General features: G+C 45.0%; 3 protein-coding genes and 3 pseudogenes across 3 annotated transcripts; 5 read left to right on the top strand and 1 right to left on the bottom strand.

Moving 5' to 3' along the window:
- Nucleotides 1–6,116: 6,116 nt before the first annotated feature.
- LOC123184324 (G-type lectin S-receptor-like serine/threonine-protein kinase At1g11300) lies at nucleotides 6,117–9,971 on the top strand (annotated as a pseudogene).
- A 5,697-nt stretch (nucleotides 9,972–15,668) lies between these two features.
- Nucleotides 15,669–19,312, top strand: LOC123184321 (G-type lectin S-receptor-like serine/threonine-protein kinase At1g11300). The gene is made up of 7 exons (XM_044596469.1): nucleotides 15,669–17,013; nucleotides 17,122–17,220; nucleotides 17,838–18,031; nucleotides 18,125–18,332; nucleotides 18,414–18,651; nucleotides 18,739–18,889; nucleotides 19,010–19,312. The coding sequence occupies exons 1-7, from the start codon at nucleotides 15,669–15,671 to the stop codon at nucleotides 19,310–19,312; spliced, it is 2,538 nt and encodes an 845-aa protein (XP_044452404.1).
- A 5,374-nt stretch (nucleotides 19,313–24,686) lies between these two features.
- LOC123184320 (G-type lectin S-receptor-like serine/threonine-protein kinase At1g11300) lies at nucleotides 24,687–28,574 on the top strand. The gene is made up of 7 exons (XM_044596468.1): nucleotides 24,687–26,031; nucleotides 26,188–26,286; nucleotides 27,104–27,297; nucleotides 27,390–27,597; nucleotides 27,677–27,914; nucleotides 28,004–28,154; nucleotides 28,272–28,574. The coding sequence occupies exons 1-7, from the start codon at nucleotides 24,687–24,689 to the stop codon at nucleotides 28,572–28,574; spliced, it is 2,538 nt and encodes an 845-aa protein (XP_044452403.1).
- Nucleotides 28,575–33,083: 4,509 nt separating this feature from the next.
- Nucleotides 33,084–36,617, top strand: LOC123184319 (G-type lectin S-receptor-like serine/threonine-protein kinase At1g11300; annotated as a pseudogene).
- Nucleotides 36,618–44,912: 8,295 nt separating this feature from the next.
- On the top strand, nucleotides 44,913–56,327 carry LOC123191347 (G-type lectin S-receptor-like serine/threonine-protein kinase B120; annotated as a pseudogene).
- Nucleotides 56,328–57,421: 1,094 nt separating this feature from the next.
- Nucleotides 57,422–61,924, bottom strand: LOC123184318 (transcription factor E2FC). Its single transcript, XM_044596466.1, has 13 exons — nucleotides 61,481–61,924; nucleotides 60,270–60,411; nucleotides 60,085–60,123; nucleotides 59,923–60,008; nucleotides 59,709–59,797; nucleotides 59,577–59,631; nucleotides 58,941–58,993; nucleotides 58,808–58,858; nucleotides 58,681–58,729; nucleotides 58,534–58,599; nucleotides 58,357–58,451; nucleotides 58,065–58,284; nucleotides 57,422–57,982 (listed from the first exon to the last, which is right to left on the bottom strand). The coding sequence occupies exons 1-13, from the start codon at nucleotides 61,826–61,828 to the stop codon at nucleotides 57,917–57,919; spliced, it is 1,359 nt and encodes a 452-aa protein (XP_044452401.1). The 5' UTR covers nucleotides 61,829–61,924; the 3' UTR covers nucleotides 57,422–57,916.
- Between the last annotated feature and the right edge of the window lie 9,904 nt (nucleotides 61,925–71,828).

Raw genomic sequence — 71,828 nt, 5'->3', positions numbered from 1 at the left:
TAATCAAGATACTTACAATAAAAAAATTCAGTACTTACAGATAACACAAAGTCGATGAAAATGATTTCACATTGGACACAAGTGATTAAATGGTGTTGTTCTTTTCTGCCATTCTTACGATGGGTTATGTGCTTAATTGCTAAAGAAATGATAGGACGGTCAGACAAAATCACAGTAAAGGACGTTGACTGAGGTGAAGTGTGCATGCGTTCATATGCACCTTTGAAGTCTAAACTGTGAGTGATCGAACTAGCCATGGGGTGGATTTTGAGTCCAATCATCAGGAGCAACTGTGCAAAGGAAGGCATGGCAGGTGAAGGCCGCACGGGCGAGGTTCGGGACGTCGGGAAGGCGGGCAAAGATCTCGCGGAGCAGGTCGTTCCCGAGAGCGCTGATGGTGGTTCCAGCGGGCGGCGGGGGCCTTGCCGACGGTGGCGATGGCTGGCAGGACATAGCTGATTCGAGTGGGTGGGAGATCTCAGAAATGGCCACTTTTTTTCGTGAACAAATTGGGAGCTAGGGGTTGGGGAAGAGCAAGGTTCAGCCCGGATGAGCGACCCGGACTGTGGACCAGCCCAATTGTTGAAATCCCACCTTATAATTTTTCCCACAATTTCTCTTTTTTATTTGTGTTGACCTTTTATTTTTCATATTTTTCTAATTCTGTTGCTAAACATATCTATTTCATTTGTATTATAAAATGAGTTCCGCTTCGGTACAACCTCCCTCCAAAACGTATAAAGGGCAATATAGTCTTTTCATTCATCGTATCCATTTTTGTACGCATGTTCCATTGCACGGAGCCCAATTCTGTGCCAACACCCACAGGGTCGGGCATTAATATAATTGTTAATGTTCAAAAATAGATGCAGGTAGTGAGACTCGAACTCATTACCACGTTGTATTCACACAGTGCGACTAACCAACTGGGAGAGCTGATGCTGGTGTACAGATTGCAACTTTTGTTATTGTTATGTCCTAACCAACTCGTGAACAAATACCGCGTTCTAAAATATTTCTCGGTCGCAGCCGTGCTGTCAGACGTGACGTAAACAAAAAAGCCAACGCCTTGTTTTTTTTCTGGTTTTGTCTAATTTTTCTACTGTTTTTTTCTTGATCTCCTTCTCTTTTTTCATTTTCATTTTCTTTTCCTTTCTAAAATTCATGAATTTTTCTAAAATCCTGAAATTATCATAAATTCGTGAACTGTGTTTCAAGTCCGTGTCTAATTTCTTAAACTTGTGAACTTTTTCTCAAATCACTGATTTTTTTTCAAATACATGAATAGTTTTCAGATCGATGAACATGTCTCAAATTTTACAAACTTTTTCTAAAACCTGTATTTTTTTTCAAAACCTCGTGCGAACAATCTATGCCCGAGCGAGAGGAAAGACGAACGAGAAGGAAATAGCCATTTCCTCCCAGCTACCTGCAAAATTTGGGTATATTTTAATAAACTCCACGAGTACATCATATACAACATAGGGGTTTCAGTTAAGTTGGAAGAGTCCGTCCCATAGCACTTCTTTTTTGACATATTCATCAAATGGACCCAAATTTTTTCCACTGAATACTATCATCATGGCAAGCGTCCATGCCATATTTCATCTATTTTCTAGATTTCATGGAATTGCTACAGTTTTCTGTGTGTGAAAAATCCCTACAATACTGACCGAACGTGACACAACGTGTGTTTTGTGTACAAATTCATCCAAATTTTGTGTGGAGTACTAGGATGACCATGCCCAGCAACCTAAAAATTTTGGGTATATTTTATGAAAGTCCACAAGTACATCATGTACAACGTAGGGGTTTTGGTTAAGTCGGAAGAGTCCGTCCCATAGCACTTTTTTTTACATATTCGTCAAATGGACCCAAAAAATTTTCCACGTCATTCTATCCTCATGGGAAGCATCCAAACCAAGTTTCATCTATTTTTGACATTTCACACATTTTCTAGGGTTTTCCAGGTGAATAATCCCTAAAATACTGATCAGACGTGACACACCTGTGTTTGGTGTCCGCATTTGTTCAAATTTTGCGTGGAGTGCTAGGATGACAATGCCCATTTGCCTACAAAATTTGAGTATATTTAATGAAAGTCCACAAGTGCGTCATGTACAACATAGAGGTTTCGGTTAAGTCGGAAGAGTCCGTTCCATATCACTTTTTTTACACATTCAACAACGTAGAGAGTAATAAAGAAATTGAATAAAGCCGGTGTGTTGTACAAACCCGGTAACATGAAAGAAAAAGAAGAAGAGAATGTGTTGATAGATTTCCTAAAAAAGGTTTCCCTTGCGATGACGTGCCATGATAGATTTCCTAAAAAATATTACCCTTATGATGATGTGCACACACCCGATGGCACAAAGGGTGGCGAGAACTATGATTTGAAAAGAATTCCCTAACTGTTGATACCAGGCCGGTTTCCAGTCTGGAATCTTTTAGAAGGTTGCTGTTTTTTTTAAATCGCAATGTTACAAAATGTGCAGCATATTTATTTATTTATTCATATTTTTCAAAACAGTTTGAAAATATAAAAAAATGGTCGCATTTTCAGAAGAAAAAAAAAATCAGATTTTAAAAATTGTTTGTGTTTTCAAATATTATTCGGAATTTCAAAAAAAATCTCAGTTTCCAAAATTTATTCAGAGTTTAAAATCTGTTCTACTTTTCAGAAAATTTGTATGGATGTTAAAAAACTAATTTTGAATTTCTTTTGCGTTCAAAAAGTCACCGCTGTCAATAGTCTTAACACACCGCGCTGCTCCTTTGTCAATATAGTTGGGTCAGTCTAGTGGTTGGCTCATTTCCCTTAGAATGCAAGGCTGGCCCAGGATACTGTTAGCCACTGTTTATTTTCACGGGCTGCCTAAAAAAATTTGTTGCTGGCGTATTTTGGAAAAAAGACCATCATACCCTTTATTATGAAGGGGTATGGAGAGATCTCCTCCGTTGATGTGTTTATGGGGGGTTGTACCGAAGCGGAAGTGTTATAAAATATTTTATTAATAGTCATTATTTTTACCTCCAATGTATTTGTTTTTATTATTTTTATGTAACATAAGATGTTTAAAACACTTTTTTTCCACAAAACTTATCTACTCCCTCTGTTCACCTTTGTAAGTCGTTTTAGACAGCTGAAATTGAACTGTTGTGTGTGTTGTCTTAAATGTCTAAAAACGTCTTACAAAAGTGAAAACGGAGGGAGTATTTTATTCATAAGATATTTGTTTGTCAGAACAAAAAATGTTCCGCACACTTCGATTGATTCTCATTGTTAATCCTCTTTTCTTCGTTAGATACTTGTTTGCATAAAAGCAAATTTTAAATGCCCTTTTTCTTGTTTCAGCTATTTTCTTTGTTCAGTGGATACTTGTTGTGATAACAAAAGTTGTTCGATTAATTTATGCTTTTGGTCAATGTGTGCATATTTTTGGTTAATTATTTACAAAAAAATCACTCGATTCTTTCATTTACAAAAAAGTAAAATAGGGTATATGAAGCCATGTGTAAGTTATGTTAATATGGATCTAAAGAAGTTTGTCGTGGGATGGAATTCAGAATTGAGAACAATAGTCACCTGTATAAAGTTGAGATTTCAGCACACACCATTATGTCTCTAATCCATGATTTTTATAAGAAAAAAATACAGGAATAGGATGTATTCATGTTTGCAGAAGCATAAGTCGTTGCACAGATTTCCTTTGCCACCAAGGTTATCTATATTGGTTAGATATTTGTTTATGAAAAAAGAATATTTTCACACATGTTGATTGTTCTGCGTGGTCATCCTATTTTGTCTGTCAGTCCCATGTTTATATAATTCAAAAACAGTATGCATTTCATTATTGGCTTAGCAGTTTTTTTTCCATTGATACTTGTTGTAACAACAAAATTTGTTTGATTTATCTTATGCTTTTTTGTGCCGATCTTATCCATTCTTTTGTTCATCATGGGCATATTTTTGGTTCATTGGCAAAACAAAAGTTTTTCCACATGATAATTTCATTTAACAAAAGGAAAATGGAGTATATGAAGCCATGTGCAATTTATGTCTTGACCTTTATTGGTCAGGCTCCGCAGCGACGAACTTGTATTGTTACCTTGTTGAAGGTGTTCCCTCACTGATGACCTTCAGTGGTTGATTGCGGCATCCAAGATGGAAATCCTTATCTTGGTCATCCCCGGTTGGACGACGACGGCTCAAGGACATTTTTCCCTTCGTGAAGGCGTTGTTGTGGTAGAAGTCGACTTAGTCATAGATGTTCCATTCATATCTTGGTTTCGTCATAGTTGGTTATGTTCTGTACTCCTCTTGTTGATGACTTTGGTCTCATTGCATTGCATTGACTTTAATAAAAATGTTTGTGTGCATAGATGCAGAGGCCGGGGGTTTCAACCTCCTTTTCAAAGGAAAAAGGTGCAACTTATGTTAACATGGTGAAATTTAGACTTGAGAGAAAGAGTTATGGGTATGAATTTGACATTTTCCAATTAATCATATGCACACGAAAGAGTATCATTCAAGCCCACACCACTTTGCCTCTATTCCGTAATTTTCAGAAAAAAAATATGAGTTTTGCAGAAAAGGAGGATCAACCCCTGGCCTCGTCGGTTGATGCACATAATAATTTCAAAAAGGAAAAAATGATATCAAGCTTAGGTTATTACAGCCTCCTGTAAATGTTAGAATTCTAAAGTTGCAATGGAAAATCAAACTACACCCAAAAGTTGGATACTCATAGACTGTCCAAAGCTACATTTATTTTTCAAAGACCAAAATTCATTGATTCCTGCCTCTGCACAAAATCACAAACGCAACCCCAGTCGTTCCCTATGGGTAGATGCCAAGGTGCAATAAAAAGAAAAGAAAAACTACAAAAGTACTATGGAAGAAAAGGTTATAAGGAATCAACCACTAATCCTATAGAAGGCTCGCCACCCTTTGCTAGAGAAAACCAGTTCACCCAGGAATATCTTTACCATTTGTAGTGTCAACTGTACATAGAGCATCTCTGTTCTGCACAATTAAATTGAACTGCAATAAAATTAAATAAACCCCGTCTAAAAACTATCGTTGTGTATTTGAATTCAGATTCAAAAAGATGAATCTGCAATAGTTAGTACTCCCTCCGATCCAAAATAAATGTCGTGGTTTTAGTCCATAGGGAGCATTATTTTGCCACATTTTCTCCTGCTGAACCAGAACAAGCCAAGTCATCTCCTTTGACGAGTCATGCACTCCGGTCACCCTTTCACCGTCATTGTAATGCTACGTGTGCAGGCCTACCACAATTGAGCAAGCATCCCCTGTGTTGGCGCATCTCTAGGTTTACAAGGCAACTAGTTCAGTAACTTTCCATTGTTAATTCTAATATCGACGGTCCTGCAAAGAGAAAAAAAATCTAATATCATGAGTGATTCGTGAATCTGGAATTTCTCCGGAGAATGCTATAGGTGGTGAAGAAGTTGATGTCAAGAGACTAAGTAAGGTTCTAGAACAGGAACCGAGAAAATCAAGAATTGAAATGATTTTAATTGCCGAATCGCGGCATAGAAACTTGGTTTTCAACTTACCGGATGAAAAGTATGTTGCTAAGTTGGTAAGTTGTGACGTGGCGAGGAAGAGAAAAACATTCAGTCTGCACGCGAACACGGTAAGAAACACCTAGCTTGTTCGTTGGTCGTACATTTGTGTTAGGTCTGACCATGCAACAACTAGAATTACTACAGGGACCCAACCACGCTGGAGCTGGTAAATTTTATGAGCACAAATGCTTAATGTTTGAGCAGTCACTAGTCTGTCTAGTCAGCAGTGACGGTGGCATCCCAACTCCGACGTGGACAGCCGAAATGTAAACTCCGAAGCTCCAATACACTCTCAGCTCCCAAACCAACCTGCTAGCATTCCAAGATCTTGCATTATTCAGTCATCTGCTTCTTCCACGGACGAAAATGCCTGGATGGTGCCTGTGCTTCGTCTTCGTCAAATCTTTTCTTTTTTTGGCTTGTAGACCAAGGCTCAATGGGTGCAAGTATATATACACTTACTCCCACCCCCCTTTGCAAACTATAGTTTTGCACTAAGATTTTTGTGGCCTGGTTGATCCATGGATTGGCTGGCTCTCACCTGCCGCGCCGCGGTGCTGATCCTCCTGTTCCTGCCGTTCGGTGCTTCCGACGACCGGCTTGTCCCCGGCAAGCCGCTCTCCCCCGGCAATACCATCATCTCCGATGGCGGTGCTTTCGCCTTGGGCTTCTTCTCCCCAAACAACTCCACCAGTACTCCGGCCAAGTTGTACCTTGGCATATGGTACAACGACATTCTAGAGCTCACCGTGGTGTGGGTCGCCAACCGAGAAACCCCGGTGATCAACAGCTCTTCCTCTTCACCGATGCTCTCACTCACCAACACCTCCAATCTCATTCTCTCTAATGGCGATGGCAGCGGCCGTGTCCTCTGGACGACGACCAACCTATCCGCTGCCCCCGGCTTATCTACCCCTGTGGCGGTGCTTTTGAACACGGGCAACCTTGTTATCCGGTCGTCAAAGGGCACCACGCTGTGGCAGAGCTTCGACCACCACACCGACACGTTCATCCCTGGCATGAAGCTCCGGGTCAAGTACAACACTCATGATCGCGGTGAGCGCCTCGTATCCTGGGAGGGCCCGGACGACCCCTCGCTGGGCCGCTTCTCTTTCGGAATCGATCCCACCACATTTCTCCAGATGTTCCTTTGGGATGGGGCGCGCCCGGTGTTCCGCACCGCCCCATGGACAGGGTACCTTGTGACGAGTGAGCGCCGGTACCAACAGGCGAACGCCAGTACGGACGTCATCATCTACTGGGCCATCGTTGGCAGCGACAAGGAGATCTACCTCACATATAGCCTCTCCGATGGCGCCCCGCACACTAGGTACGTGGTGACCTACTCCGGCGAGTTCCAAATCCAGAGTTGGAATAACAGGTTGTTGGCGTGGGAAGTCCTCGTGAAGTGGCCCTTCGTTCAATGCAGCGTGTACGGCTATTGCGGTCCATACGGCTACTGTGATCAGACGGCAGCACCTGTCCCAACGTGCAAGTGCCTAGATGGTTTCAAGCCGGCTAGCACAGAGGAGTGGACCGGTGGCAGGTTCTCTATGGGATGCCGACGGAAGGAGCCGTTGGGCGGGTGCGGTGATGGTTTCTTGGCCTTGTCGGGGATGAAGCCGCCCGACAAGTTCACACTCGTCGGCGGGGGCAAGAGTACGTTCGAGGAGTGCGCAGCGGAGTGCAAACGTAACTGCTCTTGTGTGGCGTAAGCACATGCTAACCTCAGCAGTGGCGGGTCTGAAGGAAACGTGACAAGGTGCTTGGTTTGGGACGGGGAGTTGATTGACACAGGAAAGCTTGGTGAGGTGTTTGGTACCAACACGCTCTATCTCCGAGTTGCTCGCCTATATGTGGCAGATGGTACCCATTTTTCCCTTCATTTTTTTTGAAAAATACTCCCTCTGTAAATAAACAGATATAAGAGCGTTTAGATCATTAATGTAGTGATCTAAACGCTCTTATATTTCGTTAGACAGGGAGTATCTTCTTTTACTAGTTTGTTACTCAAGTACTTCCGTTGTTTGCCATTTCTATGTTACGTATATGCATTGCAACAGGTAAAAGGACTAAGAGCAATACAGTGAGGATTGGGCTGTCAGTTTTAGCAAGTGTTCTGGCACTCCTATGCATAGCCTTGGCATGGTTAAAATTTAAAGGTGCATTTACCCCCCGCCCCTCTCATAAAAATGATATTGCAATTCATTATTTACTACCATGTAAAATCATGAAATCCTTTGTACACGTAAAACTAGAGCAAATCATGAAATCTTTGGCGCATAAAACTAGAGCAAATAACAGTTAGACGAGTTTAGCTTACCAAATGATTTTATCACAATGGACAATGTACTACTCTCTACGATCCAAAATAAGTGTCGTGGTTTTATTTTGGACCGGAGGGAGTACCAAATAATATTGTAGTCCACATGCCAGGGAAATCATATGCGATATTGTCGGTTTCATAAAACAAGAGCAATGCAGTGTTACCATGCTACGATTCGAGGTCTCGAGGATATGGGTGGGCCTGATTGAGAGGCAGTTTGGTTCGTGTCCACAGTTGCGTGCCTGGTAATCTTTTGTCAGGACTCCAACCAAACTGCCCCTGAGTGCACAATGCACATGCTATGGGGATGAGGAGGTAGCAGTGAGAGGGGGATGCAAAGACAAAGAAACATTATTTCCCAACACATGAATTTTATCTTATATGTTAATTCCTTGCCACATTGTCAAGTTTATCATTTTCGACAACGACCGAAGTGCCTCATGAATTATGTTGCTATGGCTTTGATCATAAGGGGTGTGTTAGGCGAACACCAACGGTTCCAATGGTCAAAAGGAACATTTAATTATTATTTATGTTTCCATGATATGCTCATCAAAGAATAAATTATTATAATATTGTGGAAGCAGGTAAGATCAAAAAGTGGAGAAAACGCGAAAGTTTATCATTGGATGGCATAGGTACCTCTTATGAACTTGATGAAGGGAATCGTCACCGTGATCCTAAATTTCCATTTGTAAGATTTGAGGAAATGTCCATGGCAACTCACAACTTTTCTGAAACATGTAAGATTGGACATGGAGGCTTTGGCAAAGTTTACAAGGTAACTAGTTCAACAATTTTCTATATTATTCATTGTAATATCAACATAATTAAGTGGTTCATGAATCTAAGTTTTACCTTCAAATTGTCTAGGGGGTGTTAGGTGGTCAAGAAGTTGCCATCAAAAGGCTTAGTAAGGATTCTCAACAAGGAACAAAGGAATTCAGGAACGAAGTAATTCTAATTTCAAAATTGCAACATAGGAACTTGGTTCAACTCCTCGGGTGTTGCGCCGAAGGGGATGAAAAATTGTTGATTTATGAGTATATGCCTAACAAGAGCTTGGATGCTACCCTTTTTGGTACATGCTCTAGCAACACAACATCATATCATATAACAACTCAAAAACATTTTTGGCTTACATTCCTTCTATTTACAGATGACTCAAGAAAATTGTTACTAGATTGGTCGACACGGTTTAATATAATCAAAGGGATAGCTAGGGAACTTCTTTATCTCCACCAAGATTCAAGACCGACAATAATTCATAGAGACATGAAAGCTGGAAATGTTTTGCTAGACACAGAGATGAAACCCAAGATAGCGGATTTTGGTATGGGGAGGATCTTTGGCGATAACCAGCAAAATGCAAATACTCAACGCGTTGTCGGGACCTAGTGAGTATCCATTAGAAAAAATATCATACTGTATTTTGAAAAAAAAACTTTCAATTTAGTAACTCTTGCAACTGAAATGATCAAGCAGTGGCTACATGGCTCCTGAGTACGCAATGGAAGGCCTCTTCTCTACCAAGTCTGATGTATACAGCTTCGGTGTGTTACTATTAGAGGTTGTAACTGGCATTAAAAGAAACTCGAATGGTCAAACCATGGGTTTCCCTAGCCTCATAGTCTATGTAAGTACACAGAGGACTTCTCACAAGTTTCATTTAGAAAAGTGGGTCTAGTTTTGAAAACATTTTTTAATGTTGACTAACGAAAAAAATGATCTTCTTGGGTTGTTTCAGTCATGGGATATGTGGAAAGAAGGGCGGGCAGAGGAGTTGCCGGACTCATCTATCATGGATGCTTGTTCACTAGATGAAGTTGTGCTTTGCATCCATGTAGCACTCTTGTGTGTCGAGGAGAACCCAGATGACAGGCCACTTATGTCATATGTTGTGTTCGTCCTAGAGAATGGGAGCACCACAGTTCCGGACCCCAATCGTCCGGCCTACTTCGCGCGACGAAGAATTGAAATGGAGCAAATCAGAGAAGATATTCAGACTTCCGCAAACAGTTTTACACTTACTGAAATAGAGGGGCGTTGAAATAACAATTCTTTTGTTTCTATAGATGTATCGAGCATTGCCCAAAGACTGTATGTCCCAACAAACTGGGCATGCATCGTGTGTTGTTCAGAAGTCATCATCTTTGAATGGATTTTTATTCCGTTTTGGGCCTGATAGCTGTCTCAGTGAGAATAGTAATTAAGATACTTAAAGCAACAAAATTCAGTACTTATTGGACACAAGTGATTCGGTGTTGTTGTTCTTCTCAGCCACTCTTACGATGGGTTTTGTGCTTAGTTTCTAAAGAAATGACAGGACAGTCAAACAAAATCACAGACAAAGCATGTTGACTGAGGTGAAGTGTGCAAGTGTTCATACGCAGCTTTGAAGTCTAAACTGCGGGTGATCGGAGTGGCCATGTGGTGGATTTTCAGTCCAATCATCGGTAGCAGCTCTGCAAGGTGGTTTAGTACAGGTCCTGAGTACAATGGTTGTACCTGGCCTGTTTTGTGTCTTGTGGGCAGTCAGTCTAAAATTTGACTAAAGCCTGCAAACGTGGCACAAAATGATTGGACACAAAATTTGACTTATGATTAAATGAAAATCAGTCGACTGTTAGTTAGACACACCCTTAATCTATATGAAGAATGAAAGAGAAGTTCATTAAAAAGAGATGCCAAAAAAAAAATCTCTTTTCTCTCCATATAATGAGTAGATATGTCACCAGCAATTGAAAAACATGGTGCACTGCACCCTATCCTAGACATGCGTATAAGATGAATGCTTGGTGGTTGGCGTTGGCAATTTGTGTGAGGGAAAGTGGACACTAGCAGATGGATATGCATATATATATATGAGTGACATTTAAGACTTTAGATCATCATTAGACCTAGTTCATGTACATACACTATTTGTGCCTAGGAGATTTAATTATCAGAGACATTGGAGGAACCAAAAGTTTGGAAACAAACGATGCGCTTTGATTGCCATCAGGTCCATATTCGAGCCCGCCTTCCTTTTGCATGAATGTATAGTAATCTAGAAGCTTGAAGGAATTCTGATGGAGTATGCCTCCAAGGGGAAAAAAAATTCTATGAGACCGGGTCTCATTCTGCAACAAATTAGACCCACTCCAATGGTTGCCACGTGGCCTTTAAAATCTCAAAGCATGAGCCCCTTCTCCCACCAGTTTTCAATCCCAAGTCCCAGGTACCGATCCCGCTGTATACGTATTCTGGCTGTTGTATGACACTTGCGTACGCAGCTCCCACGATCGACTTAGGTTCGCTTGTTCTCTTGATTTGAGTCATCTTGCTTGTGCATATCCGAAGTTTATGAGTGCCATTGATTGCTGTAGGCAGTATAATCGTTATCAGTGCATGAGTGCGTACTTGCTTGCGCCGTGCATACGTGAGTTAGCTGGGACGTAGGATTCGTGTGTGTCAAATCCATGTACTGCTATGAACTTTTTCTGAACAACTATGAATATTTTCCATGTACATTTGGTTGCTCGGAATGAATATTTTCCGAGTGATTGGTGTGTATAAATTCATATGCATACGTCAGTTACTTCAGGCTGAATATACTACTCCATGCACATTTGGTTCCTGGAATCGATCAAGGGGCATGGGACTACCAAGCATATGTATATTCTGATTACTTATGCACGCATGCATCTCAGCTCATCCTGATCACGATTGAGTGGCATGGAGTTCGCTGTCGCCGGCGTGAGCGAATGCAACAGCACATAGCGGCTCAATGCATCTTGGCGTGCGGCCACCGTCAAGGAGGAGTTTGTCATGCCACCCCCGACGACGTCTTGCCGCGTGCCCGCCGTCGAAAAGGAGTCCGCCCGGCCAGCAACGTCGCGTGCGGCCCCCCATGGTGGAGCAGTCCGACTGGCTGCCGGCGACAAGGCCGTTCAGCGTGGCATGCTGCAGTGTGGCCGCCGGCCACGAGGTCGCGAGAGCAACAGGAGAACAAGCGAACCTAAGTCGATCGTGGGAGTTGCGTACGTACTCCCTCCGTTCGGAATTACTTGTCTCGGAAATACGTATGTGTCATATAAGCGAACCTAAGATACATCCATTTCCGAGACAAGTAATTCCGAACGGAGGGAGTATGTGTCATACAACAGCTAGAATACGTATACAACGGGATCGGTACCTGGGACTTGGGATTGAAAACTGGTGGGAGAAGGGGCTCATGCTTTGAGATTGTAAAGGCCACGTGGCAACCATTGGAGTGGGTCTAATTTGTTGCAGAATGAGACCCGGTCTCATAGAATTTTTTTCCCCCTCCAAGGGTCTTTTGTCGACCAAGTCGTACACATACAATTTCGGCGTCTTACTTCTCGAGATTATAAGCAGGAAGAGGAATGCAAGCTTCTCACAGGACACGAAATACATATAATGAACTAGATACACAAGACCTTTATACGGGGGCCTCCTATTGCTTTTTATTCAAAACAGACTCTGAATGATTTCAGAAAGAAAACATAGCAAGTGATTTCCAATTTTCTCCTTTTATGGGAAGCTCGTTGAGCCAACTCTTGGATTTCCCATAAATTTCTCTAGAAAGTCAAACTACCTCTTAGACTCAAGGTGTTGATATGGTTGGTACCGAGATCTGAGAAATACTAGTATTCCAACCAAGGACAAGTTATGAAGTTCTCTTCGGAAAGGTGACAAGAGTTGCCAGTTTGGTGAATGTGAAGAGACAATTGATCATCTCTGCCTGAAATGTTTTATAGCTAAAGCTGATTTGAAATATTTTAAAATGTGCCTTAAATCTAGTACATAGTACTTCATAATTTTTCTTTCTTTCGAGAAATGGCCAAGATCATGCATGGTTTACCCTTGTGCATACTGATATCTCAACACATGAAAAATAAAAATACAACCTGTACATATTGCAAGTATGAGAGATCAGACTGTAGGCGTCGAGAAGATGCCGTGTTGAGATATGGAAACATGCAAGAGACGCAGGTGGAACAAGCATCATCTTTCTATCTTCCAAGAAATGGCCAAGATCATGGTGTACCCTTGTGCATAATGATATCTCAAAACACATGAAAGCAAAATTACAACCTGTACATAGTGCAATGTAGGCGTCAAGAAGATGCCATGTCAAGATATGGAAACGGTCAAGGAGACGCAGACGGAACACACACCAATGAACGGCACAAGATGAGCTACACACGAGCCCACCACAACCGAAAGAAAGGGTGGGACAGAATTTAAGATAATGGTTCATGATGAATCATATCGACCAACACAAGTGAACCAATGATCGGTATGAAGTAGTGACCTCTATTGATATGCTACCAGCAATCTAGGTTGCCAGTCAAGACATACATCCCATGCCGCTCCTCAGCGGGGGAGAAAACCAGATAACAACACAACACAACGCCGACCGATGGATGTTGGCCTTCCTCTGGACTGTGTTGCCTTCCTATCTTGGTATACACACACACAGTCCCTCTAAGGAAGGCCGGTATAATGGATGGCTCTGAGCCTATCCCAAGTATGGATGTACCAGGAGGAGGTACTATCCTGCCAAGGTACAAGATCTACTACCCACCAGAGTTCAAGTCCTAAATTTGACATTGGTACTCGCATTATTCCTAGATTTATTTCAAGGTTCCGGCAATGTTCGTTCTATGGGAGGAGACGTTTGTGTCGACTGCGAGGCGCCTGTAATGACTGCGTGCGTTTATAGGGATGAGTGTATGCTAATATTTATGAGCGACTTCAATTGTACTGTGTTCAGAAAAAACTTGAAAAAAGACTTGCTAAGTTGTGACGTGGCAAGGAACCGAAAAACATTCAGTCTGCACACGGACACAGTAGGAAACACCAAGCTTGTCCGTTGGTCGTACATTTGCGTTAGGTCTAACCATGGAACAATTAGAATTACTACAGGGATCCAACCACGCTGGAGCTGGTTAATTTTATCAGCACAAATGCTTAATGTCTGAGCAGTCACTAGTCTATCCTGTCAGCAGTGACGGTGGCATCCCAACTCCGACGTGGACAGCTGAAATCTAAACTCCAAAGCTCCAATACACTCTCAGCTCCCCAACCAATCTGCTAGCATTCCAAAAACTTGCATTATTCATCTGCCCCTATGAGCATCTTCGAGATACTAAGCCGACACAACATCTTGAAATTGATGAAGTCATCACTGGCGTCTCATAGTGGACGGGAACGTCATCTCCTCAGAAAGGCAGAAATAAATCCAAAAAAATGCGAGCACAAGTGTAACTGTAGGACTTGAACCGGGTGGGATGGTTCCACCATAAGGAATCTAACCATCTGAGCTATGCACAGTTTGCGAAAATATGACTTTTCTAGAAAAGGAGGATCAGCCACCAACCTCTGCGTCGGTTGATGCACACAATCATTTCATAAAAAAAATGGTATCAAGCTCAGGTCATCACAACCTCCTGTAAAATGTTACGGTTCTAATGTTGCAATTGAAAATGAAACTGCACCATAAAGTTGGACACCCATATGTCCAAAGCTATAAACTTTTCAAAAAAGACTGGCGTCTGCAAAATCACAAACGCAAACCCCATCGTTCACTACAAATAGACACCACAATACAATAAAAAGAAAAGAAAAAAACTACAAAAGTATGGATTAAAAGGTTGTAAGGATCAACCACTAATCCTAGCCATCCTTTGATAGAGAAAACCAGTTCACCCAAGAATATCTTTACAACTTGTAGTGTCAACTGTACAAAGAGCATCTCTGTTCTGCAGAATTAAATTGAACTGCAATTAAATTAAACAAATTCCATCTAGAAACTACCGTAGTGTTATTATTTTGCCACATTTCCTCCCACTGAACCAGAACAACCCAAGTCTTCTCCTTTGAACGGTCATGCACTCCCGTCACCCTTTCACCGTCATTGTAATGCTACGTGTGCAGGCCTACCAGAATTGAGCAAGCATCCCTTGTGTTGGCGCATCTCTAGGTTTACAAGGCAACTACTCCCCTCAAAAATGCTCTTACGTTATAAGACGGAGGGACTAGTTTAGTAACTTTCTATTGTTAATTCTGATATCAACGGTCCCGCAAAGAAAAAAAATTAATATCAACGAAGTTGAGTGGTTCATGAATCTAGAGTGTCTCGGGAGAATTCTAGGTGGTCAAGATGTTTCTCGACAACAGAGCAACTCAAGCATAAAATAATTCAAATTTCTGAATCGCAACATAGAAACTTAGTTTTTGTGACGTGGCGAGGAAGAGAAAAACATTCAGTCTGCACGCGAACACGGTAAGGAACACCTAGCTTGTTCGTTGGTCGTACATTTGCGTTAGGTCTGACCATGCAACAACTAGAATTACTACAGGGATCCAACCACGCTGGAGCTGGTAAATTTTATCAGCATAAACTGCTTAATGTTTTAGCAGTCACTGATCTGTCTAGTCAGCAGTGACGGTGGCATCCCAACTCCGACGTGGACAGCCGAAATGTAAACTCCAAAGCTCCAATGCACTCTCAGCTACCAAACCAACCTGCTAGCATTCCAAGATCTTGCATTATTCAGTCATCTTCTTCTTCCACGGACGAAAGTGCCAGGATGCTGCGTGTGCTTCATCTTCGTCAAAGCATTTCTTTTTTGGCTTGTAGACAATGCTCATTGGGTGCAAGTATATATACACTTACTCAGTTACTCCCACTTTGCAAACCAGTTTTGTACCAAGATTTTTGTGGCCTGGTTGATCCATGGATTGGCTGGACCTCACCTGCCGCACCGCGGTGTTGATCCTCCTGTTCCTGCCGTTCGGTGCGTCCGACGACCGGCTTGTCCCCGGCAAGCAGCTCTCCCCTGGCAATACCATCGTCTCCGATGGGGGTGCTTTCGCCTTGGGCTTCTTCTCCCCTACCAACTCCACGAGTAATCCGGCCAAGTTGTATCTTGGTATATGGTACAACGACATTCCAGAGTTCACCGTGGTGTGGGTCGCTAACCGAGAAACCCCGGTCATCAACAGCTCTTCCTCTTCACCGGTGCTCTCACTCACCAACACCTCCAATCTCGTTCTTTCTAATGGCGATGGCAGCGGTCGTGTACTCTGGACGACGACCAACCTATCCACTACACCGGGGTTGTCTACCCCTGCGGCGGTGCTTTTGAACACCGGTAACCTTGTTATCCGGTCGTCAAACGGCACCACGTTGTGGCAGAGCTTCGACCACCACACCGACACGTACCTCCCAGGTATGAAGCTTCGGATCAAGTACAACACCCACGATGGAGGTGACCGCCTCATATCCTGGAAAGGCCCCGGCGACCCCTCACCGGGCCGCTTCTCTTATGGGATCGATCCCACCACATGCCTCCAGATGTTCCTCTGGGATGGGGCACGCCCAGTGTTCCGCACCCCCCCGTGGACAGGGTACCTTGTGACGAGCGAGCGCCAGTACCAACAGGTGAACGCCAGCACAGAGATCATCATCTATCTTGCCGTCGTCGACAACGACAGGGAGATCTACGTCACATATAGCCTCTCCGATGGCGCCCCGCACACTAGGCAGGTGGTGACCTACTCCGGGGAGTACCAAGTACAGAGTTGGAACAATAGGTTGTTGGCGTGGGAAATCCTCGCGAACTGGTCCTCCCTCAAATGCAGCCTCTACGGCTATTGTGGCCCATATGGCTACTGCGATCTGACGGCAGCACCCGTCCCAATCTGCAAGTGCCTCGACAACTTTGAGCCGGCTAGCACGGAGGAGTGGACCAGTGGCAGATTCTCTAAGGGGTGTCATCGAAAGGAGCCACTAGACGAGTGCAGTGGTGATTTCTTGGCCTTGCCGGGGATGAAGCCACCAGACAAGTTCACACTCATCGGCGAGGACGAGAGTACATTCCAGGAGTGCGCAGCAGAGTGCAACCGCAACTGCTCCTGTGTGGCATATGCGTATGCTAACCTGAGCAGCAGCAGGTCCGGAGGAAACGTGACAAGATGCTTGGTTTGGGCCGGGGAGTTGATTGACACGGCGAAGATTGGTCCAGTAATTGGTAGCGAGACACTCTATCTCCGAATTGCTGGCCTAGATGTGGCAGATGGTAACAATTCTCTCCCCTAAGTTTCAAAAGAAGATATCTCCCTTTACTAGTTTGTTATTGAAGTACTTATGTTGTTTGCCATGTTTCTGCTATGTATGTATTGCACAGGTAAAAGGACAGAGAGCAATGCAGGGAGGATTGCACTACCAGTTTTAGCAACCGTTTTGGTACTCCTATGCATAGCCTTGGCATGGTTAAAATTTAAAGGTGCATTTACCAACACCCCCCCCCTCCCTCTCAACAGTGAGATATTCCATCGAGGTTGCAATTCATAATTACTACCGTGTTGTACCCTTGGACTATAAAATCTTGAAATCCTTTGGACACGTAAAATAGAGCAAATAACCCTTCTACGCGTTTAGCTTACTTTAACCAAACCATGTTATCATAATGGACAATCTACTACCAAATAATATTGGGGTCCACATGCTAGAGAAACCATACTCGATATCGCCTTGCTTCATAAAACAAAAGCGATGACGTGTTACCATGCTATAAATTTGAGGTCTCGAGGATATAGGTGAGCCTGATTGAGTGCACAGTGCACATGCTATGGGGGTAAGAGAGGGTTCTAGGGGAAAACGTGTCATTTCCAACACGTGACTTTATCTTATATGTTAATTTCTCGCCACATTGTCAAGTTTATCATTTACCACAGCGATAGAAGTGCCTCATGAGTTATGTTTGTTTGGTTTTGTAAGTTCATAAAGGGGCGTACTAGGCGAACACCAATGGTTTCAAGGGTCAAAAAGAGCATTTCGTTATTATTTATATTTCATGATATACTCATGAAAGAATTAATTATTACAATATTGTGGAAGCAGGTAAGATCGAAAAGTGGAAAAAACACAAAACAATATCATTGGATGGCATGACTACCTCTTATGAACCTGATGAAGGGAACCCTCACCATGATCGCAAATTTCCATTTGTAAGATTTGAGGAAATTGCCATAGCAACTCACAACTTCTCTGAAACATGTCAGATTGGACATGGGGGCTTTGGCAAAGTTTACAAGGTAACACTTTTTACAATTTTCTATTATCATTCATTGTAATCTCAACATAATTGAGTGGATCATGAAGCTAGGTTTTACCTTAAAATTCTCTAGGGAAGGTTGGGTGGTCAAGAAGTTGCTATCAAAAGGCTTAGTAAGGATTCTCAACAAGGAACAAAGGAATTCAGGAATGAAGTAATTCTAATTGCCAAATTGCAACATAGGAACTTGGTTCAACTCCTTGGGTGTTGCGCCGCCAAAGATGAAAAATTGTTGATTTATGAGTATATGCCTAACAAGAGCTTGGATGCTACCCTTTTTGGTACATATTCGAGCAACACACCATCATATCCTATAACAATCCAAAATCAATTTTTTTTGCTTACGTTCCTTCTATTTACAGATGACTCAAGAAAATTGTTACTAGATTGGTCAACACGGTTTAATATAATCAAAGGGATTGCACGGGGACTTCTTTATCTCCACCAGGATTCAAGATTGACAATAATTCACAGAGACCTGAAAGCTGGAAATGTTTTGCTAGATGCGGAGATGAAACCAAAGATAGCAGATTTTGGTATGGCAAGGATCTTTGGTGATAACCAACAAAATGCAAACACTCAACGCGTTGTCGGGACCTAGTGAGTATCCATTGAAAAAATTCATATTAACTTCTCAAAAAAAAAACTCTCAATTTAGTAACTCTTGCAACTGAAATGATCAAGCAGTGGCTACATGGCTCCTGAGTATGCAATGGAAGGCCTCTTCTCTACCAAGTCCGATATATATAGCTTCGGTGTGTTGCTATTAGAGGTTGTAACTGGTATTAGAAGAAACTCCAATAGTGAAACCATGGTTTTCCCTAGCCTCATTATCTATGTGAGTACACAAAAGACTTCTCACAAGTTCTATTTTGAAAAGAGAATCTAGTTTTGAAAACATTTTTTGATTTTGACTAACTATATAAAAGAAATAATATGATCATCTTGGTTGTTTCAGTCATGGAATATGTGGATAGAAGGGAGGGCAAAGGAGTTACCAGACTCATCTATCATGGATACTTGTTCAGTTGATGAAGTTGTGCTTTGCATCCATGTGGCACTCTTGTGCGTCGAGGAGAACCCAGATGACAGGCCGCTTATGTCATATGTTCTGTTTGTCCTAGAGAATGGAAGCACCCCACTTCCGGCCCCCAACCGCCCGGCCTACTTCGCGCGACGACGCATTGAAATGGAGCAAATCAGAGAAGATATTCAGACTTCCGCAAACAGTTTTACTCTTACGGAAATAGAGGGGCGTTGAAATAACAATTCTTTTGTTTCTATAGATGTATCGAGCATTGCCGAAAGACTGTATTCCCAACAAACTGGGCATGCATTGTGTGTTGTACAGAAGTCATTATCTTTGAATGGGTTTTTTATTCAGTTTTGGGCCTGATAGCAATCTCAGTAAAAATAGTAATTAAGATACTGAAAACAACAAACTTCAGTGCTTGGAAGATAACACGAAGTCAATGAAAGTGATTTCACATTGGACAGAAGTGATTAGGTGGCGTTGTGCTTCTCTGCCATTCTTACGATGCCTTTTGTGCTTATTTGCTAAAGAATGACAGGACGGTCAGACAAAACCATAGACAATGCACGTTGACTGAGATGAAGTGGGCATGCGTTCATACATAGCTTCGAAGTCTAAACTGCAGGTGATCCGAATGGCCATGTTGTGGATTTTCAGTCCAATCATCAGAGCAACTCCGCAAGGTGATTTAATCAGGTTCAGACTCTGAATGATTTCAGAAAGAGAACATAGCAAATGGTTCTTCCTTTTATAGGAAGCTCGTTGAGCCAACTCTTGTATTTCCTCATAAATTTCTCTAGAAAGTCAAACTACCTCTTAGGCTCAAGGTGTTTATAGCTACATCTGATTAGAATGGAGTTATCTTCGAGAGACGACAAGAGTTGCCAGTTCTCGGAATGCGAAGAGACAATTGGTCATCTCTTTCTGAAATTTTTTATAGCTAAAGCTGATTCGGAATAGTTTAAAATGCACCTTAAATCTAGTAGTACTTCGCCATTTTTCTATCTTTCGCGAAATGGCCAAGATCATGGTTTTTGTGCATACTGAATACTGATGTCTCACCACATGGAACCAAAAATGAGAGATCAGACTGTAGGCATCGAGAAGATGCCTTGTCAAGATATTTAATGATGATCCTGCATGTATTTCGTGTGTATCTCACAGGGGGATTTAAAAAACCCCGTGAATTAACTTGGGTCACAGGTGTGGTTTTGGCTGTTTTGACTGCATCATTTGGTGTAACTGGTTATTCTTTGCCTTGGGATCAAATTGGCTATTGGATACACGCAAGGAGACGCAGGTGGAACACGCACCAATGAACGGTGCAACATCAGCTACACAGGAGCCCACCGCGACTGAAAGAAAGTGCGGGATGGAATTTAAGATAATGGTTCATGATGAATCATATCGACTAACACAACTGAACCAATGAAATTCTCGACCTCCTGCGTCGCCCCCGTAGGCGACGGGGAGGAACCTAGCCGCCACCGAGCACCACCCCTCCCCTACCGCCAGCAGAGGGCGTGACTGGGCAAAGTCCGGCCAGCACCGGCGGCGGCAGGGATCTCCGCCCCCTTGTGCATGGATCCGGTGCGGGCCGGAGTAAATGGGCCAGGGTGTCACGGTTTGGAGGCTCGCGGTGGCGCGACTCGATTCTAGGCAGATCCTTCTGGTGGCGGGATGTGCGGCTAATCTCTACAGGTGGCGTGCGTCTTTTGATGGCGGCGGCACTGACCTGGCCCAGATCCGCCTGTTGGCGCCGGCTCCTCGCAGCGCCGCTCTTCTTCTTCTACCTCGAGCTGCCTCACACAACTCTCTTCTTCTCTCATGAACACACACACGCCCACATGGTGAAAACCTCTGCGCACACACACACGCATACACCAAGGAGAAGCACAAGAGCTTTGCCGAGGCACTCTCTCCTTGATAAATACATTGGCTACATCTTTGTGCTCAGCCCTCACGGCCTCTAATCTCCTTGACTCAGAGAACACATATATACACAGGAGAATGGACTCAGGCACGCACATGACCCAGCAGCCACACACACCACTAACCCATGCACTCACGCATCACCCGGCCACTAACTCCATGCACTACCTAACCACTAATTGCATGCGCGTCTATCTTCATCACTTGCGCCAACTTCTCAACGGCCAATCAGTATGACCCTATCCATTTGCATGCAACAGCTAACAAACCTGCATGCACTAAACTGACTCACCAAGTTACTTGCCTATCTAGCTCGCTACACAACGGCGGCTCCATGACTTGTTCACACAGCACCGTCTCACACGGCTCAACCCGACTCAACATGATGCAGTCCGTCACGTTTCGGCCTCCATGGTGTTTTGCCGCTTCTCACGACGTCGCCGCATCGCACGGCACCTCCGGCATCTCGCCTCCTTCTCACGCTGAGCTGAAGCTTCACGGGACAAACATCAACCTACACTATACTACATGCTAAACGAAAATACAAAGAAGATACATAATCAAGATTAATCCTAACACCGCCGTCTGTTGGCGACTGGCGCGAGGGCTGTGCACGGCATGGACCAGTGCCAGCTGCTGTCCTCTGGGCGGTGGTGGCCAGCATGGAAGGTGGCCGGGGACTGTACTTGGGCCCTGCTGGCGGCTCGCTGGAGATCGGAGTTTCGGCGATTGCATACATCTTCTCGGCGTGGCACCGAGCGGTCCCAGTCAGCTGTGGGTCGAGGTGGTACGAACGATCGCCGGTTAAAATCATGCCAACTTCGGTCTTGGCGGATGGTGGCGGCGTCTTTGACATTGTTTCCTTGTTGAGTCATCGTTGCTGCAGTCCGCGTCACTTCGCTCGGGCTGCTCTGGGGGAAATCCTAGATCTGGGTCTCCTGGCTCGGACAGTGACGGAGCCTTCGGTGATGTTCTCTCTTCTAAGGGCATTGTTGTGGAGCAAATACTGACTGGAGGGGCTATGACGTGGTGCGGTGTGCCATACACCGCATCGATAGCGGCGGGTCTCGGCGTCGTGACGCAGCGGGGTCTTAGCAACAGATGTGTGATGATGGACGCGTGCAGGTAGGTGGCGCCTTCTGGCATCGTGGCAGCGTCGACGGCAGGCCTGACAAGGTGGATACGTCAGTACCTGCTCTGAAGATGGATTAGTGGAAGACGGTGGTGACGGCCCTTGCATCGTGCGAATGCGGTACCCGCTGAGAGTGCGTCGGACCGGTGTGTGCCCCAGACCCGGTAATACGACTTGGTTGGGGCCTCCGGCTTTAGATGTTAGGCTTTGGTGCGAGGTCTGTTTTCTATTCGGCTCGGACAATTGGCACGCTTTCATCAACTGGTTAGGAGTAGCGACAGATGTTGTCAAAATGATGGCTTCAGACTTATTGATGTATTGTTTTATAAGGTCTTTATAAATAACTAATAAAATAATTGCATGCATCGCCCAGATGCAGAGACCGGGGTCATCCTGCTTTGAAAAAAACACAGCTGAACCAATGATCAGTATGTAGTGACCTTTATTGATAGGCTACCAGCAATCTAGGTTGCTAATCAGGATATACATCCGATGCCGCTCCTCAATGGGGGAGAAGACCAGATAAGAACAAACCACGCACCGACCAATGGATGTTGGCCTTCCTCTGGACTGTGTTGCCTTTCTATCTTGGTATGCACACACAGTCCCTCTAAGAAAGGCCGGTATAATGGATGGCTCAGTTGCTGAGCATATCCCGAGTATGGATGTACCAAGAGGAGGTACCAGCTACAACCATTCTGCTAATATACAAAATCTAGAGATATTTTACGGTACATCATACTACTCAATAGAGTGAGTAGTATTTAGTTGATCTAACGGTTAATATGGATCGGTAAAATTTAAACTCTAGGATATAATGGTAATTCTATATTAAAGATAGATTTATCTTTTCTCTGTTTAATCCTGATTGATCTAACTAGTTAATTAATCTCATCCCATCCACACCGTCTTGTTCGTCTGCTACTCCTGATGCCACGCCGCTACTGCTCCCTTGGCTGCCGGAGTGGCTTTGCGGGAGAATCACCGAGGCGACGAGGTCGTGCCGGCGTGGTTGAAACGCAAGACGCTGCCCCCGTGCTCGCATGCCAGGAGCATCGGGCACCTCCTGTGAGGCAGCTGGTCGACCCGGAGGTGCTCGTAGGCCAGGGGCATCGGGCAGCTCCTGTCAAGGTTGCTATAGTTGTCCCGGAGGCGTCCGGCGGGGACTAGTTGGAGGAGCTGAAGTGTGACAAGGAGAACCTAACATACCCGCGTTCCCATCTTCGATCCCACCCCTACGGAGCTCTGCCCGTCGCCGCCTCTCGAGTCTCATGCAAGCGACGAAGGCCGTCGCGTCGTGCCAGGATGAACCCGATGAAAACCTGCTACGACGGCGTCTCCGGGCGTCCGTTCAGCGGTTTAGACTGGTCGGCTTTTCAGCCACACGAACGGTGAGCTCATGGAGTTCGCCGGCGAGATGGAGGCCGTTCTTGGTCGTGCATGGGCAATGGCAGCGAGGAGGAGCCGTTTTGCATGGAAGGATACGGCGGGCGAGTCAAGCTGGAGATCAAAGTTGTGCGAGGTGCCCGACGTGTCCGGCGGCATACTTGACATCAACTTTGACTACGGCTCACCTTAGGCGGTAACGGACGAGAACGCGGCAAGCAGCGGTGCCAGCGCCGATGTTCAGTTGGGAGCCCTCGCAGGAGACGTGCATGCGTGAACCTGTCTGCTTGATGGATAAATAGTTTTACCTACCTAAAATGCCCCTAACTACTCAATATACTACTAGAAATCTACAGTAATATTTACTCATCTGGACCCTCCAATCACATAAAATGAACGGTCTAAATAGATTTGATGTACCGTAAAAGGTCTCAAAATCTACTGCCCACCAGAGTTTAAGTCATAAACTTGACATTGGTGCTCGCATTAATCCTAGATTTATTTCAGGCTTCCGGCAATTGTCGTTCAGTGTGAGGAAACGTTTCTATCGACTGTAGCATGTGTTTATAGGGATGGGTGTATGCTCGTGTTTGTGAGCGACTTTGATTGTACTGTGTTCAAAAAAACTTGGCACGTTGTCACCCGCAAAAGAAAAAAAAACTTGCTAAGTTGTGACGTGGCGAGGAAGAGAAAGAACATTCAGTCTGCACACGGACACGGTAGGAAACACCTAGCTTGTTCGTTGGTCGTACATTTGTGTTAGGTCTGACCATGCAACAACTAGAATTACTACAGGGATCCAACCACGCTGGAGCTGGTTAATTTTATCAGCACAAATGCTTAATGTTTGAGCAGTCACTAGTCTATCTACTCAGCAGTGACGGTGGCATCCCAACTCCGACGTGGACAGCTGAAATGTAAACTCCACATCTCCAATACGCTCTCAGCTCCCAAACCAACCTGCTAGCATTCCATCTTCTTCTTCCACGGACGAAAATGCCTGGATGCTGCATGTGCTTCATCTTCGTCAAACCTTTTCTTTTTTGGCTTGTAGACCAAGGCTCAATCGGTGCAAAGTCTATATACACTTACTCCCACCCCCCTTTGCAAACTATAGTTTTGCACTAAGATTTTTTGTGGCCTGGCTAATCTATGGATTGGCTGGCCCTCACCTGCCGCGCCGCGGTGTTGATCCTTCTGCTCCTGCCGTTCGGTGCGTCCGACGACCGGCTTGTCCCCGGCAAGCAGCTCTCCCCTGGCAATACCATCGTCTCCGATGGCGGTGCTTTCGCCTTGGGCTTCTTCTCCCCAAACAACTCCACCAGTACTTCGCCCAAGTTGTACCTTGGCATATGGTACAACGACATCCCAGAGCTCACCGTGGTGTGGGTCGGCAACCGAGAAAACCCGGCCATCAACATCACTTCCTCTTCACCGGTGCTCTCACTCACCAAGACCTCAAATCTCATTCTCTCTGATGGAGATGGCAGCGGCCGTGTCATTTGGAGGACGACCAACATGGCCGCTGCCATAGGCTCGTCTACCCCTATGGCGGTGCTTTTGAACACCGGCAACCTTGTTATCCGGTCGTCAAACGGCACCACGTTGTGGCAGAGCTTTGACCACCACACTGACACATTCCTCCCTGGCATGAAGGTCGGGCTCAAGTACAACACGCATGATGGCGGTGAGCGCCTTGTATCCTGGAAGGGCCCGGGCGACCCCTCGCCGGGCCGCTTCTCTTATGGAATCGATCCCACCACGTTCCTCCAGGTGTTCCTCTGGGACGGGAAGCGCCCGGTGTTGCGCAGCGCCCCATGGACAGGGTACCTTGTGACAAGCGAGCGCCGGTACCAACAGACGAATGCCAGCACAGAGGTCATCATCTATCTTGCCGTCGTCGACAATGACAAGGAGATCTACATCACATATAGCCTCTCAGATGGCGCCCCGCACACTAGGCATGTGCTGACCTACTCCGGGGAGTACCAAACCCAGAGCTGGAATAACAGGTTGTTGGTGTGGGAAGTCCTCGTGAAGTTGCCCTCCGTTCAATGCACCCTATACGGCTATTGCGGTCCGTACGGCTACTGTGATCAGACGGCAGCACCTGTCCCAACGTGCAAGTGCCTAGATGGTTTCGAGCCGGCTAGCACGGAGGAGTGGACCGGTGGCAGGTTCTCTATGGGATGCCGGCGGAAGGAGCCATTGGGCGGGTGCGGTGATGGTTTCCTGGCCTTGCCGGGGATGAAGCCGCCCGACAAGTTCACACTCGTCGGCGGGGGTAAGAGTACGTTCGAGGAGTGTGCAGCAGAGTGCAACCGTAACTGCTCTTGTGTGGCATACGCACATGCTAACCTGAGCAGTGGCGGGTCTGAAGGAAACGTGACAGGGTGCTTGGTTTGGGATGGGGAGTTGATTGACACGGGAAAGCTTGGTGATGTGTTTGGTAGCAACACGCTCTATCTCCGAGTTGCTGGCCTATATGTGGCGGACGGTACCCATTCTCTCCCTGTACAAAGTTTTTTTAATATCTTTTTTTACTATTCCCTCCGTCCCATAATATAAGAACGTTTTTGACACTACGGAGGGAGTAGTTTGTTACTGAAGTACTTCTGTTGTTTGCCATTTTTACGTATATGCATTGCAACAGGTAAAAGGACTACGAGCAACACAGTGAGGATTGGGCTGCCAGTTTTAGCAAGTGTTATGGTACTCCTATGCATAACCTTGGCATGGTTAAAATTTAAAGGTGCATTTACCCCACCCCCACCCCCTCTCTCTCTTAAAAACGATTGAGCTTGCAGTTCATAATTTACTATTCCCTCCGTCCGAAAATACTTGTCATCAAAATGGATAAAAAGAGATGTATCTACAACTAAAATACGTCTAGATGCATCCCTTTTTATTCATTTTGGTGACAAGTATTTCCGGACGGAGGGAGTACCATGTAAAATCATGAATTCCTTTGGACACATAAAACTAGAGCAAATCATGAAATCCCGGACGCATAAAACTAGAGCAAATAACCCTTCGACGAGGTTAGCTTACCAAACGATTTTATCACAATGGACAATCTACTACTCCCTCCAATCCAAAATAAGTGTCATGGTTTTATTTTGAATCGGAGGGAGTACCAAATAATATTGAAGTCCACATGCCAGGGAAATCATACTTGATATTGCCTGGTTCCATAAAACAAGAGCCATGCCGTGTTACCATGCTATGAAAACGAGGTCTCGAGGATATGGGTGAGGCTGATTGAGTGCACAATGAACATGCTATGGGGATGAGGAGGTAGCGGTGAGAGGGGGATTCAAGGGAAAGGCATTTTTTCCAACACATGACCTTTATCTTATATGTTAATTCCTGGCCACATTGTCAGGTTTATCATTTTCGACAGCGACTGAAGTGCCTCATGAATTATGTTTCTTTGGTTTTGTAAATTCATAAGGGGGTGTGTTAGGGAACACCAATGGTTCCAAGGGTCAAGAAGAACATTTCATTATTATTTATGTCTCCATGATATGCTCATCAAAGAATAAATTATTATAATATTGTGGAAGCAGGTAAGATCGAAAAGTGGAGAAAACGCAAAAGTTCATCATTGGATGGCATGTGTATCTCTTATGAACTTGATGAAGGGAACCCTCACCGTGATCGTAAATTTCCATTTGTAAGATTTGAGGAAATGTCCATAGCAACTCACAACTTCTGTGAAACATGTCAGATTGGACGTGGAGGCTTTGGCAAAGTTTACAAGGTAACACATTCAACAATTTTCTATATTATTCATTGTAATATCAACATAATTATGTGGTTCATCAATCTAGGTCTTACCTTCAAATTCTCTAGGGGATGTTAGGTGGTCAAGAAGTTGCTATCAAAAGGCTTAGTAAGGATTCTCAACAAGGAACAAAGGAATTCAGGAACGAAGTAATTCTAATTTCAAAATTGCAACATAGGAACTTGGTTCAACTCCTTGGATGTTGCGCGGAAGGGGATGAAAAATTGTTGATTTATGAGTATATGCCTAACAAGAGCTTGGATGCTACCCTTTTTGGTACATATTCTAGCAACACGCCATCATATCATATAATAACTCAAAAACATTTCTTTGCTTACATTCCTTCTATTTACAGATGACTCAAGAAGATTGTTACTAGATTGGTCGACACGGTTTAATATAATCAAAGGGGTCGCAAGGGGACTTCTCTATCTCCACCAAGATTCAAGACTGACAATAATTCATAGAGACCTGAAAGCTGGAAACGTTTTGCTAGATGCAGATATGAAACCCAAGATAGCGGATTTTGGTATGGCGAGGATCTTTGGAGATAACCAGCAAAATGCAAATACTCAACGCATTGTCGGGACCTAGTGAGTATCCATTGAAAAAAAATACATATTAGCTTCTTAGAAAAAAAACTCTCAATTTAGTAACTCTTGCAACTGAAATGATCAAGCAGTGGCTACATGGCTCCTGAGTATGCAATGGAAGGCCTCTTCTCTACCAAGTCCGATGTATATAGCTTTGGTGTGTTGCTATTAGAGGTTGTAACTGGTATTAGAAGAAACTCCAATAGTGGAACCATGGGTTTCCCTAGCCTCATAATCTATGTGAGTACACAAAAGACTTCTCACAAGTCCTATTTTGAATAGTGGGTCTAGTTCTAAAAAATGATTTTGACTAACCATATAAAATAAAAATAACATGATCATCTTGGTTGTTTTCAGTCATGGAATATGTGGAAAGAAGGGCGGGCAGAGGAGTTACCAGACTCATCTATCATGGATACTTGTTCAGTAGATGAAGTTGTGCTTTGCGTCCATGTGGCACTCTTGTGCGTCGAGGAGAACCCAGATGATAGGCCGCTTATGTCATATGTTGTGTTCGTCCTAGAGAATGGAAGCACCACACTTCCTGACCCCAATAGTCCGGCCTACTTCGCGCGACGAAGAATTGAAATGGAGCAAATCAGGGAAGATATTCAGACTTCCGCAAACGGTTTTACTCTTACTGAAATAGAGGGGCGTTGAAATAACAATTCTTTTCTTTCTATAGATGTATCGAGCATTGCCGAAAGAATGTATGTCCCAACAAACTGGGCATGCATTGTGTGTTGTTCAGAAGTCATCATCTTTGTATGGGTTTTTTATTCCGTTTTGGGCCTGATAGCAGTCTCAGTAAGAATAGCAATTAAGATACTTAAAACAACAAAATTCAGTACTTATTGGACACAATTGATTCGGTGGCGTTGTTCTTCTCTGCCACTCTTACAATGGGTTTTGTGCTTAGTTTCTAAAGAAATGACAGGTCGGTCAAACAAAATCACAGACAAAGCATGTTGACTGAGGTGAAGTGTGCAAGCGTTCATACGCAGCTTTGAAGTCTAAACTGCGGGTGATCGGAATGGCCATGTGGTAGATTTTCAGTCCAATCATCGGTAGCAGCTCTGCAAGGTGGTTTAGTACAGGTCCTGAGTACACTGTTTGTACCTGGCCTGTTTTGTGTCTTGTGGGCGGTCAGTCCAAATTTTGACTAAAGCCTGCAAACATGGCGCAAAATGATTGGACACAAAATTTGACTTATGATTAAATGAAAATCAGTCGATTGCTAGTTAGACACACCCTTAATCTATATGAAGAATGAAAGAGAAGTTCATCAAAAAGAGATGCCAAAAAAACCTCTTTTCTCTCTATATAATGAGTAGATATGTCACGAGCAATTTTTTTTTAAAAGATCCGGGTTCACCGGCTTCATTGATTTAGAAGAAAGCAGCGGGAAATACATGAGTGATCAAGTGATCGTGGTTTTAAAGGAGCTAAGAATGGCCAAAACTAGGCCAGCTACATGACCAGTGTGTTTTATCTCACTACATCTTCCCCGAATGGGGCCTCAATGCATCGAGCTCCTGCTAGCCGCCAGAGCTCCATCGTGGTCTTGATGGCTCGCTGAACATCCTCCGTCTGAGGCGTTTTTCCTCTAAACACACACGCGTTCCTCTCTTTCCAAAGCTCCCAAGTGATCAGCAGCAGCATCGTCCTTAGCCCCTTTCTGCGTCCCGCGCTTCTTTGAGCACAGCGCAACCATATCTACGCGACGCTGCCTGCCAGACTGATCGGGCAAAATGTCACGAGCAATTGAAAAACATTGTGCACTACACCCTATTCTAGACATGCATATAAGATGGATGCTTGGTGGTTGGCGTTGGCAATATATATCGTCTAATTAGAGCGGGGAATCATTCCAATTAGGAAGTTCAGCTCGTTGCTTTTTATTTTACCAGAATTGGAGCCAGGCTCTATATATATATATATATATATATATATATATATATATATATATATATATATATATATATATATATATAATATGAGTGACATTTAAGACTTTAGATCATCATTAGACCTAGTTCATGTACATACACTATTTGTGCCTAGGAGATTTAATTATCTGAGACATTGGAGGAACCAAGAGTTTGGAAACAAACGATGCACTTTGATTGCCACCGGGTCCACATTGGAGCCCGCCTTCCTTTTGCATGAATGTAGTGATCTAGAAGCTTGAAGGAATTCTGATGGAGTATGCCTCCAAGGGTCTTTTGTCGGCCAAGTCGTACATCTACAATTTCGGCGTCTTACTTCTCGAGATTATAAGTGGGAAGAGGAATGCAAGCTTCCCACAGGACACGAAATACATATAATGAACTAGATACACAAGACCTGTATACGCAGGGGCGGAGCCAGGATTTGAACTTAAGGGGGGCGAAAAGCCAATGATCACACAAGAGACAAAACATCACGCTGGCCTTGATGTCAATGCATATACAAATATATGTTTGGTACTTACAAAATAAAATTACATTTATCTATATTAGATTATAAATTGAGTTGTATGATTACCAACATCCAACAAGTTGATTATCTCATCTGATCTTTAAGGCTTTTTCTTCCTAATAGTGTAACGCCTATGAGAGTCGTCTCCCATTTTGTGTGGAGACGTGTCTGACTATTTTTTACTGTTTTATGCACAATGCTAAATAACCCGACTAAAATCATGATCTATAAAAATAATACTTTCTCGGTTCACGAATATAAGATGTTTTGGAATATTTTAATATACTCCCTGCATCCTATAATACAAGATTGTTTTGCAAGCTGTTTTAGTTTCCAAAACGATACTATATTATGGGACAAATGGATAGACTTTATGCAGAGTGAAAGGATTGGACAAAAACGTTGAAATGCGCATGTATACATCTAAATGAGAAAATGGTAGAACATCTTATATTGTGAATGGAGGAAGTAATAAATAATAGCTTAGTGCATAATGGTACCTGCTTATATCCTAACTCCAGGCGTCATCTGATTGCATCTTGCCAACTACAAACCGTAGAACAGTGGAAGGTTTCGTCGTCGTGGATATGCACAAGCGTCGGCCCTCGGCCGGCGGCAAGCGTCCTAACAGGATACGCACAAACGGCGGCCAGTCGCAAACGCCTGACCAGGAGACGCGCTAGCGGCGGCCGACGCCGGCGACAAACGCCCTAGAGGAACATGCATGCTGACAAGACAAACGCCCTAGAATCAGATCAATCGATCGATCTGATCGAGCACGTATTCACGTCCAGAGGCACTGCTGTGGGCTAAAACAACCACCCGCATTGTGGGCTTTGGGCTGTTGTAATTCGGTACGACACGTCTAAATTATTTATTCACGTATATGGGCTAATAGTATGGGCTAATTAGATAATTAGCTGCGGCCATTAGCGTATATACACTGGACTACCTGCTATAAATCGTTGAGGGGGGCGAGCCATTGGCAGGGGTCTAGCCCCTGCTCGCCCCTCCCTCTCTCCGCCCCTGTGTATACGGGGGCCTCCTATTGCTTTTTATTCAAAACAGACTCTGAATGATTTCAGAAAGAAAACATAGCAAGTGATTTCCAATTTGCTCCTTCTATGGGAAGCTCGTTGAGCCAACTCTCGGATTTCCCATAAATTTCTCTAGAAAGTCAAACTACCTCTTAGACTCAAGGTGTTGATATGGTTGGTACCGAGATCCGAGAAATACTATTATTCCAACCAAGGACAAGTTATGGAGTTTTCTTCCGAAAGGTGACAAGAGTTGCCAGTTTTGTGAATGCGAAGAGACAATTGATCATCTCTTCCTGAAATGTTTTATAGCTAAAGGTGATTTGGAATATTTTAAAATGTGTCTTAAATCTAACAGTATTTCATCTTTTTTCTTTCTTTTGAGAAATGGCCAAGATCATGCACGGTGTACCCTTGTGCATACTAATATCTCAACACATGAAACCAAAAAATACAACCTGTACATATTGCAAGAATGAGAGATCAGACTGTGGTCGTCGAGAAGATGCCATGTCAAGATATGGAAACAGGCAATGAGACGCAGGTGGAACACGCACAATTTAACGGCCCAACATGAGCTACGCAGGAGCCCACCGCGACCGAAAGTAAGGCTGGGACAGAATTTAAGATAATGGTTCACGATGAATCATATCGACTAACACAGCTGAACCAATGATCGGTATGAAGTAGTGACCTTTATTGATATATGCTACCAGCAATCTAGGTTGCCAGTCCGGGTATACATCCGATGCCGCCCCTCAATGGGGGAGAAGACCAGATAACAACACAACACACACCGACCGATGGATGTTGGCCTTCCTCACAGTCCCTCTTGGAAGGCCGGTATAATGGATGGCTTTGAGCCTATCCCAAGTATGGATGTACCAGGAGGAGGTACTATCCTGCCAAGGTACAAGATCTACTACCCACCAGAGTTCAAATCCTAAATTTGACATTGGTACTCGCATTATTCCTAGATTTATTTTAGGCTTTCGGTAATGTTCGTTCTGTGGGAGGAGACGTTTCCGTCGACTGCGAGGCGCCTGTGATAACTGCGTGCGTTCATAGGGATGAGTGTATGCTAATATTTATGAGCGACTTCAGTTGTACTGTGTTTAGAAAAAACTTGACAAGTTGTCACCCGCAACTTGCTAAGTTGTGACGTGGCAAGGAACCGAAAAACATTCAGTCTGCACACGGACACGGTAGGAAACACCAAGCTTGTCCGTTGGTCGTACATTTGCTTTAGGTTTGACCACGCAACAACTAGAATTACTACAGGGATCCAGCCACGCTGGAGCTGGTTAATTTTATCAGCACAAATGCTTAATGTTTGAGCAGTCACTAGTCTGTCTACTCAGCAGTGACGGTGGTATCCCAACTCCGACGTGGACAGCTGAAATGTAAACTCCACATCTCCAATACGCTCTCAGCTCCCAAACCAACCTGCTAGCATTCCAAAAACTTGCATCATTAATAAGTTATTATTAGGTCATCTGCTTCTTCTACGGACGAAAATGCCAGGATGCTGCATGTGCTTCGTCTTCGTCAAACCTTTTCTTTTTTGGCTTGTAGACCAAGGCTCAATCGGTGCAAAGTCTATATACACTTACTTCCACCCCCCTTTGCAAACTATAGTTTTGCACTAAGATTTTTGTGGCCTGGCTAATCTATGGATTGGCTGGCCCTCACCTGCCGCGCCGCGGTGTTGATCCTTCTGGTCCTGCCGTTCGGTGCGTCCGACGACCGGCTTGTCCCTGGTAAGCCGCTCTCCCCTGGCAGCACCATCATCTCGGATGGCGGTGCTTTCGCCTTGGGCTTCTTCTCCCCTACCAACTCCACCAGTACCCCAGCCAAGTTATACCTTGGCATATGGTACAACGACATTCTAGAGCTCACCGTGGTGTGGGTTGCCAACCGAGAAACCCCGGTCATCAACAGCTCTTCCTCTTCACCGGTGCTCTCACTCACCAACTCCTCCAATCTCATTCTCTCTAATGGCGATGGCAGCGGTAATATCTTCTGGACGACGACCAACCTATCCGCTACACCGGGGTCGTCTACCCTTGTGGCGGTGCTTTTGAACACTGGCAACCTTGTTATCCGGTCGTCAAACGGCACCACACTGTGGCAGAGCTTCGACCACCACACCGACACGTACCTCCCAGGTATGAAGCTTCGGGGCAAGTACAACACCGACGATGGCGGTGACCGCCTCGTATCCTGGAAAGGCCCCGGCGACCCCTCGCCGGGCCGTTTTTCTTATGGATCCCACCACGTTCCTCCAGGTATTCGTCTGGGACGGGAAGCACCCGGTGTTGCGCAGTGCCCCATGGACAGGGGACCTTGTGATGAGCGAGGGCCGATACCAACAGGCGAACGCTAGCACAGGGGTCATCATGTACCATGCCATCGTTGACAATGACGAGGAGATCTACCTCACATATAGCCTCTCCGATGGAGCCCCGCACACTAGGTTTGTGCTGACCTACTCCGGCGAGTTCCAAATCCAGAGCTGGAACAATAGGTTGTTGGCGTGGGAGGTCCTCGTGAAATGGCCCTCCGTTCAATGCAGCCTATACGGCTATTGCGGTCCGTACGGCTACTGTGATATGACGGCAACACCTATCCCAACATGCAAGTGCCTAGATGGTTTTGAGCCGTCTAGCATGGAGGAGTGGGCCGGTGGCAGGTTTTCTATGGGATGCCAGCGGAAGGAGCCATTGGGAGGGTGTGGTGAAGGTTTCTTGGCCTTGCCGGGGATGAAGCCGCCTGACAAGTTCACACTCGTCGGCGGGGGCAAGAGTACATTCTAGGAGTGCGCAACAGAGTGCAGTGGCAACTGCTCCTGTGTGGCGTACGCGCATGCTAACCTGAGCAGTAGCAGGTCTGGAGGAAACGTGACAAGGTGCTTGGTTTGGGGCGGGGAGTTGGTTGACACCGAAAAGCTTGGCGCGGTGTTTGGTAGAAACACGCTCTATCTCCGACTTGCTGGCCTAGATGTGACAGCTGGTACCGCATTCTCTCCTTGTACTAAGTTTCAAATGAAAATCTCTCCCTTTACTAGTTTGTTATTGGAGTACTTCTATTGTTTGCCATGTTTACGCTATGTATGTATTGCACAGGTAAAAGGGGAGAGAGCAATGCAGGGAGGATTGCGCTGCCAGTTTTAGCAACTGTTCTGGTACTCCTATTCATAGCCTTTGCATGGTTAAAATTTAAAGGTGCATTTAGCAAACCCCCCCCCCCCCTCTCAAAAATGAGATATTCCATCTAAGCTTGCAATTCATATTTACTGTCGTGTTGTACCCTTGGACTACAAAATCTTGACATCATTTGGACACATAAAACTAGAGAAAATAACCCTTATACGAGTCTAGCTTGCTTTAACCAAATGATGTAATCACAATGGACAATCTACTAAAAATAATAATGGAGTCCACATGCCAGAGAAACCATACTCGACATCACCTGCCTTCATAAAACAAAGAGTGATGATGTGTAACCTTGCTATGAATTCGAGGTATCGAGGATATAGGTGAGACTGATTGAGTGAACACTGCACATGCTATGGGGGTGAGGAGGTAGGGATGACAGGGGGATTCTAGGGAAAGTATGTGTTCATAAGGGGGGTATTAGTCGAACACCAGTGGGTTCCAAGAGTAAAAAAGAACATTTCATTTATTATTTCTATTTCCATGATATACTCATCAAAGAATAAATGATTATAATATTGTGGAAGCAGGTAAGAGTGAACAATGGAGAAAACGCAAAAATTTATCATTGGGTCAGCTTGATGTAGGAAACCCTCCCCATGATCATGAATTTCCATTTGTAAGATTTGAGGAAATTGCCATAGCAACTCACAACTTCAGTGAAACGTGTAAGATTGGACATGGAGGCTTTGGCAAAGTTTACAAGGTAACATATTCAAGAATTTTCTATATTATTCATTGTAATACCAACATAATTTAGTGGCTCATGTATCTAGGGTTTTACTTTCAAATTCTCTAGGGAATGTTAGGTGGTCAAGAAGTTGCTATCAAAAGGCTTAGTAAGGATTCTCGGCAAGGAACAAAGGAATTCAGCAATGAAGTAATTCTAATTGCCAAATTGCAACATAGAAACTTGGTTCAACTCCTTGGGTGTTGCGCCGACAGGGATGAAAAGTTATTGATTTATGAATATATGCCTAACAAGAGTTTGGATGCTACCCTTTTTGGTACATATTCTAGGAACACGCCATCATATCCTATAACATCTCAAAACATTATTTTTCTTACATTCCCTCTATTTACAGATGACTCAAGAAAATTGCGACTGGATTGGTCGACACGGTTTAATATAATCAAAGGGGTCGCAAGGGGGCTTCTTTATCTCCACCAAGATTCAAGACTCACAATAATTCACAGAGACCTGAAAGCTGGAAATGTTTTGCTAGATGCAGAGATGAAACCCAAGATAGCGGATTTTGGTATGGCGGGGATATTTGGCGATAACCAACAAAATGCAAATACTCAACGCATTGTTGGGACCTAGTGAGTATCCATTGAAAGAAATATCATATTAACTTATTTTTATAAAAAAACTCTCAGTTTAGTAACTCTTGCAATAAAATGATCAAGTAGTGGCTACATGGCTCCTGAGTATGCAATGGAAGGCCTCTTCTCTACCAAGTCTGATGTATACAGCTTCGGTGTGTTACTATTAGAGGTTGTAACTGGTATTAGAAGAAACTCCAATAGTCAAACCATGGGTTTCCCTAGCCTCATAATCTATGTGAGTACACAGAAGACTTCTCGGAATTTTCATTTGAAAAATGGATCCAGTTTTGAAAACATTTTTTTATTTTGACTAACAAAAAGAAACATAATAATATGAGCTTCTTGGTTGTTTCAGTCATGGACTAGCTATGTGGAAAGAAGGAAGGGCAGAGGAGTTGCCGGACTCATCTATCATGGATGCTTGTTCACTAGATGAAGTTGTGCTTTGCATCCATGTGGCACTCTTGTGTGTCGAGGAGAACCCAGATGACAGGCCACTTATGTCATATGTTGTGTTCGTCCTAGAGAATGGAAGCACCACACTTCCGGACCCCAATCGTCCGGCCTACTTCGTGCGACGAAGAATTGAAATGGAGCAAATCAGAGAAGATATTCAGACTTCCGCAAACAGTTTTACTCTTACCGAAATAGAGGGACGTTGAAATAACAATGCTTTTGTTTCTATAGATGTATCGAGCATTGCCGAAAGAATGCATGTCCCAACAAACTGGGCATACATTGTGTGTTGTTTAGAAGTCATCATCTTTGAATGGGATTTTTATTCCATTTTGGGCTTGATAGCTGTCTCAGTGAGAATAGTAATTAAGATACTTAAAACAACAAAATTCAGTACTTATTGGACACAAGTGATTAGGTGGCGTTGTTCTTCTCTGCCACTCTTATGATGGGTTTTGTGCTTAGTTTCTAAAGAAATGACAGGACAGTCAGACAAAATCACAGACAAAGCATGTTGACTGAGGTGAAGTGCGCGAGCGTTCATACGCAGCTGTGAAGTCTAAACTGCGGGTGATTGGAATGGCCATGTGGTGGATTTTCAGTCCAACCATCAGTAGCAGCTCCACAAGGTGGTTTAGTACAGGTCCTGAGTACATTATTTGTACCTGGCCTGTTTTGTGTCTTGTGGACAATCAGTCCAAAATTTGACTAAAGGCTGCACACGTGGTGGTTGGACACAAAAAAAAAAATTTGCGAGAAAATTTCCGACCTATTCATTTTCAATCATGGCAGTACAACGAATACCAGAAATAATAGAAATTACATCTAGATCCGTAGACCACCTAACGACGACTACCAACATTGAAGCGAGCCGAAGGCGCGCCGCCGTCATCGCCCCTCCATCGCCGGAGTCGGGCACAACTTGTTGTAGTAGACGGTCGGGAAGTCGTCGTGCTCCACATGACTTATGATTAAATGAAAATCAGTCGACTGTTAGTTACACACACCCTTAATCCATATGAAGAATGAAAGAGGAGCTCATAAAATGAGATGCCAAAAAAACCTCTTATTTTTCTCTAGATATAATGGGTAGATATGTCGCGAGCAATTGAAAAACATGGTGCACCCTATTCTAGACACGCATATAAGATGAATGCTTGATTGTTGGCGTTGGCAATTTGTGAGAGGGAAAGTGGACACTAGCAGATGGATATGCATATATATATGAGTGACATTTAAGACTTCAGATCATCATTAGACTTAGTTCATGTACGTCACTCTTGGAAAACGGCTCTACGCCGACGGCCAAAACTATGCCGACGGCTGCCGTCGGCCTACATGGAGCTATGCCGACAGCCTTGTCCTGGCCGTCGGCTTAGACTGGCCGTCGGGCTACCCCGATCTACGCCGACGGTAGCCGTCGGTACAGAAGAGCCGTCGACCTAGATGCATAAACACCGACAGCAGCCGTCGGCATAAACCAGCCATCGGCATACCTGCGGGCCCGGCGACCCCGCCCGTGACCAGCGGCTAACGGCGTCAAACCTATGCCGACGGTCGGGACGGGCGGCCGTCGGCATATATCCGCACGCCACGTCACTGATCCGCGGCGCAGATATGCCGACGGCTGCCGTCGGCGTAGGCGCCACGTCACTGATCCGTGGCACGGCGCCCACCCAAACCCTGCCGTCTCTATGCCGACGGCAATGCCGACGGGATAGTTATTTTTTTTACTTCTGTTTCCTTACATATGTTTTTATGCTTTTTTTACATACTATGTTTTTATGCTTTTTTTACATATGAAATAATAATACAAAAAAATGAAAAAGGAAAAATATAACTATAAAAAACATCAAAAAAATTACATGAAATAAAAAACATAAAGAAGAAAAAATATAAACTATTAAAAACATTAAAAAAATAAAAAGTATAACTATGCCTACGGCTAAGCCGTCGAAATAGGTGCCACGTGGCATCGCTACCTATGCCGACGGCTTAGCCGTCGGCATAGTTATTTCTTTTTCAATGTGTTTTTTTACATATGTTTTTATGCTTTTTTTACATATCTTTTTATGCTTTTTTATGTATTATATGAATATATTTATGTAGTTTGTAATTTTTTCATAGATTATGAATATATATATAGTTTGTTTTTTTTCGAGCACATTAATAATGTGCCGTCATGTTCTTTTGAATATAGGACATTATATTTTATTAAAATCAAAAACAGCTATGCCGACAGAAGTTTTCTGGTGGTTGCAAACTCCCGGCACCCGTCTCCGGAGTGTGACCCCCTCACGTCCGCGGTGTGCCCCCCTCACGGACAGCGCCGCCGCCGGCATCTGGAGGGCGGAAACAGCCGCATCGGGTCTATACGGAGGGGACGTTGCTCCGAAGTGTTTCTATGGGATGACCTACCACAACCGGGTGGTGTTGTGGCATGTCCGAAGAGGCGGCACGCATCTCCGGGGCGTGGTCCCCATAACGCAAGGCGCCGCCGCCGGCACCTGGAGGGAGGAAACGGACGCATCGGGTCTACAGGGAGGGGATGTAGCTGTCGGTTTGGCCCCGGATGTTGCTCCCAGGTGTCCCTTTGGGCTGACCTGACACAACCGGGTGGAGAGGTCCACTGTTTAAAGCCGGTCCGTGGAAAGTTAAAGGGTTAGATCTCGTGGTCAACCGCTCCAGGGTTAGGCGGAACGGGGGCCCTGGGGGTAGCAATGCCACCGGAGCGTCGCACCGGCCCCTCATACATGCGGGGTGGTGTTGTGGCATGTTCGAAGAGGCGGCACGCGTGTCCGGGGTGTGCCCCCCCTCACGGACGGCGCCGCCGCGGCACTTGGAGGGGGGAAACGGATGCGTCGGGTCTATACGGAGGGGATCTTGCTGTGGGTCTGACCCGGTTGTTGCTCCAAAGTGTTCCTATGGGCTAACCTAACACTACCGGGTGGGGAGGCCCGCTGGTCAAAGCCTGTCCGTGCAAAGTCAAAGGGCAAGATCCCGTGGTCAAACGCTACACGATTAGGCGGGACGGGGGCCCTGGGGGGTAGCAATGCCACCGGAGCGTCGCACCGGGCCCTCATACATGCGGGGTGGTGTGGTGGCATGTCCGAAGAGGCGGCACACGTCTCCGGGGCGTGCCCCCCCCCCCTCACGGACGGCGATGACACGGTAGTAGACGTTCTGTGGTAACGATGCGGCGTGAATATTATTAAATACTCGGAGCGCGATAAAATCATGAGTTTTTTTGCACGACGTGGGCACATGTGCTATAGGAACGATGGTATTTTTTCATAATTTTTGGTGATGGAGAAGTATCCTAAAAATTCCCTCTACACGGATTGCCCTTCACACGTCTACGGTTGTGGCCGGCGGCCTCCGGGGGCTAGCATGCCGCCAAATCTTGTGTAGGTAGCCTCTGACAAGTCTAGAAGTGTTGTGGCGGTTGAAAACGCCCGGCACGCGTGTCCGGGGTGTGCCCCCCCTCACGGACGGCGCCGCCGCTGGCACCTGGAGGGGGGAAACGGACGCGTCGGGTCTACACGGAGGGGATCTTGCTGTGGGTCTGGCCCGGTTGTTGCTCCAAAGTGTTCCTATGGGCTGACCTAACACAACCGGGTGAGGAGGTCCGCTGGTCAAAGCCCGTCCGTGCAAAGTCAAAGGGCTAGATCCCGTGGTCAAACGCTACACGCTTAGGCGGGACGGGGGCCCTGGGGGGTAGCAATGCCACCGGAGCGTCGCACCGGGCCCTCATACATGCGGGGTGGTGTGGTGGCATGTCCGAAGAGGCGGCACGCGTCTCCGGGGCGTGCCCCCCCCCCCCCACACACGGACGACGATGACACGGTAGTAGACGTTCTGCGGTAACGATGCGGCGTGAATATTATTAAATAATCGGAGCGCGATAAAATCATGAGTTTTTTTGCACGACGTGGGCACATGTGCTATAGGAGCGATGGTATTTTTTCCATAATTTTTGGTGATGGAGAAGTATCCTAAAAATTCCCTCTATGCGGATTGCCCTTCGCGCGTCTACGGCTGTGGCCGGCGGCCTCCGGGGGCTAGCATGCCGCCAAATCTTGCGTAGGCAGCCTCTCACAAGTCTAGAAGTGTTGTGGCGGTTGCAAACGCCCGGCACGCGTGTCCGGGGTGTGCCCCCCTCACGGACGGCGCCGCCGTCGGCACCTAGAGGGGGGAAACGGACGCGTCAGGTCTACACGGAGGGGATCTTGCTGTGGGTCTGGCCCGGTTGTTGCTCCAAAGTGTTCCTATGGTCTGACCTAACACAACCGGGTGGGGAGGTCCGCTGATCAAAGCCCGTCCGTGCAAAGTCAAAGGGCTAGATCCCGTGGTCAAACGCTACAGGGTTAGGCGGGACGGAGGCCCTGGGGGGTAGCAATGCCACCGGAGCATCGCACCGGGCCCTCATACATGCGGGGTGGTGTGGTGGCATGTCCAAAGAGGCGGCACGCGTCTCCGGGGCGTGCCCCCCCCCCTCACGGACGGCGATGACACGGTAGTAGACGTTCTGCGGCCATAGCGGATTGCCCTTCGCGCATCTACGGCTGTGGCCGGCGGCCTCCGAGGCCTCCGAGGATGTAGATGTGGGTCCGCCGCCGCCGCCGCCCCCACCCCAACCCCCACCGTCGACGACCCCCCTCCCCCTTCACTCAGCTGACCTACTAAGCTCCACATCGAGCAGGCGAGTCGGCGGCCATGCGCTCCCAGACCCGCGACTAGGCCACGGCCTTGGCGGACAAAGTTGCTCGAGTTCGGCGCCTCCCCTCCCCTCTGTGTGGTTCCGGGAGAGGAGAGGGCCGAGCAGTTAGAAAAACATTAAAAATCCATATGAAATAATAATACATAAAAAACATAAAAAAGGAAAAATATAACTATAAAAAACATGAAAAAATCTATATGAAATAAAAAACATAAAGAAGGAAAAATATGAACTACTAAAAACATTTAAAAAATGAAAAATATAACTATGCCCTTATCTATGTGCATGATGCATTTTTGTTCTTCTTTACCGTCATGTTCTTATGTATGACTAACTTCTGTTTGACGTTGCAGGAGGACAAGTTGAAGAGGCCGCTCTCAGACCTGGAGTCATGGAAGCTGGCCCGCGAGCAGAGTCATCCCAAGGAGGGCGAGAGCCAGTACTACGGCAAGACCGAGGAGCACCTGGGGTCTTACACTCATCACTTTCAGAAGTTGCATCCGGATGTTCCTGTTGCTGAGGTTGCCCAGTCTCAGATCGACGACACGGCGGTGGTGGCCATCCAGGGGAAGAAGAATGGCCGGTATCCGTGTTTCGATGGTTTGATCACTCCTTCGATCTCGTACACACGGCTTCGGACTACCAACCCGAGCCAGTTAGAGAGTACGGGGCGTTCACAGACTCCCTTAGCCCGCTAGCATGCTGTAAGTACTTCCTCTTTATCTTTTTCTCTCTAGCATTCTCATTTTATTTTCAGCATTTCACTTGGAAACAACCTAAATTATGTAGGCATATAAGGAGTTTGTCGAGCATAGGAATCTCGAGGTGCGGGAGTACTTGAAACGAGTGAAGGCAAACGATGATTACAACTGTCAGATGATGACGGTTAGTTTTGCCCTCTTAAAACCAAGCTAAAATTTTGCACTTTCATTCCTTCTGACCTTCTAGTTTGCTTGTTTAACTAACATCCAGGCTATGTTGGCGTCTTGGAGTAACCGCACGGATCCACCACAAATGGGACCCCCACCACCACCTGCGGGAGAACCCCCACACGTGCCCACGTTTGATGAATGGGTGGCACTAGACGGTGATAGTCCGATTAGTACATTTGCCTAACTACTGGCAAACTAGTTCTCGTTCATTCAACACTATAATATCATATTTACCGTTATAATCTTTTCTGAAACATGTAGGGGACCGGTGGCTCGACTCCTGCTCCGTCGACCCCAGTCACTCCGATCTGGCAGAGTGATGGTGGTCGCGATGGCGGTTTTGGCGGAGGTGGTGGTGGCTTTGGCGGAGGTGGTGGTGGTTTTGGCGGAGGTGCTCTTGCTTGATGATTCCGTGCATGTGGCCGTCGTACCATGCCTTTCATGTTCCTACTTTTATGATGTTCCATGTCTTGCACTACTTTTATGTTCATGAACTTCCGCCGGTGATGATCTTTTAGATGATGTGATGAATTTGAGTATGTTTAGATGATGATGGTGAACTTGAGTATGTTTAGATGAACTTGAGTATGTTTAGATGATGAACTGTCATATTTCTGCATAATTCCATATTATTCTGCTTTGAAATGCTGTCAAATGAATTGGAAAAGAGAAAACAGGGAAAAAAAACTATGCCTACGGCAAAGCCGTCGGCATATATAAGCCCAGGAGTTACCAGGGCTCGCCACGTGGCAGATCTATGCCGACGGCTTTGCCGTAGGCATAGGCCTGCCGCCAGGAGGAACCAGGGAACGACACGTGGCAGAGCTATGCCTACTCCCTGCCACCAGGAGTACCACGGGTTGCCACGTGGTAGAGGTGGAAACCTATGCCGACGGCTATACTATGCCGACGGTCTGACAAGACTACGCTGACGATATCTACGCCGACGGGTCTATGCCGACGGCAACCGTAGGCATAGATCTATGCCGACGGCATAACTCCTATGCCGACGGCCCGTGGCCGTAGGCATAGACCGCGAGTCCGGTAGTGCGTACACTATTTGTGCCTAGGAGATTTAATTATCTGGGACATTGGAGGAACCAAAAGTTTGGAAACAAACGATGCACTTTGATTGCCACCGGGTCCACATTCGAGCCCGCCTTCCTTTTGCATGAATCTATTAATAGAGAAGCCTGAAAGGAATTTTGATGGAGTATGCCTCCAAGGGTCTTTTCTCAACCAAGTCGGACATCTACAATTTCGGCGTCTTACTTCTCGAGGTTATAAGTGGGAAGAGGAATGCAAGCTTCCCAGAGGACATGAAATACATATAACGAACTAGATACACAGGACCTGTATACGGGGGCCTATTGCTTTTTATCAAAACAGATTATGATTGATTTCAGAAAGAAAACATAGCAAGTGATTTTCAACTTGCTCCTTTTATGGGAAGCTCGTTGAGCCAACTCTTGGATTTCCCATAAATTTCTCTAGAAAGTCTTACTACCTCTTAGACTCAAGGTGTTGATATGGTTGGTACCAAGATCCAAGAAATACTAGTATTCCAACCAAGGACACGTTATGGAGTTTTCTTCAGAAAGGTGACAAGAGTTGCCAGTCTTGCGAATGCGAAGAGACAATTGATCATCTCTTCCTAAAATGTTTTATAGCTAAAGGTGATTTGGAATATTTTAAAATGTGTCTTAAATCTAATAGTATTTCATCTTTTTTCTTTCTTTTGAGAAATGGCCAAGATCATGCACGGTGTACCCTTGTGCATACTAATATCTCAACACATGAAACCAAAAAATACAACCTGTACATATTGCAAGAATGAGAGATCAGACTGTAGTCGTCGAGAAGATGCCATGTGGAACACGCACAATTGAACGGCGCAACATGAGCTACACAGGAGCCCACCGCGACCGAAAGTAAGGCTGGGACAGAATTTAAGATAATGGTTCACGATGAATCATATCGACTAACACAGCTGAACCAATGATCAGTATGAAGTAGTGACATTTATTGATATGGTACCAGCAATCTAGGTTGCCAGTCCGGGTATACATCCGATGCCGCTCCTCAATGGGGGAGAAGACCAGATAACAACACAACACACACCGATGGATGTTGGCCTTCCTCTGGACTGTGTTGCCTTCCTATCTTGGTATACACACACAGTCCCTCTTGGAAGGCCGGTATAATGGATGGCTCTTAGCCTATCCCAAGTATGGATGTACCAGGAGGAGGTACTATCCTGCCAAGGTACAAGATCTACTACCCACCAGAGTTCAAATCCTAAATTTGACATTGGTACTCGCATTATTTCTAGATTTATTTTAGGTTTTCGGTAATGTTTGTTCTGTGGGAGGAGACGTTTTCGTCGACTGCGAGGCGCCTGTGATGACTGCGTGCGTTCATAGGGATGAGTGTATGCTCGTGTTTGTGAGCGACTTCGATTGTACTGTTTTCAAAAACACTTGGCAAGTTGTTAGCCCAAAAAAAACTTACTAAGTTGTGACGTGGCAAGGAACCGAAAAACATTCAGTCTGCACAAGGACACGGTAGGAAACACCAAGCTTGTCCGTTGGTCGTACATTTGCTTTAGGTTTGACCACGCAACAACTAGAATTACTACAGGGATCCAACCACGCTGGAGCTGGTTAATTTTATCAGCACAAATGCTTAATGTTTGAGCAGTCACTAGTCTGTCTACTCAGCAGTGACGGTGGCATCCCAACTCCGACGTGGACAGCTGAAATGTAAACTCCACATCTCCAATACACTTACTCCCACCCCCCTTTGCAAACTATAGTTTTGCACTAAGATTTTTGTGGCCTGGCTAATCTATGGATTGGCTGGCCCTCACCTGTCGCGCCGCGGTGTTGATCCTTCTGGTCCTGCCGTTCGGTGCGTCCGATGACCGGCTTGTCCCCGGCAAGCCGCTCTCCCCTGGCAGCACCATCGTCTCCAATGGCGGTGCTTTCGCCTTGGGCTTCTTCTCCCCAAACAACTCCACCAGTACTCCGCCCAAGTTGTACCTTGGCATATGGTACAACGACATCCCAGAGCTCACTGTGGTGTGGGTCGGCAACCGAGAAAACCCGGCCATCAACATCACTTCCTCTTCACCGGTGCTCTCACTCACCAACACCTCAAATCTCATTCTCTCTGACGGAGATGGAAGCGGCCGTGTCATTTGGAGGACGACCAACATGGCCGCTGCCATAGGCTCGTCTACCCCTATGGCGGTGCTTTTGAACACCGACAACCTTGTTATCCGGTCGTCAAACGGCACCACGTTGTGGCAAAGCTTCGACCACCACACCGACACGTACCTCCCTGGTATGAAGCTCCGGGTCAAGTACAACACTCGTGATGTCGGTGAGCGCCTTGTATCCTGGAAAGGCCCCAGCGATCCCTCGCCGGGCCGCTTCTCTTATGGGGTTGATCCCACCACGTGCCTCCAAATGCTCCTCTGGGATGGGGCGCGCCCGGTGTTCCGCACCGCCCCATGGAGGAGTGGACCAGTGGCAGGTTCTCTAAGGGGTGCCGGCGAAAGGAGCCACTAGATGCTCATCGGCGAGGACAAGAGTACACTCCAGGAGTGCGCAGCAGGGTGCAACCGCAACTGCTCTTGTGTGGCGTACGCGTATGCTAACCTGAGCAGTGGCAGGTCTGGAGGAAACGTGACCAGGTGCTTGGTTTGGGCTGGGGAGTTGATTGACACGGCGAAGTATGGCCGAGAGATTGGCAGCGACACGCTCTATCTCCGAATTGCTGGCCTAGATGTGGCAGATGGTACCAATTCTCTCCCTGTACTAAGTTTCAAAAGATAACCTCTCTCTTTACTAGCTTGTTGCTTGCCATGTTTATGCTATGTATATGTATTCATAGGTAAAAGGACACAGAGCAATGCAGGGAGGATTGTCCTACCAGTTCTAGTAACTGTTCTGGTACTCCTATGCATAGCCTTGGCATGGTTAATATCAAAAGGTGCATTTACCCCCTCCTCCTCCTCCTCAAAAATAGGATATTCCATTTGAGCTTGCATCTCATATCTACTACTCTGTTGTACCCTTGGACTGCAAAATCTTGAAATCCTTCGGACCCGTAAAACTAGAGCAAATAACCCTTATATGTGTTTAGCTTATATGTTAACTAGAGATGATACCCGCGTGTTGCAGCGGGAATTGGACGCAATAATTCTATGAGATTTGACAGTACAAAAGTTTAGTATTCTAATTACCAATATGAGAATTGAAAATCAAGCACATATAATTTAATATATTTGATTATTAATATAGTTGTCGATTTTTTTAATATAAGTACCATGCATGATGCGTGTTAAGGTAGGTATTTTCCCATGCCTAGTGGCACAGTGAGTTGGCATAGTTCAATGTTGAGAGAATTAAATTTCATGGGGCATGCACGAGTGGCATGATGAGTTGGCATAGTTGCATGTCAAGATAATTGAGTTAGTGTGGATCAACTATTTAGGTATACTAGATGATACCCCCGCACGTTGCCGCGGTAATTTGTAGCATTGCTTAGGAGGAGGATTTATGGAGCAAGTAATTGGTGAAATCACTGAAACAAATATATAAATATACGTTTATTCAACCTTTGATAGAATGATGTGAAAATTTAAAAAAATAGTATAATGTGGTGGATAAATGCATTGGTAATACGTTGGCCTGCCGATATATTGCAAAATGGTGTTGTTCATACTAAGCTTAACTAATGCCAAATGTTCATATCATTCATACCTTGGTAGTTCTTTATTCTGTAACCACTTCTGCCAAGAAATCCAAGATATCACCCTTAATCATTAATAGTTTGTTGTTGGAGAAGCAAACATCACTCGGTGCATTTTGTGCCAAAAATTGACCAAGCTAAGGGACGTTCCAACTCCCCCAATGCACATGTAGACTACTGCCCTCTCTCTTATGTACTTACAGAGAACATGGGTACTCTAGAATTAAGATGCAACCATTAGATGTCATTGCTGACATTGGCTTGGGAGCCCTGAACGAAAAAAAATTGCAGGCCATTCAAAGCAGCCTGGTCGGCTTGCTCCCAAGCTGCAGGAGGTCAGATGGCCAAAAAAAAAGAAGATAAGAATTACACAGTAGAAGATCGCCGTCTCCCCGCAAAACAAAGAATAGAAGATCGCTGCCGGAGGAGAGTCAAAGGTGTTGACCTGCAGCCAGACAAAGAGACAAATCATATGCGAACGGAAGTGCAGCCGTGCCCACCTGATAAGCTGATTTGGACAGAAGGTGGAATCCCGGGGAAGATGACTTTACTGATTGAGCCGAACTCCTCCCGGCTCCTCGGAGCCCACAGTGGTCGCGGAGCGGAACTACGACGCGCAGGCAGAGGCCTCGTCGGTTGCGTCTTCTTCCACCATCTGGATTTCAGGTCGCGGACAATGGAACGAAGCCCAGCTCGCATCTGCGTCCGAACGTCCAGAGAGTCGTCGGTGGCGAGGCGGACCAGCTCGATTACCGGAGGAGGAGCGCATGTCGATTTGGTAATGCTCCTCCACAATTTGCATGGGCGCCAACGGAACTGCGTCCCGACAGGAGTCCAACGCCCCGAGAAGCGTCAGAGGCGAAGAAGACATGCGGTCTTGTGGGAGGAGCGCACTTCACATGGAGATCATCTGTTGCCGGCGAAGAAGACAGGCGGTCTTTTTGTTTCTAGGGAGCGACGGCTGGCCTTCAGGGTTGTATGTAGGCAGGTGAAAAGTTCCTGGAATGGGGGAGGTGCGGTTCAGCTGTTACACTTGGAAACGAAAAGAACAGTTGGGTGAAACGGAACTGAAGCGCAAACAACTGATGCTTTATTTGTGTTGACGTGGGATAGCTGTTGCTGATGTGGCTACATTGCTGATGTGGCTAGGCTGCATGTCAAGAGAAATAGATAGTGGGGATGAACTATTTAGGTATATATAGGATTCCTCGCTGCACTGTCAGGTTTATCACTTTCCACAACGACAGAAGTGCCTCATGAGTTATGTTTACTTGGTTTTGTAAGTTCATAAGGGGTGTATTAGATGAACACAACGGTTAGAAGGGACAAAAAAACATATGTTATTATCTCAGTTTTCATGATATACTCATCAAAGAATAAATAATTATAATATTGTGGAAGCAGGCAAATGCGGAAAGTGGAGAAAATGCAAAAGAATATCATTGGATGGCATGAGTACCTCCTATGAACTTGATGAAGGAAACCCTCCCCGTGATCATGAATTTCCATTTGTAAGATTTCAGGAAATTGCCATAGCAACTTGTCGGGGATATACCCCGCGGTGTAAACCGGCCGGAGGTTAACCCGGCCGGACTTGGCGGTTTATCTGAAGACCCGCCCTGACCTTGGCGGTTTACAAGCAACCCGCTTGGTCGTATGACTCACTGGTAACCCGATGAGTGTATCAGACGGATGACAAGGCCCAAGGCCCAGAAGGCCGGTTCAACTATGGTGGGCCGGTTTAATAGGAAAGGAATATTTACCTTACAAGGAGTTAAGACCGAGAGTTGTACCTGGTTTGTATTAGAGATAGACTAGTCCTAATCATAATAGGACTCCACATGTAAACCGCCCCTTCAACATATATAAGGAGGGGCGGGGCTCCCCAAAGGGGGACAAGTTACAAGTTAGAAGCTACAAGCTACGAACAATCAATAGTCTCTAGGGCTAGACACAAAGGGTCGGTTTACGGCGTCTCCCTCGTGATGATAATGAGACCTAGCCTCAAACAGCATGTAGGGTTATTACCGGATGATGTTTCCCGGGGCCCGAAGCTGTCTAAATCTTCGTCTTGCATGTTGATCCGCCCTGCGTCTCTCGTCCCACTCAACCCCTCTCAAGCTACCACATAGATGCGTTGGCCTCGCGACTAAGTCCTAACACTAAGGACATCTGACGTGACAAATCCACGACAGTTGGCGCCCACCGTGGGGCCTGCGCACGGTGGTGTTGAGTTCTTGAAGGGATCTTCCCTTGGGATCGAGAAGCTTGCAATTTTCTGTGGCCGTCCCACGTCCCACGTCTCAGAGAAATTTCATGGGATTCGGTCCAGACTTATTATGGTTCTGCAAGATTGGTCGGGTCAAGACGATCCCACGGATTGCCGTGTCAGGGCTGCCTGCACGTCACTGGATCGAGATCAACTGCTACTGCTACTGCTGCCGACGTGGATTTTCCTCCGCAGTATCTTGCCTCGCCGACCGCCGGCCTCCACAGCGGCTGCTCCTGCTGCGGCCTCCCTGAATCGCCACAACGGCCTCGTCAAAACCGGACGTCAATATACAGTCAAACTAAGGAAGAAAAGGAAAAGAGGGTCTACGACCCGGAGGCAAATACGGCCGCAATTCGGATTCGCCACCGCGGGATTTCATCTGGCTCGTCCCGCGAGTGGTTCGGCCGGCCTGTCAACCCGCCGCCAAATCCTTGGCCTTGCTTCTCTGTATCTCCAAACCGCCCTGGCTGATCTCCTATTTTGAAGTCGCCAAATCCGAGTCGTCGTCCCTGTCAGGCATGTGAAAAGACAGCAACTGGTCTGATGGATTCCCTTGCTCCTGCACGTGGAAAAACATCAATTGCCATGGTTCACATCATGGCAGGCCTGCCGCAACTGACATAACGACAAATTACTGCACCAGTTATTATTGTACTGGGCTGAGATCAAGTGATGGGTCAAATAGTGCTAAGCACTCCTCATCATTATACAAAGTACCTTCGTCACGTGAGGAACGAGGGCAACCAGCTCCTTTTTTGGATACGTAGCAATGGATCACCATCTGCTGTTTCGCCCGGATTACATCTACAATATCTACTGCCAGTATTCGTGTTCATCCGACAAAAAATATTAGGTGATATTCATCTAAGTCTGTTTTTAGTACATATTGTTTTTTGTCAAAGAACCATTACTTTGTCTGTATATTTTTATATGTGCAGGATAATTACTTATGGCAAAAGTATTGTTATACCGCGGACATGCTAGCGCGTGCCAGCATAGTTTTGCAGTGGCGTTCTTTCGGGCCATGCTGCTCGGCGGATACACGTGCAAATCACCGCCCCCGCTGTTCGGTTTACATCTGTCCGCGCATGCGGCTGACCCGTTGTCCGCGCCGGTTTACAAATGTCACGGCCGGGTCACCAGTCCACACCGGTTTACAACGCTGCGGCCGGTTCACCCGTGACTGATTTCAGTATCACCTAGTGATCATCAATTTCATGACGGGTTATTTCCGGTCTAAACGAATCAGGTGCTATCCTCCTTATGTATTTTATCAGCATATATTATTTAAGAACAATTACTCTGGTCTGTGGTATTGTTTCGCAGGTCAATTGTTCATTACAAATGAGGCGTTGTACTGCGGGTAAGGAGCACGCACTGGCAGCGACATTTTTTCCGTGCCACACTACTCGATGAACGGACGTGCGCAAGTCGCCGCCCCTGTGGCCCGGTTTCCATCAACTCGCCCATCCGTGCGGCTTACCACGCCTGCAACTGCCTCGCCCGTCCACGCTGGCTCACAATGCCGCGGCCGGGTCATCTGTCTGCTCTCACGGCCGACTCGGTCGTGATTGTTTTTAGCGTCACTGAGGTGATCGTCAACTCTGCGACAGATAATTTCCGGCCTAACATATCAGGTGATATCCATCAAAAATATATTTTTAGCACATATTATTTTTGTCAAAGAACAGTTTACCTTTTGCCTTGGTCTGCAATATCGTTTATGCAGGACAATTGTTCACTGCAAAAGCTATTGCTGTGTCATGGATGTATAGCTCGCATCATCATTATAATGCGCTAGCATCTGACCACGCCATCAAGCTCGGTGAATGAACGTGAGCAAGTCGCCGTCCCTATGGCCCGGTTTACATCAGCTTGCCGGGACCGCACCCGTGATTAGCTCGCCCGTCTGTGCCGGTTTACGACACCGGTGCCGATTTTTCCCCGTCCGCATCGGTTTACAATGCTGCGGCCGGTTCATCTGTCCGAGCTACCTCTGGTGCGGCGGTCGTCTTTGTCGTCCGTTTCTCGCGGTCCGGTCTACATCAACATACCGGGCCGCACCTGTCTGCATGAGCCATTTATTGAGTATGAACAAGTCACAGCTTGGGTAGCCCGGTTTTCTTTCAAAATTGGAGGCAAGTTATCATCAAACCGCCGTCTGCACTGGATGGATCAATGGGCAGGCACACAAGCTGCCGCCGCTACAGTTTGGTTAAACTTCAAATCACCAGTTGGAAGGAACCATTGGCCGAGTTGCTGACACGGTTCATATGGGATTATTTACAACCCGCCGCAGTCACCTCAACCTTCTATGGATTCACATCGTGCTATCAACGCCAATGATATACAAGTTATGCCGGTTTAAAATCCGGCCCAAGGGAAGTCAGTCTCATTGAAGCTCTCAAATATCCGGTTTACAATCTGGTTCAAGTGGAATCTGTTCTCCCACAAGGCTCTGAAGTGCCCAAATCCGGTTTAACAATGTCCGGTTCAAAAAGGAATTAACTTCTCGCAAGTTCGAGTTTAAAGGCCGTCAGAAAAATTTCCGGCTGAAAATGAAGATTCCGGTTTAAAATCCGGTTCAAGGGAAGGATGTCTCCCACAAAGCTTTGAAGCTCTTAATATCCGGTTCAAGATCCCGGTTCAAGAAGAATTTATCTCTTGCAAAAAGGTTAAAAATTACCAAAGAGGACCTGCTGCCAGGATGCGCGGTTCAAACATGGAGAGCTTCCCGTTCAAACATAGGTCGTATTCGAACCAAAGAGAACGTAGCTATAAGGTCACTTGGGGGCTCGGTCATATTTGAACCGACGCAATGCCACTTGGCCGGCGAAAGCCACTAGAGTCATTTGGGGGCTCGGTCTTGTCCGAACTGATGCAATGCCACTTGGCCGGCGAAAGCCACTAGAATCATTTGGGGACACGGTCACGTCTGAACCGGTCACGCCTCTTGGTCGGCCTCCGGGCCTAGAGTCATTTGGGGGCTTTGGTCGAACCCGAACCATAGCAATGCCACTTGGCCGGCGTAATGCCACGCGTCATTTTGGGGTCCTGGCTGACCGGCACCATCGCTACGCCTTTGGGGGGCTTGGTTGCGTCTGACCATGGTAATTCCATATGACCAAGCTTAAAGAGCTATTTTTTGCAAAAGGTTCACCAGTGGACCTGACTAGTTTTTATTGTTGTTGCTGATTTTGCTCTTTTCATTTTTTACGAGTTGATAATTTGTCACTTTTTTCTTGAACCGACAATATTTTGCACCGGTTCAACATAGCCAATTTGGCGGAACACGGTTCATTTTTAGACCGGAGATTATCTGCCCGTTTTGATTTTCTGTTACCATCCTATTATGGAGTAAACCGGTGTTTATCAACCCGGCTCGGCTTTCAACTACAAGTTGTCAGTACACGATCAAGTTATAATCCGGAGTCTATTAACCCGGTCCGGTTTGACTACGAGTCGCCAGTATTATATATGGATAATCAGGTGTTCATCACAAAACCCGGTACGGTTTATCATAAACCGGTACAATATGGAAGGAGTTATCAGTACTCAAGATTGGCATTATCACTCTTACTACAAAAAGTTGGTAAACCAACGATGTGATTCAATGTCACAGGTATGATATATTTCATATTTGATTATTCTTATGTGCAGCCTTGGTTGTAAACCTGGGTTATATGTTGGGCATTATGACCCGTCCGGCGGTAAACCGCCAGGACACTTTAAACTTGTTGTATGCAGGAACAGGTTGAATAAAATATGATGATAAATTCCGGTGTTTATTAAACCGGCCTGGTTTTAAGACGATAAGTCGCCAGCATGATGGTAAATTATCCGGTGTTTATTAAACCGGCATGGCTTTGGACTATAAGTCGCCAGTACATATTTGGATTGCGCCATTGGAATCATTCGCTTATAAATCATTGGGTTATATTATTCAAATAGCCAAACTTGGCTGAATTTTGATTATGATATTGAATGAATAATGTTTTCATACCGGATTATATTATTCAAATAGCCAACATGGTTGGATTTTTATTATGGTTATTAATACTATGATTAAAGGTTTTCAAAGTCGCTTTAGCGCAATGGTTATCATTTTCTATAATTGAAGGAATAGTCCCGAGTCGCTGCAGGCTTACAACCCGGCACTTGGGGGCTACATTATTCAAAATTGAGATTACATCAAGTATGCAAGTCTCATGTCGCTGCAAGCATGCACCATGACACTTGGGGGCTAATGCAAAGTCATTTTTGCTCATCTTATTGAAGACCCAACTCATCACATCGTAATGAGCTGGCCCTTGGGGGCTACCAATTGATCCTGTCAACTATTCAAGGTACAAAGCTTTTTATCCATTATATTGAAGGGCCCACTGCTCAGTTGGTAAAGCACAAGGCTCTTAACCTTGTGGACGTGGATTCAAGCCCCATGATGGGGGTTACATCATATGATGTTATTTTCATTGAAGTATATATCAAAGTCCCAGCTCAATATTATCTTACTGAGCCGGCCCTTGGGGGCTACACGTTGCTATTCAAAGTTTACAAGAGTATATTTACAAAGTCCCTGCTGATTATTACATAATGATCCGGCCCTTGGGGGCTACATTGGTTGAAGTTTTATGGGCATCAGTCAATTACAAGTCCCAGGTTGCTGCAAGCATGACAACCCGGCACTTGGGGGCTACAGGTATTATATTATTATTGAAGGAATATTTTCAAATTCTCTGTTGAGCAAACTAGATTGACCCGGTATCATCAATAATCATAAACCGGTGTTGGCAACAATCATGAACCGGTGTCTGCAACAATCATAATCCGGGGTCATCAGTTTGCATGACCCGGCTATTTGGTAATGTTAAACCGGCAAGTTTTCAAGACCGGGATCATTTTCAAACCGGCTGAGTATCAGATGAGTATGTCAAGACCAATATTTCTTAAACCGACGTTTTGGAAGCCAACTCAAGTGGATTATTCTTCACAATATTTTTCTGTGATAAACTAATGTCAGCAAATTGAGCATAATGCTGGCTTATTGACCTGGATTTTCTAGAAGGAGGAATGACAAGGATTTATGGATGATCAGGAGCCGGTTTACAAAAATTCTTAACCCGGAGCGCAACCTGTCAAATTTGTTCTTATGTTTATTTTGCAGCATAAGTTTACCATGGATGAATCCAAGCTAAACTTGGGGGCTAATGTCGGGGATATACCCCGCGGTGTAAACCGGCCGGAGGTTAACCCGGCTGGACTTGGCGGTTTATCTGAAGACCCGCCCTGACCTTGGCGGTTTACAAGCAACCCGCTTGGTCGTATGACTCACTGGTAACCCGATGAGTGTATCAGACGGATGACAAGGCCCAAGGCCCAGAAGGCCGGTTCAACTATGGTGGGCCGGTTTAATAGGAAAGGAATATTTACCTTATAAGGAGTTAAGACCGAGAGTTGTACCTGGTTTGTATTAGAGATAGACTAGTCCTAATCATAATAGGACTCCACATGTAAACCGCCCCTTCAACATATATAAGGAGGGGCGGGGCTCCCCAAAGGGGGACAAGTTACAAGTTAGAAGCTACAAGCTACGAACAATCAATAGTCTCTAGGGCTAGACACAAAGGGTCGGTTTACGGCGTCTCCCTCGTGATGATAATGAGACCTAGCCTCAAACAGCATGTAGGGTTATTACCGGATGATGTTTCCCGGGGCCCGAAGCTGTCTAAATCTTCGTCTTGCATGTTGATCCGCCCTGCGTCTCTCGTCCCACTCAACCCCTCTCAAGCTACCACATAGATGCGTTGGCCTCGCGACTAAGTCCTAACACTAAGGACATCTGACGTGACAAATCCACGACACAACTCAAAACTTCTGTGAAACATGTAAGATTGGACATGGAGGCTTTGGCAAAGTTTACAAGGTAACACGTTCAATAATTTTTTATATTGTTCATTGCAATATCAACATAATTAAGTGGTTCATGAATCTAGGTTTTATCTTCAAATTATCTAGGGAATGTTAGGTGGTCAAGAAGTTGCTATCAAAAGGCTTAGTAAGGATTCTCAACAAGGAACAAATGAATTCAGGAATGAGGTAATTCTAATTGCCAAACTGCAACATAGGAACTTGGTTCAACTCCTCGGGTGTTGTGCGGACAGAGATGAAAAATTGTTGATTTATGAGTATATGCCTAACAAGAGCTTGGATGCTACCCTTTTTGGTACGTATTCCAGCAACACACCATCATATCCTATACAATTCAAAAACATTTTTTGCTTACATTCCTGCTATTTACAGATGACTCGAGAAAATTGTTGCTAGATTGGTCAACACGATTTAATATAGTCAAAGGGATCACAAGGGGACTTCTTTATCTCCACCAAGATTCAAGATTGACAATAATTCACAGAGACCTGAAAGCTGGAAATGTATTGCTAGATGCAGAGATGAAACCCAAGATAGCAGATTTTGGTATGGCAAGGATCTTTGGAGAGAACCAACAAAATGCAAATACTCAACGTGTTGTCGGGACCTAGTGAGTATCCATTTAAAAAATATCATACTAACTTTCTTAAAAGAAAATCTCAATTTGGTAATTCTTACAACTGAAATGATCAAGCAGTGGCTACATGGCTCCTGAGTATGCAATGGAAGGCCTCTTCTCTACCAAGTCTGATGTATACAGCTTCGGTGTGTTACTATTAGAGGTTGTAACTGGTATTAGAAGAAACTCCAATAGTCAAACCATGGGTTTCCCTAGCCTCATAGTCTATGTAAGTACACAGAGGAGTTCTCACAAGTTTTATTTAAAAGCGGATCTAGTTTTGAAAACATTTATTTATTTCCACTAATAATAATAATAATAATAATAATAATAATAATAATAATAATAATAATAATAATAATATGTTCTTCTTGGTTGTTTCAGTCATGGAATATGTGGCAAGAAGGGCGGGCAGACGAGCTGCCAGACTCATCTATCATGGATACTTGTTCACTAGATGAAGTTGTGCTTTGCATCCATCTAGCACTCTTGTGTGTTGAGGAGAACCCAGATGACAGGCCACTTATGTCATATGTTGTGTTCGTCCTAGAGAATGGAAGCACCACACTTCCAGCCCCCAATCGCCCAGCTTACTTCGCGCGACGACGCATTGAAATGGAGCAAATCAGAGAAGATATTCAGACTTCCAGAAACAGTTTTACTCTTACCGAAATAGAGGGACGTTGAAATAACAGTTCTTCTGTTTCTATAGATGTATCGAGCATTGCCGAAAGAATGTATGTCCCAAGAAAATGGCCATGCATTGTCTGTTGTTCAGAACTCATTATCTTTGAAAGGGTTTCTATTCCGTTTTGGCCCTGATAGTAGTCTCAGTAAAAATAGTAATAAGATACTTAATCCAGTAGTTACAGATAACAAGAAGTAGATGAAAATGATTTCACATCGGACACAAGTGATTAGGTGGGGTTGTTCTTTTCTGCCGTTCTTACAATCGGTTTTGTGCTTATTTGCTAAAGAAATGACAGGACGGTCGGACAAATTCACAGACAAAGCACGTTGACTAAGGTGAAGTGTGCATGCATTCATACGCAGCTTTGAAGTCTAAACTGCAAGTGATCGGAATAGCCATGTGGTGATCATCAGGAGCAACTGTGCAAGGTGATTTAGTCAGGTTCAGACTCTGAATGATTTCAGAAAGAAAACAGAGCGAATGGCTCCTCCTTTTATAGGAAGCTCGTTGAGCCAACTCTTGGATTTCCTCACAAATTTCTCTAGAAAGTCAGACTACCTCTTAGACTCAAGGTGTTTGTATGGTTGGTGCCGAAATCCGAGAAATAGTGTTCTAACCAAGGACAAGTTATGGAGTTATCTTCGGAAAGGTGACAAGAGTTGCTAGTTCTACAAATACGAAGGGACAATTGATCATCTCTTTCTGAGATGTTTTATAGCTAAAGCTGATTTGAAATATTTTAAAATGTGCCTTAAATCTAGTACATAGTACTTCATCATATATTTTTTTCTTTCGAGAAATGGCCAAGATCATGCATGGTGTACCCTTGTGCATACTGATATCTCAACACATGAAACCAAAAATACAACCTGTACATATTGCAAGAATGAGAGATCAGACTGCAGGCGCCGAGAAGATGCCATGTCAAGATATGGAAACAGGCAAGGAGACGCAGGTGGAACACGCATCAATGAGCGGCGCAACATGAGCTACACAGGAGCCCAACGTGACCGAAAGTAAGGGTGGGACAGAATTTAAGATAATGGTTCATGATGATCATATTGACTAACACAGCTGAACCAATGATCAGTATGAAGTATTGACCTTTATTGATATGCTACCAGCAATCTAGGTTGCCAGTGAGGATATACATCCGATGCCGCCCCTCAATGGGGGAGAAGACCAGATAACAACACAACACACACCGACCGATGGATGTTGGCCTTCCTCTGGACTGTGTTGCCTTCCTATCTTGGTATACACACACACAGTCCCTCTAAGGAAGGGCGGTATAATGGACGGTTCAGTTTCTGAGCCTATCCCATGTATAGATGCACAGGAGGAGGTACCAGCTACAACCATCCTGCCAATGTACAACATCTACTGCCTACAGTATACTCTCTCTGCTTTGCCAGTCAGCCGAAAGTCCGGAACAGAGCATGCGCCGGGGGGAATGGAATCTGCGGTTACCCAATGGAAGACTCCCGCTGAAGGTGGGCCTACTGATCCAGGCTCCGGTTCCTTCGCCAATGCGAATGTGCATTGTGGAGTCATTGCTATTTCGCCACGCAGTGGCGGATCAAGTCTAAGTGGCCCATGTTTCAGTCATGGTAGCGTCAACGTCAGATGCGAGCCAGTAATCAGCATCAGGCTGCAAAAAAATTGGAAGAACGTGAGTATCGAGCAGCCTTGATTGGTTGGGTCTGTGATGCTGTTTTAATAGCATTCCTTACATCAGTATCTGGCAGTACGATTTTCAGAATGCCAGACATCGGTTCATGTGTACTGGATGGTTCCGATGTATGCTTGCCGACAGTGTCGCCCTCTCCCTTTTCGGGAGCTTGACTTGGATGATCATCCACCGGCCTTGGAGCATCTGAACCTCCAGCTGTGGATGCATGATCCAAATTGTCTTGTGCCACCTGCTCTGGGTCGGATACCCCCTGATGGTCACTGGCAGAAAATAGCAGCTTCGTTAGTACTATTGAGTGTGAGTTCTACAATAAGCGGTTTGCGGCAGTTTACCTTATCAAAAAGCAATCAATGGGACCCATTGAACTTCTCAAGAGAAGCTGGTAATGCTTTTCTTGAGATTCCAGGTCCTTGCAGATGTCCATATCCTGGTAAATGAAGTAGTGTCAACAATCAGACAGATCGATCAGCTATAACCACATAGCTGAAAGGTAACTACAGATTGCTTACCGCATTAGGATCTGGAACCTCAACACAGGTTCCATGAGGAGCATGTATTGCAATACGGGTGGATCCCTGCAATCAGTGGGGCAGTTGTTGAAATGCCTTTGTGATTACAGGAAGAAGAAACAGACATGAAGCAAGGAACTTCCTTACCTGTAAGTGAGGAATCTTAGAAATATCTTCCTTGGAAAGATACAACCACCTAAAACAGAAATACATAAGGACTCGGTTGATTGTAGCAACAAATATTATTTGTGAACATAAGAGATGACAATCTTACTTTTTTTTGTCCTTATTTAGTTTGAGCGCCAGCAGTTTCTCTTGTGCTTCTCTGCAGAATCAGTAACTATTCGTCAAAAAAGAGAGCAGCGATCAGGTATTTTTGTTGTTTCGGTGAAAAAGAAGGAACTTACCGTATTTCCTCATCCAACCTGCATTCTTCTTCATGTGATGAGTCCAGTTCCTCCTGTAATATAATCAAATGAAACTTTATACAAAAGTTTAGGACAATAATGCTAATATTCAGGTCAACTGCTTGCTGTCAGAAGATGGGCCTGCTAATTTGCATTTTGTTTCATCAGGGAAAAAAGGGGGATTGCATTTTGCAGACAATACTGTGAACTTTGAGGAAGGCAGAAAGGCAGAAAGCCCTCAGTCAAACGAAGTGTGCTTAAGATAGATTAATGGAATTCTGATATGTGCTTTATTCCTCTGGTTATCTTAAATATATTCATAATGACTTGGATATTTCTAGAACTTTAATATGTTTACAAGACAGTGGGCGTGTTGCATCCACTAAATCATCGGTACACACCATTCACTACAGAAACACTTTGCTGCGACACCCATGGTCTGATTAGTCATATAATTTATGATTAGGAAACTAAATGCAACTGTAGAAAAATGAGCAAATAAACATCCCTCTGTAATAACGAAAAATAAATTAAAGCATAATAATGCACGCACAGTGTATGTATATAAAGCATGAATATAGCAACAAAAACATAAAACAGAAAATGAAGATCATACAGTTGAGTAGTATAGTATACCTTCAATGCAGAAGTTTGGAGCTCCACCTCCTTAGGCAGTAACATGTCAAATCCCCTTCAGATGTATTTATTTCATCAGTAAAAAGCTACGACAGGGAAAATGAATTAAAAGCAGAAACATGGGACACTTACTTCCAACGAATCGTATTCTTCAGGCCCTTTTCAATTAAATCTACACCTTCCAGGACATTTGTTATATCATATATCCTCCGCTTTTGCACCTACAGAAATTAAGAAAACTAAAAGACATTAAAGCACTAAACTCCAGGCAATGAAAAAAGAACAGACACCAACGAGGCTGAGACAGTACAAAGCAAATTTCATTTCGGTATATACTAAACCAGACCTCCAGTATCTCAACTGCTTTATTTAAATCAAGGGTTCCATCTTCTGCTCCTTTAAGCAGGTTGATGAATTTCTTTGTCAGCAGACCTGGATGAAGAAAATAATAAGCAACAAACATACATCATCTTTTTATTAACTTTGGAAGAACAACATCATACTTTACCTAGTGAACTGTCATAGCGGCAGTTGTTTGCTGCATCTCCTGAAAGTAAAATTGGTGCCGTCAACAAATGACTATTATATTAACCAATTTGGTTTAATAATAAACTGGAAGTATTATCATCAAATGACCAAAGTGACACACATCGAATATTTTGTAAACTGACTTAAATGTAACCAAGAGCGCACCTTCAATTGAACCATGTGGTTTTCTTGCTCGCTTGATACCTTTTGCTGGTCCAGTGGTACTCTCCTTATGATGCCCTTGACTAATCTCTCCCTTCCCAACTTCAGACTGGGCATTTTCTATTACAATTTTCTGCTCAGTTTCCTAAATCATGTGAAGAAGATACATGAAGATGTCAGTAACACTTATAGTCTCATAGGTACACTAACTCGCTAACAGAGTGCAGCTAATTGAAAGAACCGTAATAGAACACTATGTCGTTTCTAAAGATGAATTACGACATCCATGAGTCTTGAAATGGACGGTATGCTGTGCTAACTTGCTAACTTTTTTAAAATGAGGATATAATCAAAGCAATTCAGCAAGCACAAGCCCTCATTCCAAGGGGTGAAAATGGAGTTAGGATATATACACTGCAAAAAGAGAGTTGACTATTCTTATAAGAAAACTGTGCACAGCGTTGCACTATAAGTTCAGTACCAGGACAATCTCTTATCTCATAAGTCCAGGTGCAAAAGGTCAGCCTGAAAATCATCCAAAGACATTATAGGCTTCTACAACTCACTTTAGACATTCAAGGTGAGACTACAATCATAACTACAAATATACTTAGACAACCTGGGTCACCACTCCAAACATACACACAGAACATGCTACTATGGCCAGTTATACTGAAGAGAAAGATAAGTGCATAGAAAAAGTAAATGAGGATGCATATATATTTATAAACTAAAGCTCACATACACAATGTTGCTTTACTAAATAAGTACGTATTAGTCTTCATCTGAGATGTTCCCTCCAAAACAGAGCACGTCAATCGGACGTCGATTTCATGTTTGGAGTGCAGGTTTGTTCGAACACCGCAGGAGTTTAATCTAACACGGCGATCATAACTACGCACAATGGCCGTACAGCTAACCGTGGGAACATTACATTGCTGCCCTTAGTCATGGGAGAGTTCCCTGGATACATTACCACTGCCCAAAGGACCATTCGAGCTCACTGTCAACTGATTCAGCTAGCAGAAACTCTTCCTCAAGCAAACACAAAAACCCCAATCGAAATTCACGGCGCCCAGGGCTGAACGATCGAATGTGGTAACGAACACTAGGATCAATCACGATTTCTCGAGCACACGACGCAGGATCGCCGCAATTAGCTACGAACAGACTGAAACAGCAATGCTGAATGTAGTACATTTCGATTGACTTACCGGCGCCTTGGACTTGGGCCTCCCTCTCCTCCTGGCCGGCGGCACGACGTTCTCGTACACCGGCTGCGGCGGCCTCGGAGGCGGCAGCTGCGCGGGGGAGGCCTGGGGCGGCCGCGGGGGCGCCGCGGCGGCAGCAGCGGGCGCGGGAGGGGGCGGCGTCGGGGGCCGAGCGGCGATGTAGCGGGGCCCGGGGAGCCGCGGGGAGTACACCGGGATGGGCGACGGGGCGCGGAAGTAGTGCACGTGCGGCGGCGCGGGGCATCGGAGGAAGACCTGCGGCGGGAGCGGGGGCCGGTGGGCGGGGCGCGGGCGCGGGAGCGGGAGGGGGAGGCTGGGGGAGCCGTCCATGGCGCGCCGGCGAGCGGCGAGCGGGGACGGGGACGGGGTAGGGTTTGGCCCGGCCGCGGCGGGGCGGCGAGGTGGGAAAGCGGGAAGCTTTGGCTTCGGGGGGAAGGAGGAGGGAAGGTGGGAGGGAAGAAGAGAGGGAAAAACCAACTCAAGAGCCCTCCTTGTTTCTCTCTCCTCCTTCTCTCTCTTGTTCTTCTTCTTGAGGTTTCTCCTGGGATTTATAGAGGGTTTTCGGCTCATGTTTTAGGCAAATGTTTGTTGCCGAGATTATCCGCGGCGCAAAACGATGCGCGAATCGTTATCCTGCGCATCAGCGATTATGGGGGGCGGGCTGGCGACGCGCGTTTCCTTCCGGAATTCGACCGAGCTTACCGTTGGAGATTTAAATGTTGCCGTCGAAAGGCGAAAGTCGTAATGTTTCCCGTTGTTGCATTTGGCTGGAATAATGAATGGGCTATCGGAGGACGGCTAAGGGGGAGGGGCTCGCGGGGTACGGAAGGCATTGAGTTCTCCGCGTTGACACGATCTGTATCACAGCTATGACGGTTGGTCGGGGTGATGCTGGAGTCGTGGATGTTCGAGACGTGGCGAGCGGCTAGACGAAGATAACGGTTTGTTCGGATGTAAACAGTATCGCAAGCACAAAACGATGTACGGGCGTCCACCCCGTAGCACGAAAAGCTTTGAGTCCTTCGCGTTAACATGGTCTATATCACATCTCTAACGGTTGACCGTGTAATGCTGAAGATATGGTGATGCAACTAGACCGTGTAATGCTGAAGATATGGTGATGCAACTAGACCGTGTAATGCTGAAGATATGGTGATGCAACTAGATAATGGGTGACGATTTGTTTTTTTTAACACAGTACAGATGCAAGCGCTCATATGCACGCGCATACATTCACCCCTACGAACGCACACATGCACACCCTACACCTATGAGCACCTCCGAATGACTGAGCCGGCATATCATTTTGAAATTTACGAAGTCACGGTAGGCACCTCGTCGTCGACGGGAACGTTTCCTCCCACTGAATGCGCATCGCCGGAAAATCCTGAAATAAATCCAGAAATAAATGCGAGCACCAGGACTTGAACCCTGGTGGGTTAGGGATACCACAATCACTCCAACCATCCAACCACAGGTTGGTTCACGGGTGACGATTTATTGGCATGTAAAATGGTTAGAGTCCATTATCGTAGGTGTGTCTGGTGTGAAGAACACAAAACAATGTACGGTCGTCCATTCCATAGAGTGTGAGATAGGATCAGGAGATATGTACATAAAGTCTATTGTCCATATCTTGCTTTCGGATGGGAATTGACCATATCTTGCTTTCCGTTGAATCGCATATGTATTATTATTATTATTATTATTATTATTATTATTATTATCAGAACGGGCTGCTCAATCCGACAAATATCTCGCAGAAAGATGACCAAAAGGGCCGAAAATCGTTGACCCGGTGGTTTGAAGTTTTCGAACCAAAACATTTTGAAATGTACTGTATAAGGAGCGGGTATAATGTTGTTCCATGCAATATTTTAGCCAGGGTAGAGAAATATACATACAAATGGGTATTTTATTACAGGAGGATTTGATCGGATCGCGTAGAGACGCTGCCGGCCGGCCTGCACTGCACAGCGGAGCAAAGCATCGGATCCCAGCCAGCGCGCCTCCTCGGTCACGTGGCGGGTGGTGCCGGTCCATGGTGCACCGCAACGGGTGCTCCCCTGCTTTGTCTCGCTGGAGCGCGGGCCCCATCTTGCAGGTGCGTGTGGACCGGGTCCAGGCCGGCGCGGCAGGAGCAGGGGGGCGAAGCGGGAAGGAGCAGAGTTGGAGGCCGCCGAAACTGATACGCGGCGAGGCTAGGGGTGGGACCCACCGAGAAGGCTGGGCCCACATGTCACGCGAATGCCACGGGCTGATACTCCGTCGTGCTGCGCGCTTTTTCTCTCCTTTGCGACGCAACCGTGTGCGTGCACCGCTAGCTGCTGGCCGCTCGCCGGGCGGACCGCGGCCTCACGCTACGCCCGCAAAACCTTTTTTAAATACAGTACAAATGCTGACCCTCATATACGTGTATACACTTATTTCTATGGACGCACCGTATACCCTATCCATATGAGTACATTCTGGCGACTGAGTCGGCATATCATTTTAAGATTGACGAAGTTGCCACAGTTGCCGTCATAATCAACGGAGACTCTTCTCCCATTAAATGTGCATCATCGAAAGGCCCGAAATAAATTTAGAAAAATGCAAACACCAGTGAGCTGGGTACCACTATCCTCTTGACCATCTAATCATAGGTTAGTTCACTACGTCCATGAAATTGGATTTTACGGTTATCGTGTCTTTTGCGTACTGGCTCAGACATGATTAATTGGGTTTGATTGACACCATCTCTTTTTCTCACCCAAATGCCCTGATCCAAGTAATTGGATTATCCTTTTTTTGTCACTCTTCATCAAAGCCAAAAAAAAAACCTAGAGTTTTTTCATTTTTTCGGATGTCCCCAAAGTTTTTTTTTTTGAATTATCATAGCTTTTTTGTTTTGCGGGGAGTTCATTTGCTCTTACTTGCAATTTTTTTTTTAGAAAAAATAGCTCTTGTATAGATGATATCAATGATTGTCATAATTGGAACACATAGGCCAAAAATTGCCTTGCAAGTGTGCGTAGAAACGACAAATGTTTCCCGGAATAATGAACTAGATCAAACACACTTCAATAGATGGTGTAACAAATAAAATACAACTCCATCCCAATATTAATATTGTAACAAAAGAACGCAATAAACAACCACGTGTGCAACCCCGTGTTGGTTGCTGGGCCAGTCAATGTAAGATTTTGTCTGTCTTTTTTGTTGTTTTAGATTCAGTTGCTTTTTGTTTTTTCATTGTTTTTATTTTCTTTTTCATCCTATATTTCTACCAATTTCTTCTTTTCTATTGTAACTTTTCACCTTTTTTATTTATTTTTCTGTGTTGTTTTTATGCATGAATTGTTTTTACAAATATAAGCCAAACATGTTTACCATGCGTGATGAATATGTTCTAAGTATATGAATATCATTTTTATAATATGCAACGCATATAATAATTATAATACATGGTCAATTTATTTTAAAATATTGGATTTAAAAAAAAATTTGGCAAACATATTTACGCACATGAATGTAAACCTTTTATTTATTTTTAAATTTTCCATAATTCATGTTTTTTCATTATTTAACTAAACTATCATTTTTTTAAAATCTATGAATAGAACAATAAAAAATCAGCAAAATTAAAAGACTTTTGGCGGAGTTTATTCTAATTTATTGGGGTTCAAGAAAAACATATATATGTGATATAATATATTAGGGTCACTGAAGACCACAAGGCTGCAAGTGATGCTGCAAGAGAGAATTGGAAATTTGTCACTGAGGGTATGTGCATGGTAGAGAAGTCCTTATTAAGTCAGTGGCACAAGCACTTCCCACTTATATCATGGGTGTTTCCAAGTTACCCTTTTTAGTTTGTGATGACTTGACAAATATGGTCAGGAGCTTTTGTGCTCAGCTCCTCAAAGCTTGGTATTACCCAAATGGGAAATTGGAGGACACTGTTTTTTCAGGAAATGCATCATCTTCTTGGACGGCGATTTCTCATGACCTAGATCTTCTGAAAAAGGGTCTGGTTTGGAGGGTTGGTAATGGACAAAGTATAAGGATTTGGACGGATAGTTGGATCCCAAGACCTTTCTCATATAAGCCTATCTCACGAATGTTGAATACAGATGGCTCTTGGAATGTCAACTTGCTACAAACTATTTTTCTCCCATGCGATGTCTCCGAGATTTTAAAAATCCGTGCATCTCCAAGACTCGACGATGATGTGCTTGCATCGGGACCGGGGAAGATGGGTGTTTTCTCGGTGAAGTCAGCCTATGATATGACCTTCGAAGAGATGTACAGACCCAATTCAGTATCAACTAGTTCGGCGCCTAATGGTTGGAGGGCATGTTGGAAACTTATTTGGGGCTGCAATATTCCGCCTTATGTTAAGAATTTTGCATGGCGAGTGGCTGTTAATTCCCTTCCGATGTGACAAAATAAACACAAGCGGGGACTTGAAGAAAATGATGTTTGTCCGATTTGTGATAGAGAAACAGAGTCATGTCTCCATGCTTTGTGTAGATGCCCACTGGTAGTGGACCTTTGGAAATGTATGAGTGATGTTTGGCATCTTCCAAAACTACAGAAGATCACCAACACTGGAGTTGAATGGTTGCTGGATGTTCTTTTTCCCTTGAGTCAGATTGAAAGGGCCATGCACCTCTTCACCTTATGGAGATGCTGGTTTAATCAGAATGAGGTAACTCATGGCAAAATCCCACCTCCGATGCATGCCTCTAAAACTTTCCTTTGTAGCAATCTTGAGTCTCTTTTCATGATTGCCCAGAACTCGGTAGTAGATCCGGCAAAAGGAAAGGTTGTTATTTCCCTTGATCACTTGAACAGACTGCCACATGAATTACAAACGCAAAAAATGCCTGTTAAGTGGACTCCTCCACCGGCGGGCAGGGTGAAGCTCAACTCCGATGGATGTTGGACTGAGCATGGTAATGCTGCAACCGACATGGTGTTACGCGACGATCTGCGCAATATTATTTTCTCGTCGTGTAGAGAACTCTTCTCCTGCCGTAATGCTCTTGAGGCAGAACTGGGTGCATGCATGGAGGGTATTTCCCTTGCAATTCAGAGGTCGGAGCTGCCGATACTCATGGAAGTGGATTCAACAATCGCAGTGAACATGATTATGAAGGAAATATGCCCTAGAGGCAATAATAAAGTTGTTATTTATATTTCCTTATATGATGATAAATGTTTATTATTCATGATAGAATTGTGTTAACCAGAAACTTAGTACATGTGTGAATACATAGACAAACAGAGTGTCCCTAGTATGCCTCTACTAGACTAGCTCGTTAATCAAAGATGGTTAAGTTTTCTAGCCATAGACATATGTTGTCATTTGATGAACGGGATCACATCATTAGAGAATGATGTGATGGATTAGACCCATCCATTAGCTTAGCACTATGATCGTTTAGTTTATTGCTATTGCTTTCTCCATAACTTATACATGTTCCTATGACTATGAGATTATGCAACTCCCGAATACCGGAGGAACACTTAGTGTGCTATCAAACGTTACAACATAACTGGGTGATTATAAAGATGCTCTACAGGTGTCTCCGATGGTGTTTGTTGAGTTGGCATAGGTCGAGATTAGGATTTGTCACTCCGATTATCGGAGAGGTATCTCTAGGCCCTCTCGGTAATGCACATCACTATGAGCCTTGCAAGCAATGTAACTAATGAGTTAGTTACGGGAGGATGCATTACGGAACTAGTAAAGAGACTTGCAGGTGACGAGATTGAACTAGGTATGATGATACCGACGATCGAATCTCGGGCAAGTAACATACCAATGACAAGGGAACAACGTATGTTGTTATGCAGTTTGATCGATAAAGATCTTTGTTGAATATGTAGGAACCAATATGAGCACCCAGGTTCCGCTATTGGTTATTGAACGGAGATGAGTCTCGGCCATGTCTACATAGTTCTCGAACCCGTAGGGTCCGCACACGTAACGTTCGATGACGATATGTATTGTGAGTTATGTGATTTGATGTACCGAAGGTTGTTCGGAGTCCCGGATGTGATCACGGACATGACGAGGAGTCTCAAAATGGTCGAGACATAGAGATTTATATATTGGAAGGTTATGTTTGGTGATAACCCACAAGTATAGGGGATTGCAACAGTTTTCGAGGGTAGAGTATTCAACCAAAATTTATTGATTCGACACAAGGGGAGCCAAAGAATATTCTTAAGTATTAACAGTTGAGTTGTCAATTCAACCGCACCTGAAAGACTTAATATCTGCAGCAAAGTATTTAGTAGCAAAGTAATATGGAAGTAATGGTAACGATGGAAAAAGTAATAGTATTGGTTTTGTAGTGATTGTAACAGTGGCAATGGAAAAGTAACGAAGCAAAGATCAATATATGAAAAGCTCGTAGGCAATGGATCAGTGATGGATAATTATGTCGGGTGCAATTCCCCATGCAACAGTTAGAACATAGGGTGACACAGAACTAGCTCCAGTTCATCAATGTAATGTAGGCATGTATTCCGAATATAGTCATACGTGCTTATGGAAAAGAACTTGCATGACATCTTTTGTCCTATCATCCCGTGGCAGCGGGGTCATATTGGAAACTAAGGGATATTAAGGCCTCCTTTTAATAGAGTATCAGACCAAAGCATTAACATTTAGTGAATACATGAACTCCTCAAACTACGGTCATCATCGGTAAGTATCCCGATTGTTGTCACTTCGGGGTTAACGGATTATAACACATAATAGGTGACTATAGACTTGCAAGATAGGATCAAGAACTCACATATATTCATGAAAACATAATAGGTTCAGATCTGAAATCATGGCACTCGGGCCCTAGTGACAAGCATTAAGCATAGCAAAGTCATAGCAATATCAATCTCAGAACATAATGGATACTAGGGATCAAACCCTGACAAAACTAACTCGATTACATGATAAATCTCATCCAACCCATCACCGTCCAGCAATCCTACGATGGAATTACTCAAGCATGGCGGTGAGCGTCATGAAATTAATGATGGAGGAAGGTTGATGATGACGATGGCGACGGATTCCCCTCTCCGGAGCCCCGAACAGACTCCAGATCAGCCCTCCCGAGAGAGATTAGGGCTTGGCGGAGGCTCTGTATCATAAAACACGATGAATCCTTCTCTCTGATTTTTTTTCTCCCCAAACGTGAATATATAGAGTTGGAGTTGAGGTCGGTGGAGCTCCAAAAATATTCTCCGTGAGATTAGGGCCTGGCCTTGATTCTTTCGCCAGTATTTTTTACATATTCCAAAAATATTCTCCGTGAAGTTTCAGGTCATTCCGAGAACTTTTATTTCTGCAGAAAAATAACATCATGGTAATTCTGCTGAAAACAGCGCCAGTCCGGGTTAGTTCTATTCAAATTATGCAAGTTAGAGTCCAAAACAAGGGCAAAAGTGTTTGGAAAAGTAGATACAATGGAGACGTATCAACTCCCCCAAGCTTAAACCTTTGCTTGTCCTCAAGCAATGCAGTTGACAAACTGAAAGTGATAAAGAAAAATTTTACAAACTCTGTTTGCTCTTGTTATTGTAAATATGTAAAGTCAGCATTCAAGTTTTCAGCAAAGATTATGAACTAACCATATTCACAATAACACTTAGGTCTCATGTTTACTCATATCAATGGCATAATCAACTAGTGAGCAATAATAATAAATCTCGGATGACAACACTTTCTCAAAACAATCATAATATGATATAACAAGATGGTATCTCGCTAGCCCTTTCTAAGACCGCAAAACATAAATACAGAGCACCTTTGAAGTTCAAGGACTGACTAAACATTGTAATTCATGGTAAAAGAGATCCAGTCACAATCATACTCAATGTAAACTAATAATAATACATGCAAATGACAGCGGTGCTCTCCAACTAGTGCTTTTTAATAAGAGGATGATGACTGAACATAAAAGTAAATAGATAGGCCCTTCGCAGAGGGAAGCAGGGATTTGTAGAGGTGCTAGAGCTTGGTTTTGAAATAGAGATAAATAATATTTTGAGCGGTATACTTTCATTGTCAACATAACAACCGAGAGATCTCGATATCTTCCATGCTACACACATTATAGGCGGTTCCCAAGCAGAATGGTAAAGTTTATACTCCCCCTACCACCAACAAACATCAATCCATGGCTTGTCCGAAACAACGGGTGCCTCCAACAAACAACAATCCTGGGGGAGCTTTGTTTGCAATTATTTTGATTTGATTTGAGCATGGGACTAGGAATCCCGGTTACCAGCCATTTTTTCGTGAGTGAGGAGCGGAGCCCACTGCTCTTGAGAATAACCCGCCTAACATGGAAGATATAGACAGCCCTAGTTGATACATGAGCTATTCGAGCATAGAAAACAAAATTTCATTTGAAGGTTTAGAGTTTGGCACATACAAATTTACTTGGAACGGCAGGTAGATACTGCTGGGGATCGTAGCAGAATTTAAAATTTTCTACGCATCACCAAGATCAATCTATGGAGTATTCTAGCAACGAGGGGAATAGGAGTGCACCTACATACCCTTGTAGATCGCGAGCGGAAGAGTTCAAGTGAACGGGGTTGATGGAGTCGTACTCGTCGTGATCCAAATCACCGATGATCCTAGCGCCGAACGGACGACACCTCCGCGTTCAACACACGTACGGTTGGGAAGACGTCTCCTCCTTCTTGATCCAGCAAGGGGGAAGGAGAGATTGATGGAGATCCAACAGCACGACGGCGTGGTGGTGGATGCAGCAGGGTCTCGGCAGGGCTTCGCCAAGCACCAACAAGAGGGAGAGGTGTTACAGGAGGGAGAGGGAGGCGCTAGGGGCTAGGGTGTGCAGCCCTCCCTCCCCCCTCTTTATATAGGGGCCCTGGGGGGGGCGCCGACCCCTCTAGATCCCATCTAGAGGGGGGCGGCGGCCAAGGGGGGTGGCTTGCCCCCCAAGCCAAGTGGGGCGCCCCCACCCCTAGGGTTTCCCAACCCTAGGCGCAGGGGAGGCCCAAGGGGGGCGCACCAGCCCACCAGAGGCTGGTTCCCCTCCCACTTCAGCCCATGGGGCCCTCCGGGATAGGTGGCTCCACTCGATGGACCCCCGGGACCCTTCCGGTGGTCCCGGTACAATACCGGTGACCCCCGAAACTTTCCCGATGGCCGAAACTGGACTTCCTATATATAAATCTTTACCTCCGGACCATTCCGGAACTGCATACTAATATCTCTACAACCCTAGCATCATCGAACCTTAAGTGTGTAAACCCTACGGGTTCGGGAGACACGCAGACATGACCGAGACGACTCTCCGATCAATAACCATCAGCGGGATCTGGATACCCATGTTGGCTCCCACATGCTCCTCGATGATCTCATCGGATGAACCATGATGTCGAGGATTCAATCAAAACCGTATACAATTCCCTTTGTCTATCGGTACGTTACTTGCCCGAGACTCGATCGTCGGTATCCCAATACCTTGTTCAATCTCGTTACCGGCAAGTCACTTTACTCGTACCGTAATGCATGATCCCGTGACCGACCCCTTGGTCACATTGAGCTCATTATGATGATGCATTACCGAGTGGGCCCAGAGATACCTCTCCGTCATATGGAGTGACAAATCCCAGTCTCGATTCGTGCCAACCCAACAGACACTTTCGGAGATACCCGTAGTGCACCTTTATAGTCACCCAGTTACGTTATGACGTTTGGCACACCCAAAGCACTCCTACAGTATCCGGGAGTTGCACAATCTCATGGTCTAAGGAAATGATACTTGACATTGGAAAAGCTCTAGCAAACGAACTACACGATCTTTTGTGCTATGCTTAAGATTGGGTCTTGTCCATCACATCATTCTCCTAATGATGTGATCCCGTTATCAATGACATCCAATGTCCATAGTCAGGAAACCATGACTATCTATTGATCAACGAGCTAGTCTACTAGAGGCTCACTAGGGACGTGTTGTGGTCTATGTATTCACACATGTATTACGATTTCCGGATAACACAATTATAGCACGAATAATAGACAATTATCATGAACAAGGAAATATAATAATCATTTTATTATTGCCTCTAGGGCATATTTCCAACAGTCTCCCACTTGCACTAGAGTCAATCATCTAGTTACATTGTGATGAATCGAAAACCCATAGAGTTCTGGTGTTGATCATGTTTTGCTCTAGGGAGAGGTTAGTCAACGGATCTGCTACATTCAGGTCCGTATGTACGTTACAAATATCTATGTCTCCATTTTGAACACTTTCACGAATGGAGTTGAAGCGACGCTTGATATGCCTGGTCTTCC

This window comes from Triticum aestivum, chromosome 2A (genome assembly GCF_018294505.1).
Source record: "Triticum aestivum cultivar Chinese Spring chromosome 2A, IWGSC CS RefSeq v2.1, whole genome shotgun sequence".
Lineage (NCBI taxonomy): Eukaryota > Viridiplantae > Streptophyta > Magnoliopsida > Poales > Poaceae > Triticum > Triticum aestivum.
The sequence above is the reverse complement of the archived record's forward strand: the minus strand, read 5'-3'. Positions and strand labels throughout refer to the sequence as shown.

Excerpts from the sequence above, each read along its gene's own strand:
- LOC123184321 (XM_044596469.1), top strand. The coding sequence starts at position 15,669 with ATGGATTGGCTGGACCTCACCTGCCGCACCGCGGTGTTGATCCTCCTG. Across the intron at positions 17,221-17,837 it reads GGCATGGTTAAAATTTAAAG|GTAAGATCGAAAAGTGGAAA; the intron begins GTGCATTTACCA and ends TTGTGGAAGCAG. Across the intron at positions 18,032-18,124 it reads GCTTTGGCAAAGTTTACAAG|GGAAGGTTGGGTGGTCAAGA; the intron begins GTAACACTTTTT and ends AAAATTCTCTAG.
- LOC123184320 (XM_044596468.1), top strand. The coding sequence starts at position 24,687 with ATGGATTGGCTGGCCCTCACCTGCCGCGCCGCGGTGTTGATCCTTCTG. Across the intron at positions 27,598-27,676 it reads CTTGGATGCTACCCTTTTTG|ATGACTCAAGAAGATTGTTA; the intron begins GTACATATTCTA and ends TTCTATTTACAG. Across the intron at positions 28,155-28,271 it reads TCCCTAGCCTCATAATCTAT|TCATGGAATATGTGGAAAGA; the intron begins GTGAGTACACAA and ends GGTTGTTTTCAG.
- LOC123184318 (XM_044596466.1), bottom strand. The coding sequence starts at position 61,828 with ATGGACGGCTCCCCCAGCCTCCCCCTCCCGCTCCCGCGCCCGCGCCCC. Across the intron at positions 60,412-61,480 it reads GGCCCAAGTCCAAGGCGCCG|GAAACTGAGCAGAAAATTGT; the intron begins GTAAGTCAATCG and ends CACATGATTTAG. Across the intron at positions 60,124-60,269 it reads ACCACATGGTTCAATTGAAG|GAGATGCAGCAAACAACTGC; the intron begins GTGCGCTCTTGG and ends TTTTACTTTCAG.